Below are 72089 nucleotides of genomic sequence, written 5' to 3'. Positions count from 1 at the left end.
TCAGAGGATGGTAGATGGTGTCCAAATCGTTGTGATAATTGATGGCGTTCCAGTTAGAATGCCATGACTTCAGGAATTCTCGTGTGTCTCTTTTAAGCTTGTCATCAGGTGGATGTGTTGTACCGGTTAAAGTGGTGCCCTGCTTTGCCTGTATGAAAACATACTAGTGATATTGGGTCACATCGCTTTCTGGTTAGTTTGTGTTCATATCCTGGTGGCGAGTTTTCTGTCCATTTGTCTGATGAAGATTTTGTTACATTGCTTGCTCAGTATATTTTAATTGATGTTCGTTTTGCAGGGTGTTCCGATTTTAAGTTTGCTCACTGAGCTGTAACTGGAAAGCTTCTGTTCAGACATTTTGACCCCATTCTAGGTGACATCATCAGTGAGCCTCTGGTGAAACGCTGGTGTTAGAACCGCAAAACCAATGCCATTTACAAAATATCATGCAAGGACTGTCACAAACACTACATCGAGCAAACAGGCAGAACGCTAGCCACCAGGATACATGAACACCAAATAGCCACAAAAAGACATTGCCTTTCTTACAGCCGAAGAAGTACATCACTTAGACTGGGACAACTCATCTATCCAAGGACAGGCTAAACAGAGACATGCAAGGGAATTCCTCGAGGCATGACATTCTAACTGGAAATGTATCAAGTAATACATCGATTTGGATCCCATCCACTACCCTCTGGGATAAAAGAATCAGAAATCACACCACTCGGTCTAAACAAAGCAGAAACATAAATAGAAAGCGGGATGTGACACGAGCACTGAACCGGGACCCTCATTGATGATGTTACCTTGTATAGCGATGAACTGAAAACATTCCTTTCAGCTCAGTAAGCAAACCTTCAACTACAACCTCAACCTGAACTGTAAATCTTCTCAAAATTGCTTATTTATTCAACGTGCAATTTAACATTCTCTGTTCTCTTATATCTCATGCAGTTAATTTACTTGCAATTATGATCTTATCCAGAGGAAAATGTGGCCTCTCAACGTGCACGAGTCATTACCTGGTGGCCATGGCGATAGCAGATCTATTTGTTATAATCACTGAGGTTATTCTGTGGAGGATTAAATATGATTATTTCGCTGTGTCTTTCCTGGACTTGACCCCTGTGTGCAGTGTTCACAATGTTCTCATACGAGCAGCAATGGACTGTTCTGTCTGGTTCACAGTCACCTTCTCCTTTGATCGATTCATTTCCATTTGTTTCCAGAACCTGAAAATGAAATACTGCACCAAGAAAAATGCAGATGTCATCCTCTCAATAACCTGCATTCTGCTCTGTTTTAACAATGTCCCATTCTACTTTATATATGAATCAAAACAGGTCATTGTTAATATTTCGTGGTCTTGCTATCCAAAGGACTCTTATTTTATTGAGCCTGGATGGGTTGGATTTAATTGGTTTGATAGGGTTTTAACACCCTTGCTTCCGTATGTTTTAATTCTGTTACTTAACATTCTGACAGTGAGAAACATTTTAGTGACCAGTCGAGCCCGCAAGGGACTGAAGGGACAGAGAAAAGAAGGAATTCCCAGTGACCCAGAGATGCGGTGCAGAAGACAGTCTGTGATTTTACTTTTGACCATTTCTGGCACCTTCATAATTCTGTGGTCAGTGCAAGTTACAGAATACATATATTCTAATATTCGAGGAACGTACCTGAGAAATTATAATAATTCAGAAATTATATTAGCAATGGCTGGCCTTTCACTGGTGAATTTAAATTGCTGCACCAACACATTCGTTTATGTGGCAACACAATCAAAGTTCAGAGAACAAGTCAGGGAGATGATGAAATATCCCTTCACATTAATTATCCAATTAATAAATAATCAAAAGAACTGTGTGTAGCATTGAGGCAGTACCAGTAATTACTGTCAAGCATGAAAACAAATTAACCATAGATGTTGGTGAATGCTGGAACCTAAGCTGTGATCCTCATTGCATCAGTACCTCCCATTGCAATAAAAAACATAATCTGCTTTCTGTTTGTTCATGAATTCACTGTCCTTGCCAGTGTAATATACAAATTACACTGGTTTTGATTGTGCAAAACTGATTTTCTTTATGGGACTTTACCAGAATGGTTGTGAAAATCCAAATGCACCTCATCCACTTCATGTTCCTTATCTCTTCTGAGTTTATTCTCAAGGAATTCCAATCTGTATGTATAACATGATTTCCCTTTCATCAGTCCATGCTGACTTTGTGAAATCCCGTATCCACATTCTTCAATATGAACACTTGCATTTTACGAATGACTGAGATCAAGCCAACCTGTCTAAGCTGCTGTATCCGACAGGAAAAGCACATCACTCGAATAAAGATAATCTTTGCAACTTAATCGATGACCCAGAAAATAGCACAATCTTACTGCTGTAAAGATATACTGCTCCAGGCGAGCCGACATGTGTAAAGTTTAATGAACGGACAGATTGCAACAAAAACGATTGCAACAAATTTTGTGTGGAGTCAGATGAGATAAGGGAAGCACTTACTGCTATATTTACGACAGTATTAACTCCAGAAACGACAATGGTGTTGAGGAGGACACTGAGATACAGGCTACTAGACTGGGTGTGATTGAAGTTCACAAGGAAGAGGTGTTAGAAATCCTGCCGAGTGTGACAATAGATAAGTTCCCTGGGCTGGATGGAATTTATCTAAGGATCCTCTGGGAAGGCAGGGGGGAGATTGCCGAGCCTTTGGCATTGATCTTTAAATTGTCATTGTCTACAGGAATAGTGCCAGAAGACTGGAGGAAAGCAATTGTGGCTTCCCTTTTCAAGAAGAGGAGTAGAGACATCCCAGGTAATTATAGACCATTAAGCCTCACTTCAGTTGTTGACAAAGTGTTGAAAAAAGGTTATAAGAGTTCGGATTTATAATCAACTAGAAAAGAATAATTTGATTAGTGATCGTCAGCACGGTTTTTTAAAGGGTAGGTCATGCCTCACAAAACTCATTGATTTCTTTGAGAAGATAACAAAACAGGTAGATGATAGTTAACTGTTTAATGTGGTATGTGTGGATTTCAGCAAGGCGTTCGATAAGGTTCACCACAGTAGGCTATTGTACAAAATGCAGAAGAATGGGATTGTGGGATATATGGCAGTTTGGAGCAGTAATTGGCTTGCTGAAAGACGACAGATGGTGGTGGTTAATGGGAAATGTTCATCATGGAGTCCAATTACCAGTGGTTTACCACAAGGGCCAGTAAGGGATTCACTGCTGTTCGTTATTTTAATAAACGACCTGCATGAGGGTGTAGAATGTTGGGTTAGTAAATTTGCAGTCAACACGAATTTCGGTGGATTTGTGGATCGTGACGAAGGACGTTGCAGTTTACAGAGAGACATAGATAAGCTGCAGAGCTCGGCTGAGAGGTGGAAAATGGAGTTTAATGCGGACAAGTGTGAAGTGATTCACTTTGGTCTGAGTAACCGGAATGCAAAGTATTGGACTCATGGTAAAATTATTGGTAGTGAAGATGGAGAGAGAGATTTCGGTGCGCAAGTACACAGATCCTTGAAAGTTGCCTCCCAGGTTGACTGGGTTTTTAATTAGGCTTACAGTGTTTTCGCTTTTATTAATAGAGGAATCGAGTTCTGCAATAATGAGGTTATGCTTCAGCTTTACTAACTTTGGTGCGACCGCACTTGGAGTATAGTGTACAGTTCTGGACACAGTATTATAGGTAGAACGTGGAAGTTTTGGAAAGGGTGCAGAGGATATTTACTAGGATGTTGCCTGGTATAGAAGGAAGGTTTTACGAGGAAAGGCTGAGGGACCTGAGGCTGTTTTCATAAGAGAGAAGAAGGTTGAGACGTGACTTAATAAAAACATATAAGATAATCAGAGGGTTAGATAGGGTGGACAGGGAGAGGTTTTTTCCAAGTATGGTGACGGCGATCACGAGGAGGCACAGCTTTAAATTGAGGGGTAATAGATATAGGACAGATGTTAGAGGTTGATTCTTGACACAGAGAGTTGTAAGCGTATGGAATGCTTTGCCTGCAGCAGAAGTAGATTCGCCAACTTTAAATACATTTAAGCCGTCATTGGACAGGCGTATGGATTGCATGGTATAGGGCAGGTGAGATGGGCTTCAGTTTGTTATGACAGGCCGGCGCAACATGGAGTGTCGAAAGGTCTATAATGTGCTGTAATGTTCACTGTTCTATATAAACATATAATAAAAAAACCACCATTTTACTCACTATTGTAAGTACAGAAAATAAAGACAAATCGGGTCAAAACTAAATAAAAACTATTTAGCCGTTCATCTGTGGTCAGAACCCTCGTAGAGGTTTCTCCATGGTCAGCTTTGAATGTCACTGTTTGTAATTTTTTGGATGGGTTCATTTAAATCAAAGAGTAGAATCAGTCAGCTCCACAGGGTCACTTCTGGGTCACACAGATGTGTTGTGACACTGCTGGGTCACACATTTGTGCAGGGTCACTGCTGGGTCACACAGCTGCCCAGGGTCACTTCTGGATCACATAGCTGCTCAAGGTCACCGCTGGGTCACAAGTTGTGCAGTGTCACTGCTAGGTGACACAGCTGTGCAGGATCAATGCTGGGTCACACAGATGTGTTGTGACACTGCTGTGTCACACAGTTGTGCAGGGTCACTGCTGGATCGCACGGCTGCTCAGGGTCACTGCTGGGTCACACAGCTGCTCAGGGTCACTGATTGTTGACACATTTGTGCAGGCTTACTGCTGGATGATACAGATGTGCAGTGTCACTGCTGAGTCAGGCAGCTGTGCAGGGTTACTGCTGGATCATACAGCTGTGCAGGGTTACTGCTGGATCACACAGCTGCGCAGGGTCTCGACTGGGTCACATAGCTGCTCAGGATCACTGCTTGGTCTCACAGCTTCTCTGGTCACTGCTGGTTCACACAGCTGCTCAGGGTCACGAATGGGTCAAATAGCTGCTCAGGGTCACTGCTTGGTGACACATCTCTGCGGGTCGCTGATGGATCACATAGCTGTGCTAGGTCACTGCGGGGTTACACAGTTGCTCAGGGTCCCTGCTTGGTCACACAGCTGTGCGGTTCACTGCTGGATCACATGGCTCTGCAGGGCCACTGCTTGGTCACACAGCTGCTCTCGGTCACTGCTGCGTCACACAGCTGCTTAGGGCCACTGCTTGGTCACACCGCTGTGCAGGGTCACTGCTGGATCGCACAGCTGCTCAGGTTCGCGGCTGGGCCACACAGCCGTGCGGGTCAGTGCAGGATCACACAGCTGTGTCGGGTCACTGCCAGTTCACAAAGCTGTGAAGGTTCATTCCTAGGTTGTACAATTGTACACTGTCACTGCTAGTTCACACAGCTGTGCAGGGTCACTGTTGGATCACACAGCTGTGCAGACTCACTGTTGGGTCACACAACAGTGCACGGTCCCTGCTGTGTCACATAGCTGAGCAGATTCACTGCTGTGTCACTCATCTGTGGTGGTGACTGTCGGGTCACACAGTTGTGCAGGGTCACTGACGGGTCACACAGCTGTTTAAGGTCACTGCTGGGTCACACAGCTGTGGTGGTCACTGATGGGTTACACAGCTGTGCAGGGACACTGTTTGGTCACACAGCTATACAAGGTCACTGCTGGGTCACACAGCTGTCAAGTGCCACTGCTGAGTAACACAGCTGTGCAGAGTCACTGCTGAGTCACACAGCTGTGTAGTGCCACCGCTGGGTCACACAGCTGCGCAGTGTCACTGCTGGATCGCACAGCTGCTCAGTGTCACGACTGGGCCACACAGCTGCTCAAGATCACTGCTGGGTCATACAGCAGCTCAGGATCTGTGCTTGGTCACACAGCTGTGCAAGATCAACTCCGATTCACACAGCTGTGCAGTGTCACTGTTGAGTCAGGCAGCTCTGCAGGTCACTGCTGGATCCCACAGCTGTTCAGGGTCACTGTTTGGTCACACAGCTGAGCAGGGTTACTGCTGGATCATCCAGCTGTGCTGGGTTGCTGCAGCATCATACAGCTGTGCACAGTCCCTGCTGGATCACAGCTGCCCAGGGTGCCGACTGGGTCACACAGTTGCTCAGGATAACTGCTTGGTCACACAGCTGCTCAGGATCGCTGCTGGGTCACAAAGCTGCTCAGGATCACTGCTTGGTCACACAGCTGCTCAGGGTCACTGCTGGGTCACACAGCTCCTCAATCTCACTGCTTGGACACACATCTCTGCGGGTCGTAGCTGGCTCACACGCTGTGCAAGTTCACTGCTGGGTTACACAGCTGCACAGGGTCCCTGTTTGGTCACACAGCAGTGCGGTTCACTGCTGGATCACACAGCTGAACAGGGCCATTGCTTGGTCACACAGCTGCTCACGGTCACTGCTGCGTCACACAGCTGTTCAGGGCCACTGTTTGGTCACACAGCTGTGCAGGGTCACTACTGGGTTACACAGCTGGTCAGGGTCACTGTTGGATCGCACAGCTGCTCAGGTTTGCGGCTGGGTCAAACAGCCGTGTGGGACACTGCAGTCTCACAAAGCTGTGCAGGGTCACGTCTGGGCCACACATGCTCAGAGTCACTCCTGTATCACACAGCTGATCAGGGTTAATGTTTGATCACACAGCTATGCATGGTCACTGCTGGGTCACACAGCTGTGCAGTGTCACTGCTGGGTCACACAGCTGTGCAGGGTCACTGCTGAGTCACACAGTTGTGTAATGCAATTGCTGGGCCACACAGCTGTGCAGGTTCACTGCTGGGTCAAACAGCAGTGCACGGTCACTACTGGGTCACACAGCAGTGCACCGTCCCTGCTGTGTCACATAGCTGAGCAGATTCACTGCTGTGTCACTCATCTGTGGTGCTGACTGTCGGGTCACACAGTTGTGCAGGATCACTGACGGGTCACACAGCTATGCAGGGTCACTGTTTAGTCACACAGCTATACAAGGTCACTGCTGGATCACACAGCTGTGAAGTGCCACTGCTGAGTCACACAGCTGTGCAGAGTCACTGCTGAGTCACACAGCTGTGTAGTGCCACTGCTGGGTCAAACTGCTGTGCAGGGTCAGTGCTGGATCGCACAGCTACTCAGGGTCACGACTGGGCCTCACAGCAGCTCAGGGTCACTGCTTGGTTACACATCTGTGCAGGGTTTCTGCTGGATCACACAGCTGCTCAGGGTCACTGTTTGGTCACAAAGCTGTGCCAGATCAACTCCGAGTCACACATCTGTGCAGGGTCACTGCTGGATCACACAGCTGCTCAGGGTCACTGTTTGGTCACACAGCTGAGCAGGGTTACTGATGGATCATGCAGCTGTGCAGGGTTACTGTTGGATCATACAGCTGTGCAGGGTTACTGCAGCATCATACAGCTGTACACAGTCCCTGCTGGGTCACAGCTGCCCAGTGTCCCGACTGGGTCACACAGCTGCTCAGGATCATTGCTTGGTCACGCAGCTGCTCCGGATCACTGCTTGGTCACAAAGCTGTTAAGGGTACCTTCTGGATCATACAGCTGTGCAGGGTTACTGCTGGATCACACAGCTGTGCAGGATCATTGGTTGGTCATACGGCTATGCAGGGACACTGCTTGGTCACACAGGTGCTCAGGGTCAGTGCTGGGTCACACAGCTGTGCAGTTTCACTGCTGGATCAGAACATTTGTGATTTTACTTTTGACCATTTCTGGCACCTTCATAATTCTGTAGTCAGTGCATGTCATCGAGTAACGTACCTGAGAAAGTATAATAACTCAGAAATTATATTTGCAATGGGCAGGCCTTTCACTGGTGAATTTAAATTGCTGCAACAACACATTTGTTTATGTGGCAACTCAATCAAAGATCAGAGAGCAAATCAGGGAGATGATGAAATATCCTGTCACATTAATTATCCAATTAATAAATAAACAAAAGAACTGTGCATAGCATCGAGGCAAGGACCAGTACTTACTGTCATGAATGAAAACAAATTAACCATAGCTGTTGGTGAATGCTGGAACCCAAGCTGTGACCCTCATTGAATGAGTACCTTGCAGTGCAAAAAAAACATAATCTGCTTTCTGTTTGTTAATGAATTCACTGTCCATGCCAGTGTAATATACAAATTAAACTGGCTTGGATTTCGCAAAACTGATTTTGTTTATGGGACCTTACCAGAACGTTTCTGAAAATCCAAATGCACTGCATCCACTTCATGTTCCTTATCTATTCTGAGTTTATTCTCAAGGATATCTAATATGTTTGTAAAACATTATTTCCCTTTCATCAGTCCATGCTGACTTTGTGAAATCCCGTATCCACATTCTTCAATATGAACACTTGCATTTTACGAATGACTGAGATCAAGCCAATCTGTCTAATCTTCTGTATCGTACAGGAAAAGCACATCACTCGAATCAAGATAATCTTTGCAAATTAATCGCATAAAATAGCACAATCTTACTGCTGTAAAGAAATACTGCTCCAGGCTAGCCGACATGTGGAAAGTTTAATGAACTTACATATTTCAACAAAAACGATTGCAACAAACTGTATGTGGAGTCAGGTGAGATAATGGAAGCATTTATTGCTACATTTTCGACAGTATTCAGTCTAGAAAACGACGTTTGTATTGAGGATGACACTGAGATACAGGCGACTAGACTGGTTGTGATTGAGCTTCATAAGAAAGAGATATTAGAAATCTTGCCTAGTGTGACAATAGATAAGTTCCCTGGGCTGGAGAGAATTTATCTAACGATCCTTTGGGAAGCTAGGCGGACGATTGCCGAGCCTTTGGCACTGATCTTTAAATTGTCATTGTCTACAGGAATAGTGCCAGAAGACTGGAGGAAAACAAATGTGGTTTCCCTGTTCAAGAAGGGGAGTAGAGACACCCCTGGTAATTAGAGACCAGTGAGCCTCTTTTCAGATGTTGGTAAAGTGTTGGAAAAAGCTTATAAGAGTTCGGATTTATAATCAACTAGAAAAGAATAATTTGATTAGTGATCGTCAGCACGATTTTGTGAAGGGTAGGTCGTGCCTCACAAACCTCATTGATTTCTTTGAGAAGGTGACCAAACAGGTATATGATAGTTAACTGGTTGATGTGGTATATATGGATTTCAGCAAGGCATTCGATAAGGTTCACCACAGTAGTCTTTTGTACAAAATGCGGAAGAGTGGGATTGTGGGATATATGGCAGTTTGGAGCAGTAATTGGCTTGCTGAAAGAAGACAGAGGGTGGTGGTTGATGGGAAATGTTCATCCTGGAGTCCAATTACCAGTGGTGTTTCACAAGGGCCAGTAAGGGGTCCACTGATGTTCGTCATTTTAATAAACGACCTGAATGACGGTGTAGAAGGGTGGGTTAGTAAATTTGCAGCCAACACGAAGGTCGGTGGACTTGTGGATCATGACAGAGGATGTTGCAGTTTACAGAGAGACATAGATAAGCTGCAGAGCTCAGCTGAGAGGTGGCAAATAGAGTTTAATGCGGACAAGTGTGAAGTGATTCACTTTGGTATGAGTAACCGGAATGCAAAGTACTGGGCTAATGGCAAGATTCTTGGTAGTGCAGATGAGGAGAGAGATTTCGGTGTGCAAGTACACATATCCTTGAAAGTTGCCACCCAGGATGACAGGGTTGTTAATAAGGCTTGCAGTGTTTTAGCTTTTATAAATAGAGGGATCGAGTTCTGGAACAATGAGGTTATGCTACAGCTGTACTAAATTTTGGTGTGGCCGCACTTGGAGTATAGTGTTTAGTTCTGGACACTGTATTATAAGAAGAGCGTGTAAGTTTTGGAAAGGGTGCAGAGGATATTTACTAGGATTTTGCCTGGTATAGAAGGAAGGTCTTCCAAGGAAAGGCTGAGGGACTTGAGGCTGTTTTCATAAGAGAGAAGAAGGTTGAGACGTGACTTAATAGAGACATATAAGATAATCAGAGGGTTAGATAGGGTGGACAGGGAGAGGCTTTTTCCAAGTATGGTGACGGCGATCACGAGGAGGCACAGCTTTAAATTGAGGGGTAATAGATATAGGACAGATGTCAGATGTCGCTTCTTGACACAGGGAGTTGGAAGCGTATGGAATGCTTTTCCTGCAACGGTAGTAGATTCGCCAACTTTAAATACATTTAAGCCGTCATTGGACAGGCATATGGACGTACATGGAATGGTGCAGGTTAGATGGGCTTCTGTTTGTTATCACAGGTCAGCGCAACATGGAGGGTCGAAGGGCCTGTACTGTGCTGTAATGTTCTGTGTTCGACAAAAACATATAATAAAAAAAACACCATTTTACTCAGTATTTTCGGTTCAGAAAATAAAGACAAATAGAGTTAAAGCTGGATCGCACAGCTGCTGTGGGTCACGAATATGCCACACACCTGGTCAGGCTCACTGCTGAGTCACACAGTTACTCAGGGTCACTGCTTGGTCACACAGCTGTCCAGGATCACTGCTTGGTCACACAGCTGCTCAGGGTCACGCCTAGGTCACACAGTTGCTGAGGGACACTGCTTTTTCACACAGTTGCTCAGTGCGACTGCTTGGTCACAAAGTTGTTCAGGGTAACTTGTGGATCATACAGCTGTGCAGGGTTACTGCAGGATCACGAAGCTGTGCAGGTTCACTGCTGGGTCGCACATCTGTACAGGATCACGGCCTGGTCACGCAGCTTCTCGGGGTCACCACTGGGTCACACAGCTGCTCAGGGTCACTGCTGGGTCACACAGCTGCTCAGGGTCACTGCTTGGTCACAAAGCTGTTCAGTGTACCTTCTGGATCATACAGCTGTGCAGGATCACTGGTGGGTCATGCGGCTGGGCAGGGACACTGCTTGGTAACATAGCTGCCCATGGTCAGTGCTGGGTCACATAGCTGTGCAGGTTCACTGCTGGGTCACATAACTGTGCAGGGTCACTTCTGGAGCATACAGCTGTGCAGGTTCTCTGCTGGGCCACACAGCTGTGCATGGTCACTTCTGGATCATACAGCTGTGCAAGGTCACTGCTGAGTTACACAGCTGTGCATGGCCCCTGCTGGGACACAAAGCTGTGCAGATTCATTCCTAGGTCCCGTACAATTGTACAGTGTCACTGCTAGATCACACAGCTGTGCAGGGTCACTGGTGGGTCATACGGCTGGGCAGGGACACTGCTTGTTCACACATCTGCACACGGTCACTGCTTGGTCATAAAGCTGTTCAGGGTACCTTCTGGATCACACAGCTGTGCAGGGCTACTGCTGGACTACATAGCTGTGCAGTGTCACTGGTGGGTCACACGGCATTGCATGGACACTGATTGGTCACACAGCTGTGCAGGGTCTCTGCTGCGTCACAAAGCTGTGTAGTGCACTGCTGGGTCACACAGCTGCGCAGGATCACTGCTGGATCGCACAGCTGCTCAGGGTTACGACTGGGCCACACATCTGTTCAAGGTCACTGCTGCGTCATACAGCAGCTCAGGGTCACTGCTTGGTCACACATCTGTGCAGGGTTACTGCTGGATCCTACTGCTGCTCAGGGTCACTGCTTGGTCACACAGCTGTACAGGATCACAGCTGGGTCACACAGCTGTGCACTGTCACTGTTGGGTCAGGCAGCTCTGCAGGGTCACTGCTGGATCAAACAGCTGCTCAGAGTCACTGTTTGGTCACACAGCAGTGCAGGGTTACTGCTGGATCATACAACTGTGCAGGGTTACTGCAGGATCATACAGCTTCCCAGGGTCCCGACAGGATCACACAGCTGCCCAGGGTCCCGACTGGGTCACACAGCAGCTCAGGATCACTGCTTGGTCACACAGTTGCCCAGGGTCACTGCTGGGTCACGCAGCTGCTCAGTGTCACGAATGGGTCACACATCTCCTCAATGTCACTGCTTGGTCACACATCTCTGCAGGTCGCTGCTGGATCACGCAGCTCTGCAATGTCACTGCTGGGTTACACAGCTGCACAGGGTCCCTGTTTGGTCATACAGCTTTGCGGTTCACTGCTGGATCACAAAGCTGTGCAGAGCCACTGCTTGGTCACAGAGCTGCTCACGGTCACTGCTGCGTCACACAGCCTCTCAGGGCCACTGCTTGGTCACGCAGCTGTGCAGGGTCACTGCTGGATCACACAGCTTCTCAGGTTCACTGTTGAGCCACACAGCCTTGCGGGTCACTGCAGGATCACACAGCTGTGCAGGGTCACTGCTGGGTCACACAGCTGTACAGGATCACTGCTTGGTCACTCAGCTGCTTAGGGTCACGTTGGGCCACACAGCTGCTCAGGGTCAATGCTTGATCACACAGCTGTTCACAGTCACTGCTTGGTCCCAAAGCTGTTCAAGGTCACTTCTGGATAGTACAGTTATGCAGGGTTGCTGCTGTAACACCAAGCTCTGCAGGGTCACTGCTGGATCAAACAGCTGCTCAGAGTCACTGTTTGGTCACACAGCAGTGCAGGGTTACTGCTGGATCATACAACTGTGCAGGGTTACTGCAGGATCATACAGCTTCCCAGGGTCCCGACCGGATCACACAGCTGCCCAGGGTCCCGACTGGGTCACACAGCAGCTCAGGATCACTGCTTGGTCGCACAGTTGCTCAGGGTCACTGCTGGGTCACGCAGCTGCTCAGTGTCACGAATGGGTCACACAGCTCCTCAATGTTACTGCTTGGTCACACATCTCTGCAGGTCGCTGCTGGATCACGCAGCTCTGCAATGTCACTGCTGGGTTACACAGCTGCACAGGGTCCCTGTTTGGTCATACAACTTTGCGGTTCACTGCTGGATCACAAAGCTGTGCAGAGCCACTGCTTGGTCACAGAGCTGCTCACGGTCACTGCTGCGTCACACAGCCTCTCAGGGCCACTGCTTGGTCACGCAGCTGTGCAGGGTCACTGCTGGATCACACAGCTTCTCAGGTTCACTGTTGAGCCACACAGCCTTGCGGGTCACTGCAGGATCACACAGCTGTGCAGTGTCACTGCTGGGTCACACATCTGTACAGGATCACTGCTTGGTCACTCAGCTGCTTAGGGTCACGATTGGGCCACACAGCTTCTCAGGGTCAATGCTTGATCACACAGCTGTTCACAGTCACTGCTTGGTCCCAAAGCTGTTCAAGGTCACTTCTGGATCGTACAGCTATGCAGGGTTGCTGCTGTATCACCCAGCTGTGCAGGGTCACTGGTGGGTCATACGGCTGTACATGGACACTGCTTTTTTCACACAGCTGTTCCGGGTCACAGCTGGGTCACACAGCTGTGCAGGTTCACTGGTGGGTCACACAACTGTGCAGGGTCACTGCTGGGTCACGCAGCTGTACACGGTCACTGCTGTGTAACATAGCTGAGCAGATTCACTGCTGGGTCACACAGCTGCGGTGGTGACTGTCGGGTCACACAGTTGCGCAGGGTCAGTGACTGATCACACGGCTGTGCACGGTCACTGCTGTGTCACACAGCAGTGGTGGTCACTGACGGGTTACCCAGCTGTGCATGGTCACTGCTTGGTCACACAGCTGTGCAAGGTCACTGCTGGGTCACACAGCTGTGCAGGGTTACTGATGGATTACACAGCTGCTGAGGGTCACGACTGCGCCACACAGCTGCTCAGGGTCACTGCTTCGTCACACAGCTGCTCAGGTTCACTGCTTGATCACTCAGCTGCTCAGGGTCACTGCTTGTTCTCACAGCTGCTCAGGGTCCCTGCTTAGTTACAAACTTGTGGATCATACAGCTGTGCAGGGTTATTGCTGAATTACACAGCTTTGTAGGGTCACTTGTGGGTCATACGGCTGTGCAGGGACACTGCTTGTGCACATAGCCGTGCGGGTCACTGCGGGATGACACAGCTGTGCAGTGTCACTACTGGGTAGCACAGCTGTACAGGCTTACTGCCTGGTCAAACAGCTGCTCAGGGTCACGACTGGGTTACACAAATTCTCAGTGTTACTGCTTGGTCACACTGCTGCTCAGGGTCACTGCTTCGTCACAAAGCTGTTCAGGATAACTTCTGGATCATACTGCTGTGCAGGATTACTGCTGGATCACACAGCTGTGCAGGGTCACTGCTGAGCCACACAGCTGTGCATGGTCACTTCTCAATCATACAGCTGTGCAAGGTCACTGCCGAGTTACATAGCTGCGCATGGCCATTGCTGGATCACAAAACTGTCCAGGTTCATTCCTAGGTCGTACAATTATACAGTGTCACTGCTAGATCACACAGCTGTGCAGGATCACTGTTGGATCACACAGCTGTGCAGGCTCACTCTTGAGTCACACAGTTGTGTAGTGCCATTGATGGGTCACACAGCTGTGCAGAGTCAATGCTGGATTGCACAGCTTCCCAGGGTGCCGACTGGGCCACACAGCTGCTCAAAGTCACTGCTGGGTCATACAGCAGCTCAGGGTCACTGCTTGGTCATACATCTGAGCAGGGTTACTGCTGGATCATACAGTTGCTCAGGGTCACTGTTTGGTCACACAGCTGTGCAGGGTTACTGCTGGATCATACAACTGTGCAGGGTTACTGCAGGATCATACAGCTACGCAGGGCCACTGCTTGGTCACACAGTTGCTCAGGGTCACCACTGGGTCACACAGCTGCTCAGGGCCACTGCTTGGTCACGCAACTGTGCAGGGTCACTACTTGTTCACACAGCTGCTCAGGGTCACTACTCGGTCACACAGCTGTGCGGGTCATTGCTGGGTCACACAGCTGTGCACGGTCACTGCTGTGTAACATAGCTGAGCAGATTCACTGCTGGGTCACACTGCTGCGGTGGTGAATGTCGGATTACACAGTTGCGCAGGGTCAGTGACTGGTCACACAGCTGTGCATGGTCACTGCTGGGTCACACAGCTCTGGTGGTCACTGATGGAATACAAAGCTGTGCAGAGTCACGGCTTGGTCACACAACGATGCAACGTAACTGCTGGGTCACACAGCTGTGCATTGTCATTGCCAGGTCACACAGCTGTGCAGAGTTACTGCTGCGTCACACAGCTGTGTAGTGACACTGCTGGGTCACACAGCTGTGCAGGGTTACTGCTGGATCGCACAGCTGCTGAGGGTCACGACTGGGCCACACAGCTACTCAGGATCACTGCTTAGTGACACAGCTGGTCAGGGTCACTGCTTGGTTACAAACTTGTGGATCATACAGCTGTGCAGCGTTACTGCTGGATCACACAGCTTTGTAGGGTCACTTGTTGGTCATACGGCTGTGCAGGGACACTGCCTCGTCACATAGCTGTGCGGGTCACTGCACGATGACACAGCTGTGCAGTGTCACTGCTGGGTTGCACAGCTGTACAGGCTCACTGCCTGGTCACACAGCTGCTCAGGGTCACGACTGGGTTACACAACTGCTCAGGGTCATTGCTTGGTCACACAGCTGCTCAGGGTCACTGTCTGGTCACAAAGATGTTAAGGGAAACTTCTGGATCATACTGCTGTGCAGGGTTACTGCTGGATCACACAGATGTGCAGGGTCACTGGTGGGTCACACGGCTGTTCAGGGACACTGCTTGGTCACACAGCTGCTCAGGGTCAGTGCTGGGTCACACAGCTCTGCAGGTTCACTGCTGGGCCACATAGCTGTGCATGGTCGCTTCTGAATCATACAGCGGTGCAAGATCACTGCTGAGTTACACAGCTGTGCATGGCCATTGTTGGATCACGGTTGGGTCACACAGCTGTGCAGGTGCACTGTTGAGTCACACAGTTGTGTAGTGCCACTGCTGGGTCACACAGCTGTGCAGCGTCACTGCTGGATTGCACAGCTGCTCAGGGTCACGACTGAGCCACACAGCTGCTCAAAGTCACTGCTAGGTCATACAGCTTCGCTGGGTCACTGTTTGGTAACACAGCTGTGCAGGGTTACTGCTGGATCATACAACTGTGCAGGGTTAATTCAGGATCATACAGCTGTGCAGGTTTCCTGCTGGATCACATAGCTGCCCAGGGTCCCGACTGGGTCACACAGCTGCGGTGGTGACTGATGGGTCACACAGCTGTGAATGCTGACTGCTTGTTCACACAGCTGTGCAGTGTCTCTGATGGGTCGCATGGTTGTGCAGGGTCACTGCTGGATCACAGCTTTGCAGAGTCACTACGGGTACACACAGCTGACAGATTCTCTGATGGGTCACACAGCAGTGTAAGTTCATTTCTGGTTTACACAACTTTGCAGATTTAATCTTCGATCAGATATCTGTATAGATTCTGTCAGACAGACTGCTGGGTCAGTTGTTTTGTTTGCTCCATTAAAAAACTTAATCAACTTTGTGAGACACTATTTTCCTCACACAACAAAACATGCTCACTGTTCATAAGCAATCCTTCCCTCTCCAAATCCTCATAAATCTTATCCTTCAGAATAATCTCCAATGACTTAACGACTACTAACGTCAGACTCTCTAGTTTCCAGTTCTCTCGTTCCCAGCCTACTTGTTACATCCTTTTGTAGACAATAGCATAATATTAGCCATCTTCCAGTCTTCTTGTATTTTGTCCATTTTATAGAATGATACAAATATTTATAATAATGACCCTACAATTTCCTCCCGAACTTCCCACAATGTCCTGGGGCACAACTTGATCAATTGCTGGAGCCTCATCTACCTCTATGTTTTCTAAGAGCTCCAGCACTTCCTGTTCTGTGATATGAACCTTTCTCAAAACATTGATATTTATTTCCCTGCGATCTTTTGCCTCTATTTCTTTTACAACAATGAAAACTGATGCGAAGTACTCATTTAATATTTCTCCCATCTCCTGAGGTTCAACACAAAGATGACGGTGTTGGTCTTTAAGAAGCCTTGTTCTCGTTCTAGTTGCTCTCTTACAATTAATATATTTGTTGGATAATTTTCTATTATCTTTATCTTGTTTTACCAAAGGTATCTTACATTCACTCTTTACATTCCTGATTTCCTTCTTAAGATTGCCCCTACTCTTCATACTTTTCAAGAGATTCTGTTGATCCCAATTGTCTAATACATTTTTATTATTCTTGAATGGAAGTTCAATATCTTTTATCTATCTATTGTTTCCTAACTTTTCCAGCCTTGCCTTTAGAAGGCCTCCCACTTGTCAGTCATCTCTTTTCTTGCAGTCTTCTCCAATCAACTTTTGAAAATTTTTGCTTCATATCTTTAAAACTTGTCTTACTTCAATTTGGAACTTCAACTTACATGGAAAACACATGCTTTTTCCATAACTATATTACAACTAATAGCACTCTGATTACCAGTCACATAGTATGCCCGGAAAAAAAACACTGCAGTCACTTGCTCTGCCTTGTTTCTAAAGAGAAGGTCACGTTTTGCTACGTCTCTCATAGGATCATTCATATACTGATAAAGAAAGTTTTCTTGAACAGATTTAACAAGTTCTTCACCAAACAAACCTTAACACTATAACAGACCCAGTCGATGTTTGGAAACTTAACATCCCTTACTATTATAGTCTTCTTCTTCTTTTTCTTCTTCTTCTTCTTCTTTTTCTTCTTCTTCTTCTTCTTCTTCTTCTAGTTCTTCTTCTTCTTCTTCTTCTTCTTCTTCTTCTTCTTCATCTTCTTCTTCTTCTTCATCATCTTCTTCTTCTTATTATTATTATTATTTTATATATATATATTTGAGGCCTCTACATATTTACTTCTCAATTTCCCTCTGACTATTGGAAAGCTATACAACAATCCCATCAAGGTGATCATTCCACTCATACTTATAATTTCAGCGCCCACATTTTCACTGAATTATCGCTCAAACATATCTTCCTGAATTTCAGTATTAATGTTTTCCTTAATCAAAAATATGCCCGTTATTTCTTGCCTCTCTTTCTATCATTCTGATAACATCTAAAACCCCGAATATGGAGCTGCCAGTACAGCCCTTTCCTCAGCCCAAATTTCTGTAATAGCTGCATCATCCCAGTCCCGTATTCCCATTCATACTCTCATTTCATCAGCCTTACATGTAAGATGTTTTACAGAGAACTAAGTGCAGTTTCATTCTTCTAAGTTACTTGTGACTTGTTCTTGTCTATATTTTCCATTTTCCTTGCTCATTTCTGATTCAGAAGCATCCTCATAGAGTCATCGAGTTCTCCAGAATGGAGACAGATCCTTCGGCCCAAGTTGGTCCATGCCGATCAAAATGTCTGTCCAAGCAAATCCACTTCCTTGCATTTGGCCAATATCCTTCTAAACCTTTCCTATCCATATATTTGTCCAAATGCTTTTTGAATGTTGTTTATGTATCCGTCTCAACCACTTTCACTAGCAGCTCATTCCATATGTACCACTCCCTTTGTAAATAAAGTTGGTCCCCCGGTTCTCTTCTATGATTCTTCTAATCTAACCTTTAATTGACGCCCCCTCGTCCTCGATTCCCCATCCCTGTGAAAATGACTGAGTGCATTCACCCTATCATGATCTTATACACTTCTGTCGGATCCCCCCGTCCCCAGTCTCCTAAACTCTGAAGAAACAAGTCCCAGCTTTTCCAAACACTCCCTCAAACTCAGACCCTAGAATCCTGGCAACATCCTTGTAAATTTATTCTGCACTCTTTCCATTTTAATAAAATCCTTCCTGTAGCAAGGTGGCTAAAACTGAACACAATACTACAAGTGCGGCCCCACCAACTGTAACTGCAACATAACTTCCCAACGTCTACACTCAATGCTCTGACTGATTAAGGCTAGTACGCCAATAGCCTTGTTCACTGGCCTTTGGACCTGTGACTCCACTTTCTGAGAACCATGCACCTGCACACCCAAGGTCCCACTGTTCCACTCCCCGCCTTAAGGAGCTGACATTCGCCATGCAACTCCAATCTTGATGTGACTTTCCAAAATCCACCATCTCACACTTGTTTATATTAAATAGCATTTGCCATTACTCAATCCCTTTCCCAACAGTTCAACGTCCGGCTGCACTTTCTAGTTACCTTCCTCACTGTGCATGATACCGCTTATTTTAGTGTCAGCTGCAAACTTACTATCATGCCTTGTACATTTGCATCCAAATCACTGAAGACGTATGTGTAAAATGAGAGCAGTGAGCGACCATGAAGCATCAGTTGATAAAATAGCTGAAAGGTAAATGCCCTGTCAATTGGTTGTCACTGAACCAATTACAGTGGTTCTACAGCATGATGCAACCTCTATCATGGTAGATGTGAGGCTATAGTGATGGGGTGGGGTGACTGTGTTTAGATGGGATGCCATTTGCCGGATGAGGGACGAATCAAAGGTCTCCATCATCACTGTACTGATTGTATGATTTAAATTGGGCAGAGGGAATGAATACTACTTCATAAATAATATCCACAAGAATAGGAACTGAACAGAATTTCACACCGAATTTCTAACATCTGAAATAATTTATTTTTTATCAGGACTGGTTTTGCAGCTTTCTTCATATCCAGAGGCTCCGAATAGTCAAGTGGAAGATCAATGATGGCTATTCCATCTTCTGGTGGCAGAAGGTATAGTGTAACAAAACCCTTCCAAACTACCACGGACACTACTTCAAAGATCAGCTTCTGCCCTTTGGTCGTTACCCTTTGACTCATGTAGGTTTCTATTAAGTTACTGCCCATGTTCTAAGCCCCCACTTCCCTTTGCCTGCTGCTCATTGACACGTGTGTAGCATCGGTCCTCTGACTAGTTTCCAGCTTTTCAGATCTATTCGCCATGACTGCTGTCTCTGCAATTATTTCTGGGTGTGCTATTGCCTCGTTACAATAACTTATTTGGTATTTTACAAGTCTCTTTGTCAAAAAAAAATGCTTCCATGCTTGAATCACAATTACTTAATTCTCTATATTGCTACCTGCATTCCACAACACCCTCAGACCCCCACTCCCCTTCTCAGCAGCACTGATTCAGCCAGCCCTCAAAGGGCCACTGGGGACATTCATAAATATTTCTTATCGAGTCCTGGAGTCTTAGAGTGCAACAACACGGAGACTGGTCCTTTGTCCCAAACTGGTCCATGCCAAACAAAATGTCCACCCTTGCTAACCCCATTTCCCCTCCACTTGGCCCGTATCCTTTGAATCTTTTCCTATCTATGTATTTATCCAAATATCCCCACCTCAACTATTTCTCATTGCAGCTCACTCATTATCTGTACCACCATCTGTGTGAAAAAAAAGTTTCCCCTCAGGTTCCCTTTTATTCTTTCCCTTCTGAACTTAAACTGATGCCCTGCAGTCCTCGATTTAGAAATATATCACCATTGTGTAAGTATCTCTGCTTCAAAGCCCTTCAGAAGACACAAACAAAACATTGACATCTCCACCACCTCTTACCCAGTCCTGAAGAAGTGTTACACCTGAAACTTCGACTTCTCCACTTCCTGATGCTGCCTGGCTTGCTGTGTTATTCCAGCTTCTTCGGCAAAATTGAGAACTGCAGATGCTGCAGATTACAGTCAAGATTGGAGTGGTGCTGGAAAAGCACAGCAGGTCTGGCAATATCCAAGGAGCTGGAACATAAACGTTTCAAGAACGAGACCTTCATCAGGAAATCCTGGTGTCTATTTTCCTGCTCCTTAGATGCTGCCTGACCTGCTGAGCTTTTGCAGCACCACTCTAATCTTCTCCCCTCCTGCCTATCTATTTAACAGCCCTTCATAATAGGATTGCAAGTCTATGTGCAGCACATAGACTACTACTTTTGAAGAAAGCAGCTCACCAACACATTGTCAACAGCCACTAGAGATGAGCAATAAATGCTGGCCCGGACAGCGATGCTCATGAATGGATTAGAATTCATTAAACATATTGTCCAATCATGGCTCACAGTGGACACTGGATTTGAGGATTTGTGAGTCTCAGCTGTGTGGGTGCAGGCAATCACTTGCTTGTTGTGCAGAGCTGAAGCAATATGCTGTTTGGAGTAATCTGTCAGTCTTTCAGAGGCACGGCCTATGTACGTAGCATCTGGCACTGTGATTCATAGCCCAGAATACTCGCATGTGAGACAGATAGAACCAATTTAATACGTGCTTGTAGCTGGAATATTTCAAAACATAATGAAATGTTTGCAATGGAAACAATTCAGTGTGAAGTATTCGCATTCAACGGAAAAAATAATTGGATATTTTCAAAGTGCTTGGGCGACATAATTGAACCTGGAAGCGATATCCAGACTCATAATTTGGGCGCTATGTTTTCATTTGATTTCGGTCTTTAAATTAACTGAATTAAACAAATGAGTGTATTTGTTTATTGGACATTCAAGTGGCTATGATCAAAGGATTTATGATCTTCAATAATGACACTTTCTTCTGAATGATCAACACGATATTGAAAACATCTTCATAAAATTTCAAATTTGAGTCACACACAATAATGTTAGTTGGGATCATGATGGCCATCAATGTAGATGCACAATTCTGTTTGGTCACTGGGATTGTGTAGATGACATACACTGGATATTGTTGATGAGGGATTCAATGCAAGATTCCATGGAATCCATCACTTTTCTAACACCTGGAATAAGGATCTGCTTCAACGAGGAGGATTATGAAGCTGATGTGCCACACTAGATGTCATCAACATGGACGAACTTACAAGACATGGCCATTGGCATCTCATTTGTATCAACGGTGAAAATTGCACCGATCCTTGTACTAGTCCATTGGCCAATCTGTTCCATGCACTTCCCCCTTGCTCAAGGACGAGTCTCAATTGTCAGTTGTGAGGAAACATTTGAATAACTGTTCCGATCCAGTTTTTGAGTTAGCTGGTGATATTTAGGAGCTGGTCACTCTTTAGTGGAGGTGCCAGTGTTGTCCAGCAAGCCTATATTTAGATTCAGACCTTTTCAATTGTATCTTTGATGTGCATGGCATGGCAAAGATCATGTATTTACTTATCTGAACATGAATCTGCTGTTTACTGCGGTTATTGAACTGAGCTGCTTACTACAGTGACTAAATTTAGCAACAATTAGGTTGCATTCTGATCATTGAAGTGAATAATCTTCAACGATATAAAAATTTTTGTTGGTTTGATTTTAAGATCCAAAGAAATAAAGAGAGGTTAACTCGTTGTTGTATAAAACATAAAACTGACCTGCAGTATGTTTCTCACAGACTAATCCAGAAATAATCGTACATAGTCACGCTCACAGAATCCCACACTCCAGCCAATGTCCCAGACAACACTCTGATCATCTCAGGGTAGGTCCTGTCCCACTAGCAGGACAGAGCCAACAGAGGGAGCAGACCGTGGGATCCAGTCAATGGGGGTGAGGGTACCCAGTAAGTGCCCAGCATTGATGCCTGTCCCCTTGATCCTCACGGCATCTGGTTAAACACAGACACAGAAACATTCTGCTGACTATCAATTACCTTATCCTTCGAATTTCCCTGTTTGAACTCAACATTGAAGGTGAAAAGCAGAAAGAATGTTCTCCATGTAGGAAGCTTCAGTGTCGATCACCAAGACAGTCTCAGCAGCACCACCTGCTGACTGATCTGGGACATTTCAAAGGCATTGTCACCAATTAGCCTGCCCCAAATTTTATAGACATTAAATCATGTAGTATTGCACTGTCTCTGTGTGAAATGGGACAGATTTCAATCAGATCGACCAGCTCATGACGAGGTGCCCATGAAGTTCAGTGGGTCATCTGCAGCATCAGAATTATACCTTGCACAGAAAATCATAGGCAATCTGTCCGACACATTTGACTGGGGTGTTTTGAGTTACAGGGAGAGATTGGATAGCCTGGTTTTTGTTTACTCTGGAGTATTAGAGTCTGAGGGAAAAAATTACAGAGGTTCATAAAATCATGAGGGTCATGGAAAGGGTGAACAGCCAAGGTCTTCCACAGGGTAACAGACTCGAAAACAAGAGGGCATGGATTTAACCTGAGAGGGGAAAATTTTCAAAGCCATCTTGAGGAGCAATTCCTTCATGCAGAGGGTGAGGTATGTGTGGAGCAAAGTCATTTGGATGGATACATGAATAGGAAGGGTTTGAAGGGATATGGGTCAGGAGCAAGTGGGTGGGACCAGTTTAATGAGGGAGTATGTTCACCGTGGACTGTTTGCGTCGAAGGGTCTGTTTCCATGCTCATTGACCCTATGGCTCGATGGTGGAAGAAGCTGGTACAATTAGAGCATTGAAAAGGTATCTGGGAGAGGATATGAATAGGAAGTTTTCAGACTGGTTCAATAATGGTTACAACAGCACATACAAACAGTAGCAATGAAAACCAACATTAGAGGTTCCAACCTGGTGAAACTACAAAATAGAACGACTTTTATATGTAACCAGTGACGGACAGAGCTTAGTGATCACACAACCAATGAGACTCTGCTTTCTCCCCACTGATGCTGCCAGACCTGTTGTGTTCCACCAGTAATTTCTGTTTTTGCAATACACTTAAATTCTGCAGATTTAAATTCTTGCACATTTAGACATAAAAGATGGTGGATAATTAAACCACTGCGTGAGAAGGCTGCTCTACAACAACTGAACCCTCAGTTATGGGCAGTCCAGGACATCAGTCCAAAACATAAAGATGAAGCATTTGTAACATTCTTCAACCTAAAATACCAAGATGTTGATCCATTTCAGCCTCCTCTTGACGTCCCCGTGTTTACAGATCCCACTCTCCAGCCAATTCAATTCCCAGGAGGCACTGGATACTAAAAAGGTTGTGGATCCTGACAACATACGTATCAGAAACTTGTCGCCTGCCAAGTCAAAGTGTTCTCATGCAGCAACAACACTGACATGGACCGAGAATGTGAAAAATTACCCAGGCACATTTTACACAGAAAAGTTATGCAACTCTGATGTTGCCAATTAACGCCTCATCTGTCCATTCTCTAACAAGGAAATGAGAAGGATAGTGTCAGTAACAGGGCTATCAATCAATGCATGGTCAGCAATAACCTGCATACTGTTGGCCAGTTTGGATACCCCAAGGGCCATTGCTTACAGCATTGTTTCAAAAAAGTGGAACTCCAGAGGAGAAGGGAGAGAAATTCCCCTTAACATCAAGGCACCATTTGAACGAATGTGACCCTAGGGGAATTAGGAAAAACCCCAGTCATTGATAATCCAGCGTGAATCTCTCTGCTGGTTGCAGCAAGAAGGAAGTCAGTTGTTATTTTTTATGTCAGCAATTTCACCTTCAGGACATCCATGCAAGAACTATTCAGGAAGTATCCTAGGTCTAACCAACTTCACCTGCTTCATCAATGAACACTCAGAGGTCTTTAAATGAGCAATGTTAGTATAGTTTTTTTGAGAATAGCTACTTCCAAGCAGTCGATCCGGGGTTGATTCCTGGCCATTGCAAGTTTCCAATTTTAAATTCATCTCCAAGAGGAGTGACGAGGATAGGCCAGTGGATGTTATCTATCTGGACTTTAGTCAAACCTTTAGTCAAATGCCGCATGGCAGGCTAGTCATGAATGTTAGGTCACATGGCATACAGGGAGAACGAGCTAATTGCATTCAGAATTGATTCAATGGTAGCAAGCAGAGGGTAATTGTTGAAGGTCATTACTTGGACTGTTGGCCCGCGGCTAATGGTGAGCCACAAGGGTTAGTGCTTGGACATTTTAGAATGGTATTTACATTAAAGATCTGGATGGGAATGTACAAGGCATGATTCGTGCGTTCTGAGAAGATTTGTAGCTCAGGTTGAGGTTCTGGATGTAAGTTTACTCGCTGAGATGCAAGGATCATTTCCAGATATTTCGTCACCGACTAGGTAATATCTTCAGTGGGCGTCTGGGCGAAGCACTGTTGATAATTCTTGCCTTCTATTTATATGTTTGGGTTATTTGGGTCAGTGATGTCATTTCTGGTGGTGATGTCATTTCCTGTGGTGCTGTCATTTCCTGCCCTTTTTCTCACCGGGTGTTCGATGTGTTTGTTGATAGAGCTCTGATTGAAATGCCATGCTTCTAGGAATTCTCGTGCACGTCTCTGTTTGGCTTACCTTCGGATGATGTATTGTCTCAAACGAAGTAGTTCCTTCCTCATCTACATGTAAGGATACTACTGAGAGAGGATAATGTTGTTTTGTGGCGAACTGATGTTCATGTATCCTGGTGGCTAGTTTTCTTCCTCTTTTTCCAATGTAGTGTTTGTTTCAGTTTGTGCACGGTACTTTGAAAATAACAATAGATTTGCTTTTTGCCTGTATGGAGTCTTTCAAGCTAATTAGCTGCTGGTGTCGTGTATTGGTGTGTTGGACATTATTTTACAGCCATATAAATCCTATTTTCTAGCTTCGCTATGTTATTACCTCATATATTGTATTCAGTCCTGCTATTTGCATGTTCGTTTGTATTCGTCATTGAATTAGGGTTGAATCCATGGCTTGAGGGTAATGGTGGAATGGGAGATATAGAGTCAGAGAGTCATACAGCACAGAAACAGACTCTTCGATTCAGCTCATCCATGCTGTCCAGACATCCCAATCTGACCAAGTTGTTGATCAATTTGCTGTGCTGTTGGGTTTCTTGCAAATGTTTCATCTCCATCCAGGGTGCCATCTTCAGTGGTGTGTAGCTTCCTGATGAAGTGCTGTTGTTGTGATATTCCTCCAATTTATACTGTTTTATCTGTGCCAGTTTTAAGTTTCATAATGTAAAGAGGTCACATCTCTTTATTTCTTTGAATCTTAAAATCAAAGCAAACCTTTTTTTGACTATTGTAGATTATTTACTTATTATTCATTCCAATAATCAAAGTACATACTTAATTACCCTGCTCAGTTTAGTAACTGTAGCAACCAGTTGATTATTGTTTAGGTCAATAACCGCAGGAAACATCGGATACACGTTCACAGCACATTGCTGTACCATCACATTGCAAATGGCTTTGTAAAGGCCAGAGTTCACATATACTGCTGTTGCATCTCAATGTCCCACCAAGAAAGTGTGATTCATTTATGGACTTTTAATTCTGTTCAGAGAGCTTCCAAAATGGATCCAGGCAGTTATACAGAAATTTCATCGTGTTGTGACCATAGAACATCACAGGAACAAGCCCTTCAGCACTCCAAGCCTGCGCCAATCCAGATCCTATATCTAAACCTGTCGCCTATTCTCTTAGGATCTTTATCCGTCTGCTCCCCGCACACTCAAGTATCTATCTCAATAACACTTAAGTAACACTATTGTGCCCTCCTCTTCCATCTCCACTGCACCCACCACCCTTTGCATAGTTTTCCAAGCATATCTTCCTTTGCCCTTTCCCTCTCACGTTGAACTCATGACCCCTACAGGTTGAATCTCCCACTCTGGGGAAAGCATATTCTATCTGCCCTGTTTATAACTCTCATGATTTTGTGGACCTCAATCGAGTCTCCCCTCAAGCTTCGTCTTTCCAATGAATATAATACGAATCTACTCAACCTCTCCTCATAGCTAGTGCCCTGCATACTTAGATTTACTTACAGTGTGGAATAGTCCCTTCGGCCCAGCGGTCCACACCGACCCTCCGATGAGCAACCCACCGAGAGCCATTCCCCTACATTTACACCGTCACCTTACACTACAGGCAATTGAACATGGCCAATTCACCTAGCCTGAAGATTTTTGAACTGTGGGAGGAAACCGGAGCACCTGGAGGAAACCCACGCAGACACGGGGAGAATATGCAAACTCCACACAGACAGTTGCCTGAAGCGGGAATTGAACCCAGGTCTCTGGCGCTGTGAGACAACAGTGCTAAATACCGTGCCACCGTGCCACCCACAAAGGTAAAGAGAGCAGCAGCAGGTCATTGTATACATTAGAACAAACAGCATAGGGCAAGAAAAGGACAACATACCGGGCAACATCCTGGTGAACGTCCTCTGCACCCTCACCAAAGTATTTACACCCTTTTGATAATGTGGCCACCAGCACAGAGCCCACCAAACATTTCAGGAAGGTAGGCAAGCTGCTTTAAGCAGGTGCAAAATGAATATTCCAGGAGAGATGGCGCCGGAATAATAACTTAGTTTTTAACAAAACTGACTTTATTTACAAGATTGCTGAATGAAACACAAACAAGAGATAACGCAGTATCAAATAACTTAACCTCTCTGAAAACCCAACAGATAATCCCAACTTAATGATGCTGTTTCCAATACTTGCATGAACCCCCATAAACACCCCTTGGTACACAAGGGAAAATCAAACGCAGGGTCTTACAGGAGAGAAGTCAGCGAGAGAGGACCAGCCCGGACCTACTTCCATGGGTCCAGCAGATTCAAACCACTACTGCTAAAACCTATACCAAACTAGCGTGAAGCTGAGCTGCGAGAACTGGCCTCTCCCCTTTTATTGGACAAGGATTTTATTTTCAAAAACCTGAAAGCCTGTTGCCTGAGGGAGTATCTGTTAGCTATAATCAAACTGGTCCTAATATCCCTCAACCTCAGACATTTCGGAGGCTGTGTCATTTCCGACCTCTCTGAGAAAAAGCACCAAGGACTGCATCACCTTGTGAAAGGAGCAGCTTTGTCACAATGGATATCCGTTGACTATCTTGGAGAGGATTCAGAACATTCACAAATGGGAAAGAGACCAGCAGCAGGTCATTGTATACATTAGAACAAACAACAAATGGCAAGAAAAGGACAAGGTTATGAGGAACGAATATACGAAATTAGGCAGGAATTTAAAACGTAGGTTCGTCAGTATGGCAATACCTGGATTACTCCCAGTGCAGGATAGTGCAGATGAATGTGTGGCTGAGGAGCAGTTGTAGGAGAGAAGGATTCACGTTTTTGGCTCATTGGTATATCACTGGGGTAAACGTGTCCTGTATAATTGATTGATTGATTGATTGTTACATGTACCAAGGTGCAGTGGTAAGCTTTGTTTCCGAAAATTACAAGAAGGCCATTGTTAAAAAGGATGTACAGATCAACAAATTTAGACAAAGGAGAAAGTGAGGACTGCAGATGTTCGAGATCAGGGGTCGAGAGGGTGGTGCTGGAAATGCTCAGCAGGTAATGTAGCATCCGAGGAGTAGCAGAATTGATATTTTGGGCATGCGGTATTCATTAGGAATGAGGCTTGTGGTTCCGGGCTGAGAGGTAAATGGAAGGGGGGATGTGGGTGTGGGAAGTAGCTGGGAACACAGATGGATGAAAATGATGTTGAAGATTATAGGTCAGAGGGGACAGTAATTGACATGTCCAGAGGGTGGAACTGAGTTGGAGGTTTGGCACAGGGATAATGTGGGGAGAGGGGAAACGAGGAAGCGATTGAAGTCCACATTTATCCAGTGTGTTTGCAGGGTCTCAAGGCAGACTATGAGGTGCTCCTCCTCCAGGTGGTGGGTGGTAATGGCTTGGCGGTGGAGAAGGCCCAGGACCTGCATGTCCTTGACGGAGTGGGAAGGGGTGTTGAAGTGTTCACCCACGGGGCGGTGGGTTTGTTGGGTGCTGGTGTCCCAGAGATGTTCTCTGAAACGTTCCATAAGAAGGTGTCCTGTCTCCGTGATGTCAACTCAGACAAAGTCTCAAAGGTTGCATTGCACAGGCCGCGCATTAGATGAGATTAGCGTTCGCAAGGTCAGCATCGTTTGAGGATAGAACGTCCATTTATAAATTTAATAATCAACGGGAAGAAGCTGTCCCTGAATCCTCTCGTGTGTGTGTTCAGGTTTCTGGATCTTCTGTCTGATGGAACAGGTTGTAACAGTTCATTACCGCGGTGCAATGGGACTTTGATGATGTTGGCAATATTTCCATGGCAGCAAGCCATGTAAACGGAGTCCATGATTAGAAAGGCAGCTGCTGCTGTGCACACCAACCTCTGTAGTTAGTTCCATTCCTGGCCAGAGCAGTTGCCATACCGGGCCTTGAGGCACCTGGCCATCAGACATTCAATGGTATATCTGCAGAAGTTGGTAGGGGATCCTTACGGACATGCCAGGTTCCCTGACCATCCTGAGGAATGGTGGGTTTGGGCTCTTTTGATCGTCACATTGACGTGGGAGTCCAGGACAGATCCCTGTCCCTCCCAGAAACTTCACTCTCTCCAATCTCTCAATCTCAGTTCCAGGGATGTAGATAGGAGCATTTTACTTCTCCATTCTTTCTGAAATTTATGATCAGTTCTTTAGATTTACCGACATTGAGAGAGAGGCTGTTGTCATTGCACCACATTACCAAGCCCTCTATCTACCTTCGCTTTAAGAAGTACAGGTTGCACCTGAAGTAGAAGGGATCCAATACATTGCAGGGAGATTTGCTCGAGCTGCTCGGGAGGATTTAAACTAGCAAAGGCTTTGGATGAAACCGAGGGTGTTAGTAACGAAAGAGATCAGTTTGAGACTGTTGCAATTGGGAAAAGGAGCAAGTCAAACAGTCAACGCAGGCAGGAACAAAGCAGAAAATTAGATTGGACTGACAAATTAAACTTATTTTACTTCAATGCAAGATGCTCAACAGGTAAGACAGATTAACCCAGGGCATGGTTAGGAACAAGTGACGGGATATAATAGCAATTACAGAGTAGGCTCACGAATTGACAGGAAAGGCAGCTTCATGTTTCAGGATGAAAATGCTCAGGAAGTATAGAAAGGGAGGCAAAAAATGAGGGGCGTGTGTGTCATTTTTAATTGGGAATAATATTACCAATGTGCATAGAGAAGGTATTCCTAGGAGTGTGCCCAGGAAAGTTACTTGAGCTGGAACTGAGAAATAAGAAATAGATAATCACCTTATTAGGATGATATTATAGACCCCTCAGAATCAGCAGGAAATTGAGTCTCAAAGGTTTCAGGAATGCTTAGCTATCAGTTAGACTAACAGAATGGTAATGGTAGGAGATTTTAACATTCCAAACATAGGCTGTGACTGTTATTGTGTCAAGGGCGTGGATGGAGAGGAATTTGTTCATTGTGAGCAAGACAAGTTTCTGATTCAGTGTGTCAATACACCTACATTGTGCAACAACATACACATGTTTTTGAAATAAGGCAGGACAGGTGACCGCGATGTCAGTGGGGGAGCATTTCTGCGTCAGCGATCATAATTCTATTAGATTCAAAATAATAATGGAAAAGCATTGACTGGATGTAAAAGTTGAAGTTCTAAATTAGAGGAAGGCCGATTTTCACGGGGAAAGTTAAGAACTTTCCAGAAATGATTGGAGCGGATATTTGTATGTAAGGTGATGGCTGGGAAATGAGAAATCTTCTAAAATGAGATCACGAGAGTCCAGAGACAGTATGTTCCTGTTTGTGTCTTAAGACAAGGCTGGTAAGTGTAGAGACTGCCGGATGACTAGAGAATTCGAGACATCAGGAGGGCAAAAGAAAAATCCAAATGAGTCCGCAAATAAATTAAGGACCAAAAGGTTAGTAGAAATGAATAGGGCTCTTAAAGTTCAGCATGACCGACATGGTGTGGAATCGCAGGATATTGGGTGATATTAAATGAGTGTTTTGCATCAGTGTTTATTGTGGAGAAGGATATAGACGATAGAGAACATGGGGAAATACGTAACATCTTGTTGAATAATGTCCATATTACAGAGGAGTAAGTGCTTAACATGGTGGATAATGGGTCAAAAATATAAGACAGAGGGTGGTGGTGGAGGTTTGCTTTTCAGACTGGAAGCCTGTGACCAGTGGAGTTCCACAAGGATCACTGCTGGGTCCTATACTTTTTGTCATTTTCATAAATGAATTGGAATGCAAGCATAAGAGGTACAGTTAATAAGTTTGCAGATGACACCAAAATTGGAGGTGTAGTGGACAGCGATTAAGATTACCTCAGATTACAACAGGATTTTGATCAGTTGAGCTAACGGGCCGGGAAGTGGCAGATAGTGTATAATTCAGACAAATGCGAGATGCTGCGTTTTGGGAAAGAAAATCTTAGCAGGACTTATAGACTCAATGATAAGGTCCTAGGGAGTTTTGCTGAACAAAGTGACCTTGGAGTTCAAGTTCATCGCTCCTTGAAAGTGGAGTCGCAAGTCGATAGGCTAGTGAAGAAGGCATTTCGTATGCTTTCTTCTATTGGTCAGAGTTATGAATGCAGGAGTTGGGAGGTCATGTTGTGTTTGTACGTGGCATTGGTTAATCTACTGTTGGAATATTGTGTGCAATTCTGGTCTCCCTCCTTTCAGAAAGATGTTGTGAAAAACGAAAGGGTTCAGAATAGATTTACAAGGATGTGGGAGGCTGAACAGGCTGGGGCTCTTTTCCCTGCAGTGTCGGAGGCTGCGGGGTTACCTTATAGACGTTTACAAAATTATGAGGGTCATGGATAGGATAAATGGACAAAGTGTTTTTCCTCTGAGGTCAGGGAATCCTGAACTAAAGGGCATGTGTAAATAGTCTGAAGGGAGAGATATAAAAGGGACATGAGGGGCAACATTATTATAAAGAGTGTAGTACGTGTGTGGAATGAGCTGTCAGAGGATGGGATGGAACCTGGTACAATTGCAAGGTTTAAAAGACATTTGGATAGGAAGAGTTTGGAAGGTAATGGGCTTAGTGCTAGCAAGTGGAACTATATTAGGTTGGGATATCTGGCTGGCATGGACGGATTGGATCAAAGGATCTGTTTCCATGCTGTACATCTCTATGACTCTGTGAAAGTATGACAAAAAGTGAATAAATCCTCAGGACCTGATGAGGTGTACCTAGGACTATTTGGGATGCTAAGGACATGATTGCTGGGACCCTTGCTGTGATATTTGTGTCATTGGCAGCCACAGATGAGGTGCCAGAAGATAGGAAGTGGGCTAACGTGGTACCACTACTTAAGAAAGGTGGTAAGGAAAAGTCTAGGAACTGTATACTAGTGCCTCTTATATCAGTGTCGGGCACGTTGCTGGAGGGGATCCTGAATGAAATTATTTACATGTATTTGGAAAGGCAAGGCCTAGTTAGCGATAGTCAACATGGCTTTGTGCGTAGGAAATCATGCCACACAAACTCAATTGAGCTTTTTGAAGAATTAATGAAGAGGATTGATTAGGGCAGAGTGGTGAACGTATGTATATGGAGTTCAGTAAGGTGTTCGACAAGGTTAGACCATTTGGAATGCAGACAGAACTAGCAATTTGGATACAAAACTGGCTCGAAGAAGGAGATAGAGAGTGGTGGTAGAGGGCTGATTTTCAGAATGTAGCCCTGAGACCAGAGGTGTAATGTAAGGATGGGTGTTGGGTTCCCTGTTTTCTTTGACATTTATATAAATGATTTGGATGCGAATGGAGGAGGGGTGTTTAATAATTTTGCAGATGATACTAAACTTGGTGGTGGAGTGGGCAGCCAAGAAGGTAAAGGTTGAACCGTCGTCCTTAAGTGCACATCCCTGTGAGGGTTTAATCGACACCATTTTGGCCCACTCTCTGGGAAATCTCTGTCTTCACGCTGTTGATGCCACAGTTGCCGAAGGATGGGGGAGGGGACTCCCTCATCGACGCTTCGGTCTTGAGCTGACCATGTCATCCACAGTCCCACAGCCACATCCAAGTAATAGATATCCACTCCTGATGACCACGACTGCTGCCACACTTCCCATGATACCATCGTCATTGCTGCCTCTCTGCAGATCTTCAGAGGACAAGGAAAATGAAATGACCAGAACCAGAAAGAAGATAAAAATGTGGCCAGTATGGAGTGGACAATCTGCCATCCTGCTCCCACCATCTACAATAATTCACTCATAGTCTCCTCCGCACTGTCGGGAAATACTTACCTTCATTAGTCAGTGCATTGAATATAAGGAGTTAGGACTTGATGCTGACACTGTTCAGGACATTGCTTGGACCACATTTGGAATACTGCATACAGTTTTGGTCACCCTCCTATAACAATGATGTTGTTGAAATTAAGGTTTTGCAGGCAACATTTACAGGGATTTTGCCAGGGTTGGAGGGTTGAGATACAGGGAGTGACTGAATGGGCTGGTGCTACTTTCCCAACAGCATGCAGGCAGAGGGGTGACCTTACTGACGTTTATAAAATCATTAGGGGCGTGTAAAGAGAAACTAGCTAAGGTGAATTTCTTAGTGGTCAGGAGTCCAAAGCGAGAGGGCAAAGGTTCAAGGTGGAAGAGGAAATATTTAAATGGAATCTAAGAGGTAACCTATTAATACAAAGGGTGGTGTGTGTTTGAAGGAGCTGCCAGAGGAAGTGGTGGAAACTGGTACAATTACAACACGTAAAAGGCATCAGGCTGGGTATCTGTAAATGACGAATTTAGAGGGACTTGGGCCAAATTCTGTCAAATGAAGGAGATTAATTTGGGATATATTTTGGGAATGGATGAGGTTGAATCAAAGGGTGTTTTTCCATGCTCGACATCTCTATGATGTTTTGACTCTGTGACAGCTAGGACGTACATGGGGTAGACGGAACAATGCACGGACACAGCTGATCAAACACTATTCAACATTTAAACAAATGACTTGCCAACAACCATGCCTTGTGGTTTCATCTATGTCAATGATTTGGAATTAATGAGTCACTCAGATGTTCACTGCAGTATTCCTAGCCTCTGGCCTGTTCTGTTGCCATTATATTTATATGACTAGTCTAGTTCAGTTTTTAGTTAATGGTAATCCCATGATGTTGACAGTTGAGGATTCAGCGATGGGAACCGTATAGAAAATGAAAAGATGATCGTTTAATTCTCTCTTGTTCGAGATTACCATAATCTGGCATTTATTGACATGAATGTTCCCTGCAGTTTTTCATCCCATTCCTGGAAATGATTCAGATTTAATTGCACTTGGACATGGACTGCTTCAGTATCTGAGTAATCCCATACGCTGTTGAACATTGTACATTCATTGGCTAATAAATGTCATGATGGATGAAAGTAATTTATAAAAACTACTGACGATGTTTGGGCCAAGGACAGTCTCCTTGAGTATGCACTGCAGTTAAGATGACTGACTATCGGCAATCAGAGTCTTTTTCCTTTATGCCAGTTACGACTACATTCAGTGGAGAGTTTTCCAGATTTGCTCAGGCCATTGAAGGCACCCATCAGCATTTCTGTCTGAAAAGCTTTGTGAATGCGTTCAGTCTTATCATTGTATGAATGTGTTCACCTCCTCCCATTGTTGAGGATTGGAGATATATATGCAGCCATGATCACAAATACTCATATAGCACTACCTCATGGGAGAGGGGCAACTCGTGGTGAGTTTAAAATAATTCAAGATGGCGCCTACATAAGGCTCATCCTTGTGAACTCCCGACAGCAGATCGATCTCTCACAATTCTTATAACCATTCGACATTTTCAAATTAAATTCGAAATCTGTAAAATTGTGTGCAAGATTTTTTTCCCTACGATGTAAGTCTTTGCTTACTGTGATTTACTGTACTGCTCCCAAATCGCGCTTTTCATTGTACTTAAGCCCATATAACGATACATCAAACCAAACAGCTCTAGTGAGGTGAGAAGGAATGTCCTTCATTGTAATTTCAGCACATGTGGGAACTGTATTTCCTCTACATTGTAAACCAGCAATCCAACTCTCTGAGAGAGCTAGTTACTGAGTGGGCATTGCCCTGAAAAGGATATCTTTGGAACACTATGAGATTAAGAGATGGGAATGCTTGAGTGGAATACAACATTGCGTCTGGAATAAAGCTTCTCATTTCATTAATTAATGTATTGGAATTGTCCAATATTTAAAAGTGAATTTGAGAAATAAATATATATTTACACAAGGATTTAATGGGTGTTGTCATAATCTGTTTGTACACATTTCAAAGAAACACTAATTTGAGCAGTGTTGCAACCTCAAAATCCCTAGGCGATCCGCATCGCATAAGGTATTGGGTTTGCAAACGTGAGACATCAGTGTTTGATGCCTAGAGATTGACTGCAGCACGAAAGCACAGATCACTTCATAGATCATAGAGGATATGCTTGAAACTTTTGCAATTATCGATAAATTATTCAATGTGATTCTTGCTATCATTAGTCTTCCTGGTAAGTGATTTAAATTATGGAGGCTTTGTAAAAATGATTAAGAATTGCTCTCTGCACTTTAAGAAGGATGATTCTGATCTCGTGATCACAATTGTGCAGACACTCAAACATTGATGTCATTTATTATGTCAGACATTTTGAATGTATTGACGGTTTAATCCTGATGCATTAGAGACCTTACGGTGCAATGGTAAGACCGCCACTCTGAACCACAAGTTTCACTTGTAAAAGTTATATGTCTGAGCATTTTGACTGATGTAATATTATTCAGTGGATCGGCATATAACAGCATTGGTCACATGATACACACCTGTTTCGGAGCCAGTGTCTGTTTCTCAAGTCTAACGGTAGTGGTCTGCTGTTCTGGATTGAATTATGTACTCTGAGATGGATTCGGTGTCAGATCCAAGAGACATGGAGGACGTGTTTGATCGCGGCATACGGAGAACACTGGCAAAATTAATTAGTTCAGACCGCATTCCAGGAGGAAGAAACAGAGTTAACATTTCGAGCCTAGTCTGACTCTGTCTACGAACTGCTTCTGGGAGCTAGAATCCAGGGTATGAGTATTAATCCTGAGGGGAATTAGCCACTTGGCAAACCCAAACTGAGGAGGATTCTGGTGTTAGTCACTGGACATGAACAAGAAACGGTCTGCTTCTATTTCTCAGTTGCGTCTGATTTACGGATCCAATCAAATTTTACACAGTGTCGACATCTCTCCCGGCTCTAACCTGTCATGGGACAGCTTGAAAATTGAGAGAGACATCATTTGTGGAGGATTTGAGTGAATGTAGAATCTCAATTCTGGCCAGTTAAATACTATTCTGGAAGGTGACAATCATAAAATGCATTTAGTTTTATCTGTGAAACCACAAAATATGTGATATTAAAACTTTATTTTGTGCTAAAAAAAATTTACTCTTTAATTCATGTGCAGAAGTTTATTCAATCTGTTTGTAATTTTTCTCATTGAGCTGGAAATGTTGTTTTCGAATGCTCCATCACCATACGAGGTAACGTCACCAGTGAGCCTCTGATGAAGTGTTGATGTTATGACCCGCTTTCTGTTAATGTTTCTTGGTTTCTTAGGGTGAGTGGTACAATTACTGGTTATTTTTCTCAGAGGATGGTAGATGGTGTCCAAAACGATGTGATAATTGATGGCGTTCCAGTTAGAATTCCCGTGTGTCTCTTTTAAGCTTGTCCTCAGATGGATGTGTTGTCGCAGTTAAAATGATGCCCTTCTTTGCCTGTATGAAAACATACTAGTGATATTGGGTCATATCTTTTTCTGGTTAGTTTGTGTTCATGTACTGGTGGCTAGTTTTCTGTCCATTTGTCTGATGAATATTTTGTTACATTCCCTACACAGTATATTGCAATTGATGTTCGTTTTGCAGGGTGTTCCAGTTGTAAGGTTGCTCACTGAGCTGGAACTGGAAAGCTTCTGTTCAGACATTTTAGCACCATTCTAGGTGACATCATCAGTGAGCCTCAGGTGAAACGCTGGTGTTAGAACCGCAAAGCCAATGGCATTTACAAAATATCATGCAGGGACCGTCACAAACACTACATCGAACAAACAGGCAGAAAGCTAGTCATCAGGATACATGAACACCAAGTAGCCTCGAAAAGACATGGCCTTTCGTACAGACGAAGAAGTACATCACTTTGACTGGGACAGCACATCCATCCAAGGACAGGTTAAAAAGAGACAGGACTGGGAATTCCTGGAGACATGACATTCTAACTGGAAATCTATCAACGAAGACATCAATTTGGTTCCCATCTACCATCCTTTGGGATAAAAGAATCAGATATCACATTACTCACTCTAAAGAAAACAGAAACATAAATAGAAATCGGGATATAACACGAGCACTGAACCGGTCCCTCACTGATGATGTTATCTTGTATGGTGATGAACTGAAAACATACCTTCCAGCTTAGCAAGCAAACCTTCAACTATAACCTCAACCTAAATTACAAATCTTCTCAAAATTGCTTATTTATTCAATCTGCAATTTAACACTTTCTGTTCTCTTATTTCTCATGCAGTTAATTTACTTGCAATTATGATCTTATCCAGAGGAAAATGTGGCCTCTCAACGTGCACGAGACATTACCTGCTGGCCATGGCGATAGCAGATGTATTTGTTATAATCACTGAGGTTATTCTGTGGAAGATTAAATATGATTATTTCGCTGTGTCTTTCCTGGAGCTTACCCCTGTGTGCAGTGTTCACAATGTTCTCATACGAGCAGCAAAGGACTGTTCTGTCTGGTTCACAGTCACCTTCTCCTTTGATCGATTCATTGCCATTTGTTTCCAGAACCTGAAAATGAAATACTGCACCAAGACAAATGCAGATGTCATCCTCTCAATAACCTGCATTCTGCTCTGTTTTAACAATGTCCCCTTCTACTTTATATATGAACCAATACAGATCATTGCTAATGTTTCATGGTTTTGCTATCCAAAGGACTCTTATTTTATTGAGCCTGGATGGGTTGGATTTAATTGGTTTGATAAGGTTTTAACACCCTTGCTTCCCTATGCTTTAATTCTGTTACTTAACGTTCTGACAGTGAGACACATTTTAGTGACTAGTCGAGCCCGCAAGGGACTGAAGGGACAGAGAAAAGGGGAAATTCCCAGTGACCCAGAGATGGAGAGCAGAAGAAAGTCTGTGATTTTACTTTTGACCATTTCTGGCACCTTCATAATTCTGTGGTCAGTGCAAGTTACAGAATTCATATATTATAATATTCGAGGAACGTACCTGAGAAATTATAATAATTCAGAATATATATTTGCAATGACAGGTCTTACACTGGTGAATTTAAATTGCTGCACGAACACATTTGTTTATATGGCAACTCAATCAAAGTTCAGAGAGCAAGTCAGGGAGATGATGAAATATCCTGTCACATTAATTATCCAATTCATAAATAAACAAAAGAACTATGTGTAGCATCGAGGCAAGTACCAGTAGTTACTGTCATGAATGAAAACAAATTAACCATAGCTGTTGGTGAAAGCTGGAACCCAAGCTATGATCCTCATTGAATGAGTATCTTCGAGTGCAAGAAAATACGTAATCTGTTTTCTGTTTGTTCATGAATTCATTGTCCATGCCAGTATAATATACATATTCCACTGCCTTTGATTTTGCAAAGCTAATTTTCATTATGGGACCTTACCAGAAAGTTTCTGAAAATCCAAATGCATTGCATCCACTGCATGTTCCTTATCTATTCTGAGTTTGTTCTCAAGGAATTCTAATATGTTTGTAAAACATTATTTCCCTTTCATCAGTCTATGCTGACTTTGTGAAATCCCGTTTCCACATTCTTCAATATGAACACTTGCATTTTACGAATGGCTGACATCAAGCCAATCTGTCTAATCTTCTGTATCCGACAGGAAAAGCACATCACTCGAATAAAGATAATCTTTGCAAATTAATTGACGACCCATAAAATAGCACAATCTTACTGCTCTAAAGATATACTGCTCCAGGCTAGCCGACATGTGTAAAGTTTAATGTACGGACAGATTGAAACAAAAACGATTGCAACAAATTGTGTGTGGAGTCCGATGAGATAAGGGAAGCACTTATTGCTCCATTTTCGATAGTATTCAGTCTAGAAAACGACGATGGTATTGAGGAGGACACTGAGATACAGGCGACTAGACTGGGTGTGATTGAGGTTCACAAGGAAGAGGTATTAGAAATCCTGCCGAGTGTGACAATAGATAAGTTCCCTGGGCTGAATGGCATTTATCTAAGGATCCTTTGGGAAGCCAGAGGGAAGATTGTTGAGCCTTTGGCATTTATCTTTAAATTGTGATTGTCTATAGGAATAGTGCCAGAAGACTGGAGGAAAGCAAATGTGGTTTCCCTGTTCAAGAAGGGGAGTAGAGACATCCCTGGTAATTATAGACCAGTGAGCCTCTTTTCAGTTGTTGGTAAAGTGTTGCAAAAAGGTTATAAAAGTAAGGATTTATAATCAACTAGAAAAGAATAATTTGATTAGGGACAGTCAGCACGGTTTTGTGAAGGGTACGTCGTGCCTCACAAACTTCATTGATTTCTTTGAGAAGGTGACCAAGCAGGTAGATGATCGTTAACTGGTTGATGTGGTATATATGGATTTCAACAAGGCGTTCGCCTTGTAGGCTGGTTCACCACAGTAGGCTATTTTAGAAAATGCAGAAGAATGTGATTGTGGCATATATGGCAGTTTGGAACAGTAATTGGTTTGCTGAAAGAAGACAGAGGGTGGTGGTTGATGGGAAATGTTCATCCTGGAGTCCAGTTATCAGTGGTGTACCACAGGGGCCAGTAAGGGGTCCACTGCTGTTCGTCATTTTAATAAACGACCTGAATGACGGTGTAGAAGGGTGGGTGAGTAAATTTGCAGACAACACGATGGTCGGTGGAGTTGTGGATCGTGACGAAGGATGTTGCAGTTTAAAGAGTGACATAGATAAGCTGCAGAACTCGGCTGAGAGGTGGCAAATGGAGTTTAATGCGGACAAGTGTGAGGTGATTCACTTTGGTGTGAGAAACCGGAATGCAACGTTCTGGGCTCATGGCAAGATTCTTGGTAGTGTAGATGAGGAGAGAGATTTCGGTGTGCAAGTACACAGATCCTTGAAAGTTGCCACCCAGGTTGACAGGGTTGTTAATATGGCTTACAGTGTTTTAGCTTTTATTAATAAAGGAATCGAGTTCTGTAACAATGAAGTTATGCTTCAGCTGTACTAAACTTTGGTGCAGCCGCACTTGGAGTATCATGTACAGTTCTGGACACAGTATTATAAGAAGAACGTGGAAGTTTTAGGAAGGGTGCAGAGGATATTTACTAGGATGTTGCCTGGTATGGAAGGAAGGTCTTCCGAGGAAAGGCTGAGGGACTTGAGGCTGTTTTCATAAGAGCGAAGAAGGTTGAGACGTGACTAAGTAGAGACATATAAGATAATCAGAGGGTTAGATAGGGTGGACAGAGAGTGGGTTTTTTCCAAGTATGGTGACAGCGATCACGAGGAGGCATAGCTTTAAATTAAGGGATAATAGATATCGGACAGATGTCAGAGGTAGCTTCTTGACACGGAGAGTTGTAAGCGTATGGAATGTTTTGCCTGCAACGGTAGTAGATTCGCCAACTTTAAATATATTTAAGTCGTCATTGGACAGGCATATGGACGTACATGGAATAGTGCAGGTTAGATGGGCTTCAGTTTGTTATGACAGGCCGGCGCAACATGGAGGGTCAAAGGGCCTGTATTGTGCTGTAATGTTCTATGTTCGATAAAAACATGTAATAAAAAAACACCATTTTACTCACTATTGTAGGTACAGAAAATAAAGACAAATAGGGTTAAACTTAAAAAAAACATTTAGCCTTTATCTGCTCTCAGAACCGTAAATCAGGTTTCTCGAAGGTCAGTTTGTATTTCAGTGTTTGTAATTATTGGGATGGGTTCATTGAAATCAAAGAGCAGAATCAGTCAACTCCGCAGGGTCACTGCTGGGTCACATGGCTGTACAGGTTCACTGCTTGGTCACACAGCTGCTCGGTGTCACTGCTGGGTCCCATGGCTGTGCAGAGTCACTGCTTGGTCACGCAGCTGCTCAGTGTCACTGCTGGGTCACACAGTTATGCAGCGTCACTGCTAAGTCACACAGCTGTGAGGATCACTGCTGGGTCACACAGATGTGTAGTGCCACTGCTGGGTCACACAGCTGTGCAGGGTCATTGCTGGGTCGCACAGCTGCGCAGGGTGACTGCTTGGTGACAAATCTGTGCAGGGTCACTGCTGGATCAGACAGCTGTGCTGTGTCACTGCTGAGTGAGGCAGCTATGCAGGGTCACTGCTTGATCGCACAGCTGCTCAGGGTCACTGCTGGGTCGCACAGTAGTGCAGCGTCACTGATTGATCATACAGCTGTGCAGAGTTACTGCTGGACCACACAGCTGCTCAGGGTCCCGACCGGGTCACGCAACTGCTCACGTCACTGCTGGGTCACACATTTCTGAGGTTCGCTGCTGGATCACAAAGCTGTGCAAGGTCACTGATGGGTTACACAGTTGCTCAGTGTCCCCGCTTGGTCACACAGCTGTGTGGTTCACTGATGGATCACATAGCTGTGCAGGGCCACTGCTTGGTCATACAGCTGCTGATGGTCACCGCTGCATCACACAGCTGCTCAGGGCCACTGCTTGGTCACACAGCTGCTCAGGTTCGCGGCTGGAATACACAGCCGTGCGGGTCACTGCAGGATCACACAGCTGTGCAGGGTCACTGCTGGGTCACACAGCTGTACAGGATCACTGCTTGGTCACACTGCTGCTCAGTGTCAGTGCTGGGACACACAGCTCTGCAGGTTCACTGTTGGGGCACACAGCTGTGCAGGGTCACTTATATATCATACAGCTGTGCTGGATCACTGCTGAGTTACACAGCTCTGCATGACCACTGCTGGGCCACACAGCTGTGCACGGTCACTGCTGTGTAGCATAGCTGAGCAGATTCACTGCTTGAACACACAGCTGCAGTGGTGACTGTCTGGTAACACAGTTGTGCAGGGTCACTGACTGGTCACACAGCTGTGCAGGGTCACTGCTTGGTCGCACAGCTGCTCAGGTTCGCGTCTGGGCCACACAGCCGTGCGGGTAACTTCAGGATCACACAGTTGTGCAGGGTCACTGCTTGGTCACACAGCTGCTCAGGGTCACGACCGGGTCGCACACCTGCTCAGGGTCACTGCTGGGTCACACAGCTGATCAGGGTCACGAATGGGTCACACAGCCCCTCAATGAAACTGCTTGGTCACACATCTCTGCGGGCCACTGCTGGATCACACAGCTGTGCAAGGTCACTGCTGGGTTACACAGCTGCACAGGGTCCCTGTTTGGTCACACAGCTTTGTGGTTCACTGCTGGATCACATAGCTGTGCAGTGCCACTGCTTGGTCACACAGCTGGTCACGGTCACTGCTGGATCTCACAGCTGCTCAGGTTCGCGTCTGGGCCACACAGCCGTGTGGGTCACTGCAGGATCACACAGTTGTGCAGGGTCACTGCTTTGTCACACAGCTGTGCAGAGTCACTGGTGTGTCATACGGCATTGCATGGACACTGCTAGGTCACACAGCTGGTCAGGGTCAGTGCTGGGTCACACAGCTGTGCAGGTTCACTGCTGAGTTACACAGCTGTGCATGGTTACTGCTGAGTCACACAGCTGTGCATGGGCAATGCTGTGTAACATAGCGGAGCAGATTCACTGCTGGGACACACAGCTGCGGTGGTGACTGTCGGGTCACACAGTTGTGCAGGGTCACTGATGGATCACACAGCTATGGTGGTTACTGATGGGTTACACAGCTATGCAAGGTCACTGCTGTGTGACCCAGCTGTACAGTGTCACTGCTGGGCCACACAGCTGTACAGGGACACTGCTCAGTCACACAGCTGTGGAGTGCCACTGCTGGGTCACACAGCTGTGCAGGGTTATTGCTGGATTGCACAACTGCTGAGGGTCACGACTGCGCCACACAGCTACTCAGGTTCACTGCTTGGTCACACAGCTGTCCAGGATCACTGCTTCGTCACACAGCTGATCAGGGTCACGCCTAGGTCACACAGCTGCTTAGGGTCACTGCTTGGTCACCGAGCTGCTCAGTGTGACTGCTTGATCACAAAGTTGTTCAGAGTAACTTGTGGATCATAGAGCTGTGCAGGGTTACTGCTGGATCACACAGATGTGCTGGTCTCTGCCGGATAACACAGCTGTGAAGGGTCACTGCTGGGTCGCACAGATGTACAGGATCACTGCCTGGTCACACAGCTGCTCAGGGTCACGACTGGGTCACACACCTGCTCAGGGTCACCGCTTCGTCACAAAGCTGTTCAGGGTACCTTCTGGATCATACAGATGTGCAGGGTTACTGCTGAATCACACAGCTGTGCAGGGTCACTGGTTGGTCATATGGCTGTGCAGGGACACTGCTTCGTTACATAGCTGCTCAGGGTCAGTGCTGGGTCGCACAGCTGTGCAGGTTCACTGCTGGGCCACACAGCTGTGCATGGTCACTTCAGGATCATACAGCTATGCAAGGTTCCTGCTGAGTTACACTGCTTTGCATGGCTACTGCTGGGTCACAAAGCTGTACAGGTTCATTCCTAGGTCGCACAATTATACAGTGTCACTGCTAGGTCACACAGCTGTGCAGGGTCATTGTTGCATCACGCAGCTTTGCAGGCTCTCTGCTGGGTCACACAGCAGTGCACGGTCCCAGCTGTGTCACATAGCTGAGCACATTCACTGCTGGGTCACTCAGCTGCGGTGGTGCCTGTCGGGTCACACAGTTTTGCAGTGTCACTGACGAATCACACAACTGTGCAGGGCCACTGCTGGGTCACACAACTGTAGGGGTCACTGATGTGTTACACAGCTGTGGAAGGTCACTGTTTGGTCACACAGCTATACAAGGTCACTGCTGGGTCACTCAGCTGTGGAGGGTCACTGTTGATTCACACAGCTGTGCAGTGCCACTGCTGGGTCACATGGCTGTGCAGGATCACTGCTGGAACGCACAGCTGCTTCGGGTCACGACTGGGCCACACAGCAGCTCAAGGTCACTGCTGGGTCATACAGCTGCTCAGGGTCACTGCTTGGTCGCACAGCTGTGCTGGGTCACTGCTGGGTCACACAGCTATGCAGTGTCACTTCTTGGTCAGTCAGCTCAGCAGCGTCACTGCTGGATTCCACAGCTGCTCAGGGTCACTGTTTGGTCACACAGCTGTGCAGGGTTACTGCTGGATCGTACAACTGTGCAGGGTTACTGCAGGATTACACAGCTGTGCAGGGTCCCTGCTGGATCACACAGCTGCCCAGGGTCCCGACTGGGTCACACAGCTGCTCAGGATCACTGCTGGGTCACACAGCTGCTCAGGGTCACGAATGGGTCCCACAGCTCCTCAATGAAACTGCTTGGTCACACATCTCTGCGGGCGACTGCTGGATCACACAGATGTTCAAGGTCACTGCTGGGTTACACATCTGCACAGGGACCCTGTTTGGTCACACAGCTGTGTGGTTCACTGCTGGATCACACAGCTGTTCAGGGCCACAGCTCGGTCACACAGCTGCTCACGATCACTGCTGGATCTCACAGCTTCTCAGGTTCGCGTCTGGGCCACACAGCTGTGTGGGTCACTGCAGGATCACACAGTTGTGCAGGGTCACTGCTGGGTCACACAGCTGCTCAGGGTCACTGCTTGTTCACAAAGCTGTTCAAGGTCACTTCTGGATCATACAGCTGTGCAGGGTTACTGCTGGATCGCACAGCTGTGCAGGGTAACTGGTTGGTCATACGGCATTGCATGGACACTGCTTGGTCACACAGCTGCTCAGGTTCAGTGCTGGGTCTCACAGTTGTGCAGGATCACTGCTGAGTTACACAGCTGTGCATGGTCACTGCAGGGTCACACAGCTATGCACGGCCACTGTTGTGTAACACAGCTGAGCAGATTCACTGCTGGGTCACACAGCTGCGGTGGTGACTGTCGGGTCACACAGTTGTGCAGGATCATTGACGTGTCACACAGCTGTACTTGGTCACTGATGGGTCACACATTTGTGGTGGTTACTGATGGGTTACACAGCTATGCAGGGTCACTGCTGGGTCACACAGCTGTGCTGGATCACTGCCGCGTCACACAGCTGTGTAGTGCCACTGCGGGGTCACACAGCTGTGCAGGGTCACTGCTGGATCGCACAGCTGCTCAGGGTCACGACTGGGCCACACATCTGCTCAAGGTCACTGCTGGGTCATAGAGCAGCTCAGGATCACAGCTTTGTCACATATCTGTGCAGGGTTACTGCTGGATCCTACAGCTGCTCAGTGTCACTGTTTGGTCACACAGCTGTGCAGGCTTACTGCTGGGTCACACAGCTGTGCAGGGTCCCGACCGGGTCACATATCTGCTCAGGATCACTGCTTGGTCACACATCTGCTCAGGGTCACGAATGGGTCAAACAGCTGCTCAGGGTCACGAATGGGTCACACATCTCTGCGGGTCGCTGCTGGATCACGCAGCTGCGCAAGGTCACTGCTGAATTACACAGTTGGTCAGTGTCCCTTCTTGCTCACACAGCGGTGTGGTTCACCGATGGATCACACAGCTGTGCAGGGCCACTGTTTTGTCACACAGCTGCCCAGGGTCCGTGCTGAGACACACAGCTGTGCAGGTTCACTGCTGGGGCACACAGCTGTGCAGGGTCACTTATATGTCATACAGCTGTGCAGGATCACTGCTGAGTTACACAGCTGTGCATGACCACCGCTAGGTCACACTGCTGTGCACGGTCACTGCTGTATAACATAGCTGAGCAGATTCACTGCTTGAACGCACAGCTGCGGTGGTGACTGTCTGGTAACACAGTTGTGCAGGGTCACTGAATGTTCACACAGCTATGCATGGTCACTGCTGGGTCACACAGATGTGGTGGTCACTGATGGGTCACACAGCTGTGCAGGATCACTATTGGTCACACAGCTATGCAAGTTCACTGCTGGGTCACACAGCTGTACAGTGTCACTGCTGGGCCACACAGCTGTGCAGGGACCCTGCTGAGTCACACAGCTGTGGAGTGCCACTGCTGGGTCACACAGCTGTGCAGAGTCACTGCTTGGTCACAAAGCTGTTCAGGTTACCTTCTGGATCATACAGCAGTGCGGGGTTACTCCTGGATCACACAGCTTTGCAGGGTCACTGGTGGGTTATATGGCTGTGCAGGGACACTGCTTGGTCACATAGCTGCTCAGTGCCAGTGCTGGTCGCACAGCTGTGCAGGTTCACTGCTGGGCCACACATCTGTGCATGGTCACTTCAGGATCAGACAGCTATGCAAGGTCCCTGCTGAGTTACACCGCTTTGCATGGCCACTTCTTGGTCACAAAGCTGTGCAGGTTCATTCCTACGTACCGTACAATTGTACAGTGTCACTGCTAGATCACACAGCTGTGCAGGGTCACTGTTGCATCACGCAGCTTTGCAGGCTCTTTGCTGGGTCACACCGCAGTGCACGGTCCCTGCTGTGTCACATAGCTGAGCAGATTCACTTCTGGGTCACTCATCTGCGGTGGTGACGGTCGGGTCACACAGTTGTGCATGGTCACTGCTGGCTCACACAGCTGTAGTGGTCACTGATGGGTTACACAGCTGTGCAGGGTCACCGCTTGGTCACACATCTATGCAAGGTCACTGTTGGGTCACACAGCTGTGCAGGGTCACCGCTTGGTCACACAGCTATACAAGGTCACTGTTGGGTCACACAGCTGTGCCGTGCCACTGCTGGGTCTCACAGCTGTGCAGGGTCACTGTTGATTCACACAGCTGTGCAGTGCCTCTGCTGGGTCACATGGCTGTGGAGGGTCACTGCTGGATCGCACAGCTGCTCAGGTTCGCGTCTGGGCCACACAGCCGTGCGGGTCACTGCAGGATCACACAGCTGTGCAGGTTCACTGCTGGGTCACACAGCTGTACAGGATCACTGCTTGGACACTCAGCTGCTTAGGATCACGATTGGGCCACACAGCTGCTCAGGGTCACTGCTTGTTGACAAAGTCGTTCAAGGTCACTTCTGGATCATACAGCTGTGCAGGGTTACTGCTGGATCACACAGCTGTGCAGGGTCACTGGTGGGTCATACGGCATTGCATGGACACTGTTTGGTCACACAGCTGCTCAGGGTCACTGCTTGTTCACAAAGTTGTTCAAGGTCACTTCTGCATCGTACAGCTGTACAGGATCACTGCTGAGTTATACAGCTGTGCCTGGTCACTGCTGGGTCACACAGCTGTGCATGGTCACTGCTGTGCAACATAGCTGAGCAGATTCACTGCTGGGTCACACAGATGCGGTGGTGACTGTCGGGACACACAGTTGTGCAGGGTCACTGACGGGACACACAGCTGTACTTGGTCACGGATGGGTCACACAGCTGTGCAGAATCACTGCTTGGTCACACAGCTATGTAAGGTCACTGCTGGGTCACACAGCTGTACAGTGTCACTGCTGGGCCTCACAGCCGTGCAGGGACCCTGCTGGGTCACACAGCTGTGGAGTGCCACTGCTGGGTCACACAGCTGTGCAGGGTTACTGCTGGATCGCACAGCTGCTGAGGGTCACGACTGAGCCACACAGCTGTGTCACACAGTTACTCAGGGTCACTGCTTGGTCACACAGCTGTCCAGGATCACTGCTTGGCCACACAGCTGCTCAGGCTCACGCCTAAGTCACACAGCTGCTTAGGGTCACTGCTTGGTCACCGAGCTGCTCAGTGTGGCTGCTTGGTCGCAAAGTTGTTCAGGGTAACTTGTGGATCATAGAGCTGTGCAGGGTTACTGCTGGATCCCACAGATGTGCGGGTCACTGCAGGATCACGCAGCTGTGTAGGGTCACTGCTGGGTCGCACAGATGTGCAGGATCACTGCCTGGTCACGCAGGTGCTCAGGGTCACGACTGGGTCACACAGCTAGTCAAGGTCACCGCTTGGTCACACAGCTGCTCAGGGTCACTGCTTAGTCACAAAGCTGCTCAGGGTACCTTCTGGATCATACAGATGTGCAGGGTTACTGTTGAATCACACAGATGTGCAGGGTCACTGGTGGGTCATATGGCTGTGCAGGGACACTGCTTGGTCACATAGCTACTCAGGGCCAGTGCTGGTTCGCACAAATGTGCAGGTTCACTGTTGGGCCACACAGCTGTGCATGGTCACTTCAGGACCATACAGCTATGCAAGGCCCCTGCTGAGTTACACCGCTTTGCATGGCCACTGCTGGGTCACAAAGCTGTGCAGGTTCATTCCTAGGTCGCACAAATGTACAGTGTCACTGCTAGATCACACAGCTGTGCAGGGTCACTGTTGCATCACGCAGCTTTGCAGGCTCTCTGCTGGGTCACACAGCATTGCACGGTCCCTGCTGTGTCACATAGCTGAGCAGATTCACTGCTGGATCAGTCAGCTGTGGTGGTCCCTGTCGGGTCACACAGCTGTGCAGGATCACTGTTGATTCACACAGCTGTGCAGTGCCACCGCTGGGTCACATGGCTGTGCAGGGTCACTGCTGGATCGCACAGCTGCTCAGGGTCACCTCTTGGTCATGCAGCTTCTCAGGGTCACTCCTTGGGTACACAGCTGTGGAGGGTCACTGCTGGGTCACACAGCTGCTCATGGTCACTCTTTGGTCACACAGCTGTGCAGGGTTATTGTCGGATCGTACAATTGTGCAGGGTTACTGCAGGATCATACAGCTGTGCAGGGTCCCTGCTGGATTACACAGCTGCCCAGGGACCCGACTGGGTAACACAGGTGCTCAGGGTCTCGAATGGGTCAAACAGCTCCTCAATGTAACTGCTTGGTCACACATCTCTGCGGGTCGCTGCTGGATCACACAGCTGTGTAGGGCCACTGCTTGGTCACACAGCTACTCACGGTCACTGCTGGTATGCACAGCTGCACAGGGTCCCTGTTTGGTCACACAGCTGTGTGGTTCACTGCTGGATCACACAGCTGTGCAGGGCCACTGCTTGGTCACACACCTACTCACAGTCACTGCTGAGTTTCACAGCTGCACAGGGTCCGTGTTTGGTCACATAGCTGTGTGGTTCACTGCTGGATCACACAGCTGTGCAGGGCCACTGCTTGGTCACACAGCTGCTCGCAGTCACTCCTGGAGCGCACAGCTGCTCAGGTTCGCGGCTGGGCAACGCTGCCGTGCGGGTCACTGCAGGATCAAACAGCTGTGCAGGGTCACGTCTGGGTCACACAGCTGTACAGGATTACTGCTTGGTCACACAGCTGTGCAGCGTCACTGCTGGATCGCATAGCTGCTCAGGGTCACTGCTGGATTGTAAAGCTGCTCAGGGTCACTGCTGGATCACACAGCTGCTCAGGTTCGCCTCTGGGCCACACAGCCGTGGGTGTCACTGCAGGATCACACAGCTGTGCAGGTTCACTGCTGGGTCACCCAGCTGTACAGGATCACTGCTTGGTCACTCAGCTGCTCAGCGTCACGATTGGGCCACACAGCTGCTCAGGGTCACTGCTTGGTCACACAGCTGTTCTCGGTCACTGCTTGGTCACAAAGATGTTCAAGGTCACTTCTGGATCATACAGCTGTGCAGGATTACTGCTGGATCACACAGCTGCTCAGGGTCAGTGCTGGGTCCCACAGCTGTGCAGGGTCACTGCTGGGTCACACAACTGTGCAGGTTCACTGCTGAGTCACACAGCTGCTCAGGGTCAGTGCTGGGTCTCACAGCTGTGCATGTTCACTGCTGGGTCAGACATCTGTGCAGGTTCACTGCTGGGTCACACAGCTGTGCATGGTCACTGATGAGTTATACAGCTGTGCATGGTCACTGCTGGGTCACACAGATGTGCACGGTCACTGCTGTGTAACATAGCTGAGCAGATTCACTGCTGGTTCACACAGCTGAGGTGGTGACTGTCGGGCCACACAGTTGTGCAGGGTCACTGACGGGTCACACAGCTGTACTTGTTCACTGATGGGTCACACAGCTGTGGTGGTCACTGATGTGTTACACAGCTATGCAATGTCTCTGCTGGGTCACACAGCATTGCACGGTCCCTGCTGTGTCACATAGCTGAGCAGATTCACTGCTGGATCAGTCAGCTGTGGTGGTCCCTGTCGGGTCACACAGCTGTGCAGGATCACTGTTGATTCACACAGCTGTGCAGTGCCACCGCTGGGTCACATGGCTGTGCAGGGTCACTGCTGGATCGCACAGCTGCTCAGGGTCACTTCTTGGTCATGCAGCTTCTCAGGGTCACTCCTTGGGTACACAGCTGTGGAGGGTCACTGCTGGGTCACACAGCTGCTCATGGTCACTCTTTGGTCACACAGCTGTGCAGGGTTATTGTCGGATCGTACAATTGTGCAGGGTTACTGCAGGATCATACAGCTGTGCAGGGTCCCTGCTGGATTACACAGCTGCCCAGGGACCCGACTGGGTAACACAGGTGCTCAGGGTCTCGAATGGGTCAAACAGCTCCTCAATGTAACTGCTTGGTCACACATCTCTGCGGGTCGCTGCTGGATCACACAGCTGTGTAGGGCCACTGCTTGGTCACACAGCTACTCACGGTCACTGCTGGGTTGCACAGCTGCACAGGGTCCCTGTTTGGTCACACAGCTGTGTGGTTCACTGCTGGATCACACAGCTGTGCAGGGCCCCTGCTTGGTCACACACCTACTCACAGTCACTGCTGAGTTTCACAGCTGCACAGGGTCCGTGTTTGGTCGCATAGCTGTGTGGTTCACTGCTGGATCACACAGCTGTGGTGGTCACTGATGTGTTACACAGCTATGCAATGTCACTGCTGGGTCACACAGCTGTTCCGGGTCACTTCTGCGTCACATAGCTGTGTAGTGCCACTGCTGGGTCACACAGCTGTGCAGGGTCACTGCTGAATCGCACAGCTGCTCAGGGTCACGACTGGGCCACACAACTGCTCAAGGTCACTGCTGGGTCATACAGCAGCTCAGGGTCACTGCTTTGTGACACATCTGTGCAGGGTTACTGCTGGATCCTACTGCTGCTCAGGGTCACTGCTTGGTCACACAGCTGTGCAGGATCACTGCTGGGTCACACAGCTCTGCAGGGCCTCTGTTGGATCACACAGCTGCACAGGGTCACTGTTTGTTCACTCAGCTGTGCAGGGCTACTGCTGGATCATACAGCTGTGCAGGGTCCCTGCTGGATCACACAGCTGTCCATGGTCCCGAATGGGTCACACAGCAGCTCAGGATCACTGCTTGGTCACACAGTTGCTCAGGGTCACTGCTGGGTCACACAGCTGCTCTGGGTCACGAAAGTGTCACACAGCTCCTCAATGTCAATGCTTGGTCACACATCACTGCGAGTCGCTGCTGGATCACGCAGCAGTGCAAGGTCACTGCTGGGTTACACAGCTGCACAGGGTCCCTGTTTCGTCACACAGCTGTGCGATTCACTGCTGGATCACACAGCTGTGCAGAGCCACTGCTTGGTAACACAGCTGCTGACGGTCACTGCTGCGTCACACAGCGGCTCAGGTTCACTGCTGCGCCACACAGCCGTGGGGGTCACTGCAGGATCACACAGCTGCGCAGGGTCACTGCTTGATCACACAGCTGTACAGGATCACTGCTTGTTCACTGAGCTGCATAGGGCCACGATTGGGCCACACAGATGTTCACGGTCACTGCTTGGTCACAAAGCTGTTCAAGGTCACTTCTGGATCGTACATCTGTGCAGCGTTGCTGCTAGATCACACAGCTGTGCAGGGTCACTGGTGGGTCACAAAATTATGCAGGGTCACTTCTGTAAAATACAGCTGTGCAGGATAACTGTTGAGTTCCACAGCTGTGCATGGTCACTGCTGGGTCACACAGCTGTGCACGGTCACTGCTGTGTAACATAGTTGAGCAGATTCACTTCTGGATCACACAGCTGCGGTGGTGACCGTCGGGTCACACAGTTGCGCAGGGTCAATGACTGATCACACAGCTGTGCATGGTCACTGCTGGGTCACACAGCTGTGGTGGTCACTGATGTATTACACAGCTGTGCAGGGTCACTGCTTGGGCATATAACGATGCAAGGCCACTGCTGGATCACACAGCTGTGCAGTGTCATTGCTGGGTCACACAGCTGTGCAGGGTCACTGCTGGGTCACACAGCTTTGTAGTGCCACTGCTGTGTCACACAGCTGTGCAGGGTTACTGCTGGATCGCACAGCTGCTCAGGGTCACGACTGGGCCACACTGATGCTCAAGTTCAGTGCTTAGTCACACAGCTGCTCAGTGTCACTGCTTGGTCACACAGCTGTGCAGGATCATTGCTTGGTCACTCAGCTGCTCAGGGTCACGACTGGTTCACACAGCTGCTCAGGGTCACTGCTTAGTCACACAGCTGCTCATGGTCACTGCTTGGTTACAAACTTGTGGATCATACAGCTGTGCAGGGTCATTGCTTGGTCACATAGCTGGGCGGGTCACTGCTGGATCACGCAGCTTTGTAGGGTCACTTGTGGGTCATACGGCTGTGCAGGGACATTGCTTGGTCACATAGCTGGGCGGGTCACTGCAGGATCACACAGCTGTGCAGTGTCAATGCTGGGTCGCACAGCTGTACAGGCTCACTGCCTGGTCACACAGCTGCTCAAGGTCACGACTGGGTTACACAACTGCTCATGGTCACTGCTTGGTCCCACAGCTGCTCAGGGTCACTGCTTGGTCACAAAGCTGTTCAGGGTAACTTCTGGATCATGCAGCTATGCAGGGTTACTGCTGGATCACGCAGCTGTGCAGGTCACTGGTGGGTCATACGCCTGTTCAGGGACACTGCTTGGTCACACAGCTGCTCAGGGTCAGGGCTGGGTCACACAGCTATGCCTGTTCACTGCTGGGCCACACTGCTGTGCATGGTCACTTCTGGATCATACAGCTGTGCAAGGTCACTTCTGAGTTACAAGATGTGCATGGCCACTGCTGGGTCACAAAACTGAGCAGTCTCATTGCTAGGCCGTGCAATTGTACAGTGTCACTGCTAGATCACACAGCTGTGCAGGATCACTGTTGGATCACACAGCTGTGCAGGATTACTGTTGAGTCACACAGTTGTGTAGTGCCACTGTTGGGTCAAACAGCTGTGCAGGGTCATTGCTGGATTGCACAGCTGCTCAGGGTCACGACTGAGCCACACAGCTGCTCAAAGTCACTGCTGGGTCATACAGCAGCTCAGGGTCACGACTGAGCCACACAGACTGCTCAAAGTCACTGCTGGGTCATTCAGCTGCTCAGGGTCACTGTTTTGTCACACAGCTGTGCAGGGTTACTGCTGGATCATACAACTGTGCAGGGTTACTGCAGGATCATACAGCTGTGCACAGTCCCTGCTGGATCACGCAGCTGCCCAGGATCCCGACTGGTTCACATAGCTGCGCAGGATCATTGCTTGGTCACACAGCTGCTCAAGTTCAGTGCTGGATCACACAGCTGCTCAGGGTCACGTTTGGGTCACACAGCAGTGCGGTTCACTGCTGGATCACAAAGCTGTGCAGGGCCAGTGCTTGGTCACACAGCTGCTCACGGTCATCGCTGGGTCACACAGCTGCTCAGGGCCACTGCTTGGTCACACAGCTGTGCAGTGTCACTGCTAGTTCACACAGCTGCTCAGGGTCACTCCTCGGTCACACAGTTGTGCGGGTCACTGCAGGATCACACACCTGTGCAGGATCACTGCTTAGTCAAAATGCTGTTAAGGTTAACTTGTGTATCATACAGCTGTGTAGGGTTACTGCTGGATCACACAGCTGTGAATGGTCACTGCTGGGTCATGTGGCTGTGCAGGATCACTGCTTGGTCACACAGCTGTGCGGGTTACCGCAGGATCACACAGCTGTGCAGAGTCACTGCTGGATCGCATAGCTGTACAGGATCACTGACTGGTCATACAACTGCTCAAGGTCACGACTCGGTCACACAGCTGCTCAGGGTCACTGTTTGGTCACACAGCTGCTCAGGCTCTCTGCTTTGTGACAAAGCTGTTCAGGGTAACGTCTGGATCCTACAGCTGTGCGGGGTTATAGCTGGATCATACAGCTGTGCAGGGTCACTGGTGGATTATAAGGCTGTTCAGGAATACTGCTTGTTCACACAGCTGCTCAGGGTCAGAGCTGGGTCACACAGCTGTGCAGGTTCACTGCTGGGTCACACAGCTGTGCAGGGTCACTGTTGATTCACACAGCTGTGCATGGTCACTGCTGGGTCACACAGCTGTGCACGTCCATTCCTCGGTCGTACAATTGTACCGTGTCACTGCTAGCTCACGCAGCTGTACAGGGACACTGTTGGATCACACAGCTGTGCAGGTTCACTGCTGGGTCTCACAGCTGTGCAGGGTCACTGTTGATTCACACAGCTGTGCAGTGCCTTTGCTGGGTCACATGGCTGTGGAGGGTCACTTCTGGATCGCACAGCTGCTCAGGTTCGCGTCTGGGCCACACAGCCGTGCGGGTCACTGCAAGATCACACAGCTGTGCAGGTTCACTGCTGGGTCACACAGCTGTACAGGATCACTGCTTGGACACTCAGCTGCTAAGGATCACGATTGGGCCACACAGCTGCTCAGGGACACTGCTCGATCACACAGCTGCTCAGGGTCACTGCTTGTTGACAAAGTCGTTCAAGGTCACTTCTGGATCATACAGCTGTGCAGGATTACTGCTGGATCACACAGCTGTGCAGGGTCACTGGTGGGTCATACGGCATTGCATGGACACTGTTTGGTCACACAGCTGCTCAGGGTCACTGCTTGTTCACAAAGTCGTTCAAGGTCACTTCTGGATCATACAGCTGTGCCTGGTCACTGCTGGGTCACACAGCTGTGCATGGTCACTGCTGTGCAACATAGCTGAGCAGATTCACTGCTGGGTCACACAGATGCGGTGGTGACTGTCGGGACACACAGTTGTGCAGGGTCACTGACGGGACACACAGCTGTACTTGGTCACGGATGGGTCACACAGCTGTGCAGAATCACTGCTTGGTCACATAGCTATGTAAGGTCACTGCTGGGTCACACAGCTGTACAGTGTCACTGCTGGGCCTCACAGCCGTGCAGGGACCCTGCTGGGTCACACAGCTCTGGAGTGCCACTGCTGGGTCACACAGCTGTGCCGGGTTACTGCTGGATCGCACAGCTGCTGAGGGTCACGACTGCGCCACACAGCTGTGTCACACAGTTACTCAGGGTCACTGCTTGGTCACACAGCTGTCCAGGATCACTGCTTGGCCACACAGCTGCTCAGGGTCACGCCTAGGTCACACAGCTGCTTAGGGTCACTACTTGGTCACCGAGCTGCTCAGTGTGGCTGCTTGGTCGCAAAGTTGTTCAGGGTAACTTGTGGATCATAGATCTGTGCAGGGTTACTGCTGGATCCCACAGATGTGCGGGTCACTGCAGGATCACGCAGCTGTGTAGGGTCACTGCTGGGGCGCACAGATGTACAGGATCACTGCCTGGTCACGCAGGTGCTCAGGGTCACGACTGGATCACACAGCTGGTCAGGGTCACCGCTTGGTCACACAGCTGCTCAGGGTCACTGCTTAGTCACAAAGCTGCTCAGGGTACCTTCTGGATCATACAGATGTGCAGGGTTACTGGTGGGTCATATGGCTGTGCAGAAACACTGCTTGGTCACATAGCTGCTCAGGGCCAGTGCTGGTTCGCACAGCTGTGCAGGTTCACTGCTGGGCCACACAGCTGTGCATGGTCACTTCAGGACCATACAGCTATGCAAGGTCCCTGCTGAGTTACACCGCTTTGCATGGCCACTGCTGGGTCACAAAGCTGTGCAGGTTCATTCCTAGGTCGCACAATTGTACAGTGTCACAGCTAGATCACACAGCTGTGCAGGGTCACTGCTGCATCACGCAGCTTTGCAGGCTCTCTGCTGGGTCACACAGCAGTGCACGGTCCCTGCTGTGTCACATAGCTGTGCAGATTCACTGCTGGATCGCACAGCTGCTCAGGGTCACTTCTTGGTCATACAGCTTCTCAGGGTCACTCCTTGGGTACACAGCTGTGGAGGGTCACTGCTGGGTCACACAGCTTTGCAGTGACACTTCTCGGTCAGGCAGCTCTGCAGGGTCACTGCTAGATCCCACAGCTGCTCATGGTCACTCTTTGGTCACACAGCTGTGCAGGGTTATTGTCGGATCGTACAATTGTGCAGGGTTACTGCAGGATCATACAGCTGTGCAGGGTTCCTGCTGGATTACACAGCTGCCCAGGGTCCCGACTGGGTAACACAGCTGCTCAGGGTCACGAATGGGTCAAACAGCTCCTCAATGTAACTGCTTGGTCACACATCTCTGCGGGTCGCTGCTGGATCACACAGCTGTGTAGGGCCACTGCTTGGTCACACAGCTACTCACGGTCACTGCAGGGTTGCACAACTGCACAGGGTCCCTGTTTGGTCACATAGCTGTGTGGTTCACTGCTGGATCACACAGCTGTGCAGGGCCACTGCTTGGTCACACAGCTGCTCAAGATCACTCCTGGAGCGCACAGCTGCTCAGGTTCGCGGCTGGGCAACGCTGCCGTGCGGGTCACTGCAGGATCAAACAGCTGTGCAGGGTCACTTCTGGGTCACACAGCTGTACAGGATTACTGCTTGGTCACACACCTGTGCAGCGTCACTGCTGGATCGCATAGCTGCTCAGGGTCACTGCTGGATCGTAAAGCTGCTCAGGTTCGCCTCTGGGCCACACAGCCGTGGGGGTCACTGCAGGATCACACAGCTGTGCAGGTTCACTGCTGGGTCACCCAGCTGTACAGGATCACTGCTTGGTCACTCAGCTGCTCAGCGTCACGATTGGGCCACACAGCTGCTCAGGGTCACTGCTTGATCACACAGCTGTTCTCGGTCACTGCTTGGTCACAAAGATGTTCAAGGTCACTTCTGGATCATACAGCTGTGCAGGATTACTGCTGGATCACACAGCTGCTCAGGGTCAGTGCTGGGTCCCACAGCTGTGCAGGGTCACTGCTGGGTCAAACAGCTGTGCAGGTTCACTGCTGAGTCACACAGCTGCTCAGGGTCAGTGCTGGGTCTCACAGCTGTGCACGTTCACTGCTGGGTCAGACATCTATGCAGGTTCACTGCTGGGTCACACAGCTGTGCATGGTCACTGCTGAATTATACAGCTGTGCATGGTCACTGCTGGGTCACGCAGCTGTGCACGGTCACTGCTGTGTAACATAGCTGAGCAGATTCACTGCTGGTTCACAGAGCTGAGGTGGTGACTGTCGGGACACACAGTTGTGCAGGGTCACTGACGGGTCACACAGCTGTACTTGTTCACTGATGGGTCACACAGCTGTGGTGGTCACTGATGTGTTACACAGCGATGCAATGCCACTGCTGGGTCACACAGCTGTTCCGGGTCACTGCTGCGTCACATAGCTGTGTAGTGCCACTGCTGGGACACACAGCTGTGCAGGGTCACTGCTGGATCGCACAGCTGCTCAGGGTCACGACAGGGCCACACATCTGCTCAAGGTCACTGCTGGGTCATACAGCAGCTCAGGGTCACTGCTTTGTGACACATCTGTGCAGGGTTGCTGCTGGATCCTACTGCTGTGCAGGGTCACTGTTTAGTCACACAGCTGTGCAGGATCACTGCTGGGTCACACAGCTGTGCAGTGTCACTGCTGGGTCACGCAGCTCTGCAGGGTCTCTGTTGAATCACACAGCTGCACAGGGTCACTGTTTGTTCACTCAGCTGTGCAGGGCTACTGCTGGATCATAAAACTGTGCATGGTTACTGCGGGATCATACAGCTGTCCATGGTCCCGAATGGGTCACACAGCAGCTCAGGATCACTGCTTGGTCACACAGTTGCTCAAGGTCACTGCTGGGTCACACAGCTGCTCTGGGTCACGAAAGTGTCACACAGCTCCTCAATGTCACTGCTTGGTCACACAGCTGTACAGGATCACTGCTTGGTCACTGAGCTGCATAGGGTCACGATTGGGCCACACAGATGTTCACGGTCACTGCTTGGTCACAAAGCTGTTCAAGGTCACTTCTGGATCGTACATCTGTGCAGCGTTGCTGCTAGATCACACAGCTGTGCAGGGTCACTGGTGGGTCACACAATTATGCAGGATCACTTCTGTAAAATACAGCTGTGCAGGATCACTGTTGAGTTCCACAGCTGTGCATGGTCACTGCTGGGTCACACACCTGTGGTGGTCACTGATGTATTACACAGCTGTGCAGGGTCACTGCTTGGGCATATAACGATGCAAGGTCACTGCTGGGTCACACAGCTGTGCAGTGTCATTGCTGGGTCACACAGCTGTGGAGGGTCACTATTGGGTCACACAGCTTTGTAGTGCCACTGCTGTGTCACACAGCTGTGCAGGGTTACTGCTGGATCGCACAGCTGCTCAGGGTCACGACTGGGCCACACTGATGCTCAAGTTCAGTGCTTAGTCACACAGCTGCTCAGTGTCACTGCTTGGTCACACAGCTGTGCAGGATCATTGCTTGGTCACTCAGCTGCTCAGGGTCACGACTGGTTCACACAGCTGCTCAGGGTCACTGCTTAGTCACACAGCTGCTCATGGTCACTGCTTGGTTACAAACTTGTGGATCATACAGCTGTGCAGGGTTACTGCTGGATCACGCAGCTTTGTAGGGTCACTTGTGGGTCATACGGCTGTGCAGGGACATTGCTTGGTCACAGAACTGGGCTGGTCATTGCAGGATCACACAGCTGTGCAGTGTCAATGCTGGGTCGCACAGCTGTACAGGCTCACTGCCTGGTCACACAGCTGCTCAAGGTCACGACTGGGTTACACAACTGCTCACGGTCACTGCTTGGTCGCACAGCTGCTCAGGGTCAATGCTTGGTCACAAAGCTGTCAGGGTAACTTCTGGATCATGCAGCTATGTAGGGTTACTGCTGGATCACGCAGCTGTGCAGGTCACTGGTGGGTCATACGCCTGTTCAGGGACACTGCTTGGTCACACAGCTGCTCAGGGTCAGGGCTGGGTCACACAGCTATGCCTGTTCACTGCTGGGCCACACTGCTGTGCATGGTCACTTCTGGATCATACAGCTGTGCAAGGTCACTTCTGAGTTACAAGATGTGCATGGCCACTGCTGGGTCACAAAACTGAGCAGTCTCATTGCTAGGCCGTACAATTGTACAGTGTCACTGCTAGATCACACAGCTGTGCAGGATCACTGTTGGATCACACGGCTGTGCAGGCATAGTGTTGAGTCACACAGTTTTGTAGTGCCATTGCTGGGTCAAACAGCTGTGCAGGGTCATTGCTGGATTGCACAGCTGCTCAGGGTCACGACTGAGCCACACAGCTGCTCAAAGTCACTGCTGGGTCATACAGCAGCTCAGGGTCACTGCTTGGTCACACATCTGTGCAGGGTTACTGCTGGATCATTCAGCTGCTCAGGGTCACTGTTTTGTCACACAGCTGTGCAGGGTTACTGCTGGATCATACAGCTGTGCACAGTCCCTGCTGGATCACGCAGCTGCCCAGGATCCCGACTGGTTCACACAGCTGCGCAGGATCATTGCTTGGTCACACAGCTGCTCAAGTTCAGTGCTGGATCACACAGCTGCTCAGGGTCACGTTTGGGTCACACAGCAGTGCGGTTCACTGCTGGATCACAAAGCTGTGCAGGGCCAGTGCTTGGTCACACAGCTGCTCACGGTCATCGCTGGGTCACACAGCTGCTCAGGGCCACTGCTTGGTCACACAGCTGTGCAGTGTCACTGCTAGTTCACACAGCTGCTCAGGGTCACTCCTCGGTCACACAGTTGTGCGGGTCACTGCAGGATCACACACCTGTGCAGGATCACTGCTTAGTCAAAAAGCTGTTAAGGTTAACTTGTGTATCATACAGCTGTGTAGGGTTACTGCTGGATCACACAGCTGTGAATGGTCACTGCTGGGTCATGTGGCTGTGCAGGATCACTGCTTGGTCACACAGCTGTGCGGGTTACTGCAGGATCACACAGCTGTGCAGAGTCACTGCTGGATCGCATAGCTGTACAGGATCACTGCCTGGTCACACAACTGCTCAAGGTCACGACTCGGTCACACAGCTGCTCAGGGTCACTGCTTGGTCACACAGCTGCTCAGGCTCACTGCTTGGTGACAAAGCTGTTCAGCGTAACGTCTGGATCCTACAGCTGTGCGGGGTTATAGCTGGATCATACAGCTGTGCAGGGTCACTGGTGGGTTATAAGGCTGTTCAGGGATACTGCTTGTTCACACAGCTGCTCAGGGTCAGAGCTGGGTCACACAGCTGTGCAGGTTCACTGCTGGGTCACACAGCTGTGCAGGGTCACTGTTGATTCACACAGCTGTGCATGGTCACTGCTGGGTCACACAGCTGTGCACGTCCATTCCTCGGTCGTACAATTGTACAGTGTCACTGCTAGCTCACACAGCTGTACAGGGTCACTGTTGGATCACACAGCTGTGCAGGCTCACTGCTGGGTCACACAGCTGTGCACGGTCTCTGCTGTGTCACATAGTTGAGCAGATTCACTGCTGTCAAACAGCTGCGGTGGTGATTGATGGGTCACACAGCTGTGCATGGTGACTGCTTGGTCACACAGCTTTGCAGGGTCACTACTAGGTCACACAGCTGTGCAGGGTCACTGCTTGTTAACACAACTATGCAGCGTCACTGATGGGTCACGTGGTTGTGCAGTGTTACTGCTGGTTCACAGAGCTGTGCAGGGTCACCGCTGGATCACACAGCTTTGCAGAGTCACTACGGGCACACACAGCTGACAGATTCTCTTATGGGTCACACAGCAGTGTAAGTTCATTTCTGGTTCACACAACTTTGCAGATTTAATGTTCTATCAGACATCTACATAGATTTTGTCAGACAGACTGCTGGGTCAATTGTTTTGTTTGCTCCATTAAAAAACTTAATCAACTTTGTGAGACACTATTTTCCTCACACAACAAAACATGCTCACTATTCATAAGCAATCCTTCCTTCTCCAAATACTCATAAATCTTATCCTTCAGAATAATCTCCAATGACTTAACGACTACTAACGTCAGGCTCTCTTGTTTCCAGTTCTCTCGTTCCCAGCCTACTCGTTACATCCTTTTGTAGACAATAGCATCATCTTAGCCATCTTCCAGTCTTCTTGTACATTGTCCATTTTATAGAATGATACAAATATTTATGATAATAACCCTACAATTTCCTCCCTAACTTCCCACAATGTCCTGGGACACAACTTGATCAATTGCTGGAGCTTCATCTACCTCTATGTTTTCTAAGATCTCTAGCACGACCTGTTCTGTGGTATGAACCTTTCTCAAAACATTGATATTTATTTCCCTGCGATCTTTTGCCTCTATTTCTTTTCCAACAATGAAAACTGATGCGAAGTACTCATTTAATATCTCTTCCATCTCCTGAGGTTCAACACAAATATGGCGGTGTTGGTCTTTAAGAAGCCCTGTTCTCGTTCTAGTTGCTCTCTTGCGATTAATGTATTTGTTGGATAATTTTCGATTTTCTTTGTCCTGTTTTACCAAGGGTATCTTACATTCTCTCTTGAAATTCCCGATTTCCTTCTTAAGAATACCCCTACTCTTCATACTTTTCAAGAGATTCTGTTGATCCCAATTGTCTAATACATAATGTTTTTTTATTCTTGACTTGAAATTGAATATCTTTTATCTAACTTTTGTTTCCAAACTTTACCAGCCTTGCCTTTTGAAGGCCTCCCACTTGTCAGTCATCTTTTTTTTTGCAGTCTTCTCCAATCAACTTTTGAAAGTTCTTGCTTCATATCTTTAAAACTTGTCTTACTTCAATTCAGAACTTCAACTTACATGGAAAATGTATGGTTTTTCCATAACTATATTACAACTAATAGCACTCAGATTACCAGTCACAAAGTGTTCCCGGAAAAACACTGCAGTCACTTGCTTTGCCTTGTTTCCCAAGAGAAGATCAAGCTTTGCTCCTTCTCTCATAGGATCATTCATATACTGACAAAGAAAGTTTTCTTGAACAGATTTAACAAATTCTTCACCATCCAAACCTTAACACTATAACAGTCCCAGTCGATGTTTTGAAACTTAACATCCCTTACTATTATAGTCTTCTTCTTCTTCTTCTTCTTCTTCTTCTTATTATTATTATTATTATTAATAATATTATTATTATTATTATTATTAATACTATGATTACAGATATGTGAGATCTCTACATATTTATTTCTCAATTTCCCTCTGACTATTGGAAAGCGTGTACAACAATCCCATCAAGTTGATCATTCCACTCATACTTATAATTTCAGCGCCCACATTTTCACTGAATTATCGCTCAAACATATCTTCCTGAATTTCAGTATTAATGTTTTCCTTAATCGAAAATATACCCGTTCTTTCTTGCCTCTCTTTCTATCATTCTGATAACATCTCAAACCCCGAATATGGAGCTGCCAGTACAGCCCTTTCCTCAGCCCAAATTTCTGTAATAGCTGCATCATCCCAGCCCCGTATTCCCATTCATACCCTCATTTCATCAGCCTTACATGTAAGATGTTTTACAGAGAACTAATTGCAGTTTCATTCTTCTAAGTTACTTGTGACTTGTTCTTGTCTATATTTTCCATTTTCCTTGCTCGGTTCTGATTCAGAAGCATCCTCATAGAGTCATCGAGTTCTCCAGCATGGAGACAGATCCTTCGGCCCAAGTTGGTCCATGCCAATCGAAATGTCCATCCAGGCAACTCCACTTCCTTGCACTTGGCCAATATCCTTCTAAACCTTTCCTATCCATATATTTGTCCAAATGCCTTTTGAATGGTGTTTATGTACCCGTCTCAACCACTTTCACGAGTAGCTCATTTTATAAGTACCACTCCCTTTGTAAATAAAATTGGTCCCCAGGTTCTCTTCTATTCTTCTTCTCTCCCTTAAATTGATGCCCTCTGGTTCTCGATTCCCCAACCCTGGAAAAATGACTCAGTGCATTCACCCTATCATGATCTTATACACTTCTGTCAATTTCCCCCGTCCCCTATCTCCTAAACCCTGAGGAAACAAGTCCCAGCTTGTCCAAACTCTCCCTCAAACTCTGTCCCTAGAACCCTGGCAACATCCTTGTAAATTTATTCTGCACTCTTTCTAGTTTAACAAAATCCTTCCTGTAGCAAGGTGGCTAAAACTGAACACAATACTCCAAGTGCGGCCCCACTAACGCCCTGTGTAACTGCAACATAACTTCCCAACGTCTACACTCAATGCTCTGACTGATTCAGGCCAGTGCGCCAAAAGCCTTGTTCACTGGCCTTTGGACCTGTGACTCAACTTTCTGAGAGCCATGCACCTGCACACCCAAGGTCCCACTGTTCCATTACCCGCCTTAAGGAGCTACCATTCGCCATGCAACTCCTACCTTGATGTGACTTTGCAAAATCCAACACCTCACACTTATTTATATTAAATTGCATTTGCCATTTCTCAATCACTTTCCCCAACAGATCAATGTCTTGCTGCAATTCCTGGTAACCTTCCTCACTGTGCATGATGGCGCTTATTTTAGTGTCAGCTGCAAACTTACTATCATGCCTGGTACATTTGCATCCAAATCACTGTAGACACATCAGTTGATAAAATAATCAGTTGATAAAATAGCTGAAAGGTAAATGCCCTGTCGATTGGTTGTCACTGAGCCAATTACAGTGTTTCTACAGCATGATGCAATCTCTATCATGGTAGATGTGAGGCGAAAGTGATGGGGTGGGGTGACTGGGTTTAGATGGGATGCCATTTTGAGAGTGAGGGTCGACTCAATGGCCTCCTTCATCACTGTAGCAATTGTATGATTTAAATTGGGCGGAGGGAATGAAAACTACTTCATAAAGAATATCCACAAGAATAGTAACTGAACAGAATTTCACACCGAATTTCCAACATCTGAAATAATTTATTTTTATCAGGACTGGTTTTGTAATTTTCTTCATATCCAGAGGCTTCGAATGATCAAGTGGAAGATCCATGATGGGTATTCTATCTCCTGGTGACAGAAAGTATAGTGTAACAAAACCCTTTCAAACTACCACGGACACTACTTCAAAGCTCAGCTTCTGCACTTTGGCCATTACCCTTTGACTTATGTAGATTTCTATTAAGTTACTGCCCATGTTCTAAGCCGCCACTTCCCTTTCCCTGTTGCTCATTGACACGTCTTTCGCATCGGTCCTCTGACTAGTTTGCAGCTGTTTCGATCTATTCGCCAAGACGGCTGTCTCTGCTATTATCTCTCGATGTGCTATTGCCTCGTTACAATAACTTGCTGGTATTTTACAAGTCTCTTTGTCAAAACAAAATGCTTCCATGCTTGAATCACAATTACTTAATTCTCTATATTGCTACCTGCATTCCACAACACCCTCAGGCCCCCACTCCCCTTCTCAGCAGCACTGATTAACCCAGCCCTCAAAGGGCCACTGGGGACATTCATAAATATTGTCTCATCGAGTCATGGAGTCTTAGAGTGCTACAACACGGAGACTGGTCGTTTGGCCCAAACTGGTCCATGTAGAACAAAATGTCCACCCATGCTAACCCCATTTCCCCTCCACTTGGTCCATATCCTTTGAATCTTTTTCTATCTATGTATTTGTCCAAAAATCCCCACTTCAACTATTTCTCATGGCAGCTCATTCAATATCTGTACCACCCTCGGTGTGAAAAAGTTTCCCCTTAGGTTCCCTTTTATTCTTTCCCTTCTAACCTTAAACTGATGCCTTGCAGTCCTCGATTCCCCAACCCTGGGAGAAAATGAGTGCATTCACCCTATATATGTCTCTCACGATCTTCTATTCTTCTGTATGATTCACCCTCAGTCTCCTACGGTATAAAGAAAAAAAAATAGTCCGAACTGGTCCAATATCTCCATATAACTCAGACCATTGTGTCCCAGCAATATTGTTGTAAATTTGTTTTTCACTCTTACTAGTTTAATAGCATTCTTCCCATAGCAAGCTGACCAAAACTGGCCACAATACGCCACATGCGACCTCACCAACATTCTATAATATATATTTCTACAGTTAATCTTCAGACAGAATTGCTGATGGATTTATACATCCTGGCATCCTCTAACAGGTAACGGCTGGGGCCTTGGCAACATCCTAGTAATAGGACAGATGACATATGCTGTAGATCATGCTGTAACCCTGGGCAAACAGTTCCTGCTGAGCTACAGCACGAGCATCGGCCTGAGAGAGTAGAAACGTGCCCAGGGATGTGGTGTTGTTAAAACACAGGACAAAGCTGTCTCGGTGAATTCCCACCCCATCAATACGATATTGATCATGAAAATGTGAATGAAAACTTCATCAACAGTGTTATAAAGGAATACCAAATGCCAACAATCTCCTCAGTGACTCCACTCAGCTCCTGACCTCTTTCCAGCGTTAGTCCAAACATGGACAGAAAGAGCTGAATTCCAGAGGTGGGGTGAGGATGACTGTACTTCACATCAAGGCTATGGTTGGCCTGGTGTGGCTTCAAGGAGCCTGAGTGAAACGGGAGGCAATGGAAATCGGGGGAAACTCTCCACTGGGTGGAGTCATCCCTGGAAACAAAGAAGGAAGTCGTGTATCTTTGAGGTCAGTCATCACAGCTGCAGGGAATCGCTGCAGGAGTTCCTCAAAGGAGTGTCTATGGGCTGACTATTTTCAGTGTTTTCATCAATGGGCTTTCCTCCGTCATATGGTCAGACATGGGGATGTTAACAAATTATTACGATGTGTACAGCAGCGTTTTCGACTACTCAGGTACTGAAGCACTCCTTATCCAAATGCAGTGAGACATGGAAATTATGCAGGCTTGGGTGAAAAGTGACAAATAGCATACATGACACATACATGCCAGACAATCAACCTTTGACACTCACTGGGGTTACCATTGCTGATTCCACAACTATCACCACCATGAGATTACCATCGACCAGAAACTGAAGTGGAGTATCCATTTAAATACAGTGGTGATAAGACAGGGTAGAAGCTAGGAATACTGCAGGGAATAAGTCATTGCTGACTTCCATCTGTCCACCATCTGCAGGGTCCAAATCAAGAGTCTGATGTAACGCTCCCTTTTTGCCGAGATGAGAGAGGCAGCAACATCACTCAAGAAGAAGCTTGACACTATGCGGGAAAAAACAGTACGCTTGATGTTCACCCAACCACCTTACTTCCAACACTGAGTCTCAGTACCATCAATATGTAACAACTACCAGATGCATTGCAGAAACTCACAAATGTTCCTCAAGCAAAACCTTCCAAACCCACAATCATTTTGAAGGACAGGAGCATCAGATACATGGGATCACTATGCACTATAAATTCCTTTTCAAGTCCATCATCATCCTGATTTAGAAATATATCACCATTCTGTAAGTGTCTCTGCTTCACAGCCCTTCAGAAGAGACAAACAAAACATTGACATCTCCACCACCTGTTAGCCCAGTCCTGAAGAAGTGTTACACCTGAAACTTCGACTTCTCCATTTCCTGATGCCGCCTGGCTTTCTGTGTTCTTCCAGCTTCCTCGGCAAAAGTGAGGACTGCAGATGCTGCAGATTACAGTCAAGATTGGAGTGGAGCTGGAAAAGCACAGCAGGTCAGGCAATATCCAAGAAGCAGGAACATCGACGTTTCAGGAACGAGCCCTTCCTCAGGAAATTCTGGTGTTTCTGATGAAGGGCTTCTGCCCAAAACGTCTATTTTCCTGCACCTCAGATGCTGCCTGACCTGATGAGCTTTTGCAGCACCACTCTAATCTTCTCCCCTCCTGCCTATCTATTTGACAGCCCTTCATAATAGGATTGTAAGTTATGTACAGCACATAGACAACTACTTTTGAAGAAATCAGCTCAAAAACACATTGTCAACAGCCACTAGAGGTGAGCAATAAATGCTGGCCCGGTCAGTGATACCCATGAATGGATTAGAATTCATTAAACATGTTGTCCATTCATGATAATGGTGGACACTGGGTTTGAGGTTTTGTGAGTCTCAGCTGTGTGGGTGCAGGCAATCGCTTGCTTGTTGTCTCGAGCTGAAGCGATATGCCGTTTGGAGCAATCTGTCAGTCTGTCAGAGGCACGGCCTATGTACGTTGCAATTGGACTGAGATTCATGTCCCAGAATACTCGCATGTGAGATAGATAGAACCAATTTAATATGTTCTTGTAGCTGGAATATTTCAAAACATAATGAAATGTTTGCAATGGAAACAATTCAGTGTGAAGTATTCGCATTCAAAGGAAAAAATAATTGGATATTTTCAAAGTGCTTGGACGACATAATAATTTGAAACTGGAAGCGATATCCAGACTCATAATTTGGGCGCTATGTTTTCATTTGATTTCTGTCTTAAAATTAATTGAACTAAACAAATGAGTGTATTTGTTTATTGGACATTCAAGTGGCTATGATCAAAGGATTTATGATCTTCAATAATGACACTTTCCTCTTAATGATCAATACGATATTGAAAACATCTTCATAAAATTTCAAGTTTGAGTCACAACAACAATATAAGTTGGGATCATGATGGCCATCAATGTAGATACACAATTCTGTTTGGTCACTGGGATTGTGTAGATGACATACACTGGATATTGTTGATGAGGGATTCAATGCAAGATTCCATGAGGTGCATCACTTTTCTAACACCTTGAATAAGGATCTGCATCAAACAGGAGGATTATGATGCTTACGTGCCACACTAGATGTCATCAACATGGACGAACTTACAAGACATGGCCATTGGCATCACATTTGTATAAATGGTGAAAATTGCACTGAGCCTCGTGCTAGTCCATTGGCCAATCTGTTCCATGCACTTCCCCCTTGTTCAAGGACGAATCTAAATTGTCAGTTGTGAGGAAACATTTGAATAACTGTCCCGATCCAATTTGTGAGCTAGCCGGAGATATTTAGGAGCTGGTCACACTTTAGTGGAGGTGACAGTGTTGTCCAGCAAGCCTATATTTAGATTCAGGCCTTTTTCAATTGTATCTTTGATGTACATGGCATTGCAAAGATCATGTATTTACTCATCTGAACATGAATCTGCTGTTTACTGCAGTTATTGAACTGAGCAATAATCAGCTGGTTACTACAGTGACTAAATTTAGCAATAATTAGTTTGCATTCTGATCATTGAAGTGAATAATCTTCAACTTAAAAAAACATTTATGTTGGTTTGATTTTAAGATCCAAAGAAATAAAGAGAGGTTAACTCTTTATTGGATAAAACTTAAAAGTGACCTGCAGTATGTTTCTCACAGACTAATCCAGCAACAATCGAACATAGTCACGCTCACAGAATCCCACTCTCCATCCACTGTCCGAGACAATACGATGATCATCTCAGGGTAGGTCCTGTCCCACTAGCAGGACAGAGCCAGCAGAGGGAGGAGACCCGTGGGATCCAGTCAATTGAGGTGAGGGTAACCAGTAAGTGCACAGCATTGATGCCTGTCCCCTTGACCCTCATGGTATCAGGTTAAACACAGACACAGAAACATTCTGCTGATTATCAATTGCCTTATCCCTCGAATTTCCCTGTTTGAACTCAACATTGAAAGTGGAAAGCAGAGAGAATGTACTCCATGCAGGAAGCTTCAGTGTCGATCACCAAGACAGTATCAGCAGCACCACCTGCTGACTGAGATGGGACATTCAAAGGCATTGTCACCAAACTGCCTGCCCCAAATTTTATACACACTCCATCATGGAGTGAGGCACAGTCTCTGTGTGAAATGGGACAGACTTCAATCAGATCGACCCGCTCATGACGAGGTGCCCATGAAGTTCAGTGGGCCATCTGCAGCATCAGAATTATACCTTGCACAGACAGTCATAGACTATCTGTCCGACATATCTGACTGTAGTGTTTGTGTTACAGGGAGAGATCGGATAGCCTGGGTTTTGTTTACTCTGGAGTATTAGATTCTGAGGGAGAAATTTACAGAGGGCCATAAAATCATGAGGGTCATGGATAGGGTGAACAGCCAGGGCCTTCCACAGGGTAAGAGAGTCGAAAAGTAGAGTGCATGGGTTTGAACAGAGACGGGAAATGTTTCAAAGCGACTTGAGGGGCAATTCCTTCATGCAGAGGGTGGTGTATGTGTGGAGCAAAGTCATTTGGATGGAAACATGAATAGGAAGGGTTTGGAGGGATATGGGTCCGGAGCAAGAGGGTGGGACGAGTTTAATGTGGGAGTATGTTCAGCTTGGAGTGTTTGCATCGTAGGGTCTGTTTCCACGCTGTGTTACCCTCTGGCTCGATGGTGGAAGCTGGTACAATTAGAGCATTGAAAAGGCATCTGAGTGAGGATATGAATAGGAAGTTTTCAGACTGGTTTAATGATGGTTACAACAGCACATGCAAACAGCAGCACAGAAAACCAACATTAGAGGTTCCAACCCGGTGAAAGTACAAAACAGAACGACTTTTATATGTAACCAGTGACGGACAGAGCTTAGTGATCACACAACCAATGAGACTTTGCTTTATCCCCACTGATGCTGCCAGACCTGCTGTGTTCCAACAGTAATTTCTGTTTTTGCATTGCATTTAAATTCTGCAGATTTAAATGCTGGCACATTCAGACATAAAAGAAGGTGGATAATTAAACCACTGGGTGAGAAGGCTGCTCTACAACAACTGAACCCTCAGTTATGGGCAGTCCAGGACATCAGTCCAAAAGATAAAGATGAAGCATTTGCAACATCCTTCAACAAAACATACCAAGATGTTGATCCATTTCAGCCCACGTTTGACGTCCCCGTGTTTACAGATCCCACTCTCCAGCCAATTCAATTCACAGAAGGCACTGGATACTAAAAAGGTTGTGGATCCTGACAACATACGTATCAAAACCTGTCGCCTGCGATGCCAAAGTGTTCTCATGCAGCAACAACACTGGCATGGAACGAGAATGAGAAAAATTACCCAGGCACATTTTACACAGAAAAATTATGGAACTCTGATGCTGCCAATTAACGCCTCATCTGTGCATTCTCTAACAAGAAAATGAGAAAGAAAGTGTCAGGAGCAGGGCTATCAATCAATTCCTGATCAGCCATAACCTGCTTACTGATGGCCAGTTTGGACGCCCCAAGGGCCATTGATTACAGCATTGGTTCAAAACAGTGGAACTCCAGAGGAGAAGGGAGAGAAATTCCCCTTAACATCAAGGCACCATTTGACTGAGTGTGACACTAGAAGACGTAGGAAAAACCACAGTCATTGAGAATCCAGCGTGAAACTCTCTGCTGGTTGCAGCAAGAAGGAAGTCAGTTGTTATTGTTCATGTCAGCAATTTCACCTTCAGGAAATCCATGCAAGAACTATTCAGGAAATATCCTAGCTCTAACCATCTTCACCTGCTTCATCAATCAACACTCAGAAGTCTTTCAATGAGCAATGTTAGTATAGTTTTTTTGAGAATAGCTACTTCCAAGCAGTCGATCCGGGGTTGATTCCTGGCCATTGCAAGGTTCCAAATTTAAATTCATCTCCAAGAGTAGAGATGAGGGTAGTCCAGTGGATGTTATCGCTATGGACTTTAGTCAAGCCTTTAGTCAAGTGCCGCATGGCAGGCTAGTCAGGAATGTTAGTTCACATGGCATATAGGGAGAGCGAGCTAATTGCATTCAGAATTGATTCAATGGTAATTGTTGAAGGTCATTACTTGGATTGTTGGCCTGCGGCTAATGGTGAGCCACAGGAGTTAGTGCTTGGACATTTTAGAATGGTATTTACATCAAAGATCTGGATGGGAATGTACAAGGCATGATTCGTGAGATCTGAGAAGATTTGTAGCTCAGGTTGACGATCTGGATGTAAGTTTACTCGCTGAGATGCAAGGATCCTTTCCAGATATTTCGTCACCGACTAGGTAATATCTTCAGTGGGCCTCTGGGCGAAGCACTGTTGATAATTCTCGCCTTCTATTAATATGTTTGGGTTAGTTGGGTCGGTGATGTCATTTCGGTTGGTGATGTCATTTCCTGTGGTACTGTCATTTCATGCCATTTTTCTCACTGGGTGTTCAATGTGTTTGTTGATAGAGTTCTGGTTGAAATGCCATGCTTCGAGGAATTCTCGGGCGTGACTCTGTTTGGCTTGTCCTCGGATGATGTGTTGTCTCAAACGAAGTAGTATCCTTCCTGATCTATATGTAAGGATACAAGTGAGAGAGGGTAATGTCGTCTTTGTGGCTAACTGATGTTCATGTCTCTGGGTGGCTAGTTTTCTTCCTCTTTTTCCAATGTAGTGTTTGTTTCAGTTTGTGCACGGTACTTTGTAAATAACAATAAATTTGCTTTTCGTCTGTATGGGGTCTTTCAAGCTAATTAGCTGCTGCTGTCGTGTGTTGGTGTTTTGGACATTATTTTACAGCCATATAAATCCTGTTTTCTAGCTTCGCTATGTTATCACCTCATATACTGTATTCAGTCCTGCTATTTGCATGTTCGTTTGTATTCTTCATTGAATTAGGGTTGAATCCATGTCTTGATAGTAATTGTGGAATGGGAAATATAGAGTCAGAGAGTCATACAGGACAGAAACAGACTCTTCGATCCAATTCATACACGCTGTCCAGACATCCCAATCTGACCAAGATGTTGATCAATTTGCTGTGCTGTTGGTTTTCTTGCAAATGTTTCATCTCCATCCAGGGTGCCATCTTCAGTGGTGTGTAGCTTCCTGATGAAGTGCTGTTGTTGTGATCTTCCTTCAATTTATACTGTTTTATCTGTGCCAGTTTTAAGTTTCATGAAGTAAAGAGGTCACATCTCTTTATTTCTTTGAATCTTAAAATCAAAGCAAACTTTTTTTTGCCAATTGTAGATTATTTAATTATTATTCACTTCATTAATTAGAGTACATACTTAATTACCCTGCTCAGTTTAGTAACTGTAGCAACCACCTGATTATTGTTTAGTTCAATAACCGCAGTAAACACCGGATACATGTTCACAGCACATTGCTGTACCATCACATTGCAAATGGCTTTGTAAAGGCCAGAGTTCAAATATACTGCTGTTGCATCTCAACGTCCCACCAAGAAAGTGTGATTCATTTATGGACTCTTAATTCTGTTCAGAGAGTTTTCAAAATCGATCCAGGCAGTTATACAGCCATTTCATTGTGTTGGGAACATAGAACATCACAGGAACAAGCCGTTCAGCCCTCCAAGCCTGCGCCAATCCAGATCCTATATCTAAATCTGTCGCCTATTTTCTAAGGATCTGTATCCGTCTGCTCCCTGCCCATTCATGTATCTGTTTCAATACCTCTTAAGGAACACTATTGTGCCCTCCTCTACCATCTCCACTGCACCCACGTCCCTTTGCATAGTTTTCCAAGCATATCTTCCTTTACCCTTTCCCTCTCAAGTTGAACTCATGACCCCTACAGGT

Source organism: Hemiscyllium ocellatum, chromosome 40 (assembly GCF_020745735.1).
Source record: "Hemiscyllium ocellatum isolate sHemOce1 chromosome 40, sHemOce1.pat.X.cur, whole genome shotgun sequence".
NCBI lineage: Eukaryota > Metazoa > Chordata > Chondrichthyes > Orectolobiformes > Hemiscylliidae > Hemiscyllium > Hemiscyllium ocellatum.
Note: the sequence above shows the minus strand (reverse complement) of the source record.